The 71,686-nt window shown below is 46.9% G+C and overlaps 1 protein-coding gene and 1 pseudogene across 1 annotated transcript; one reads left to right on the top strand and one right to left on the bottom strand.

Annotated features, from left to right (window-relative positions):
* The first annotated feature begins 20,758 nt into the window (after positions 1-20,758).
* Positions 20,759-21,700, top strand: LOC142091733 (olfactory receptor 6C74-like). Its single transcript, XM_075171111.1, has one exon. The coding sequence runs from the start codon at positions 20,759-20,761 to the stop codon at positions 21,698-21,700; it is 942 nt and encodes a 313-aa protein (XP_075027212.1).
* Positions 21,701-24,622: 2,922 nt separating this feature from the next.
* Positions 24,623-54,632, bottom strand: LOC142091734 (von Willebrand factor A domain-containing protein 5A-like; annotated as a pseudogene).
* Positions 54,633-71,686: the final 17,054 nt, after the last annotated feature.

Here is a 71,686-nt window from a genome sequence, read left to right on the forward strand (position 1 = left end):
CTTTTGAAGTTTATTGCTTGTTTCTTGCTTTTATTATTAAAGCATTCATAACATTTCACTTTTGGGTATCAGTACTTATTTCAGGGATGGACAAAAGTAGCTTTCTTCTCCAAGCCTTGCATGTTCTGACCTTTCTAGAAAAGTGCACAAGACTCCAGTTGATGTTCTCAGCAGACTGACTTTTGAGAGAGCCTACACAGGCAGCTTGGACTTGAGTGTATTTTGAGTGAATTTAGTGGATCTAGCTGAAATCCACCAAAAGCCTTTCTTACAGTGTTCACATAATACGAGAGCCTGTTGTAATTTCAGTATAGCTAGTCATTTGCAAAGTCCTGCGCCTGGGACAAAATAAGCCCCCTCCCGAGGACAGGCTGGAGGCCTGGTGAACGAGGTGTTGAACCTGTCTCAGCAGTGTGCACCTCAGATGATGAAGGCAGACTGTATATCACACAAGATAATTAGAAACTGCCTGCTTTATGCTGAAATGCCACTTGTCGATTGTTGGGGGACAACCAGGGAAGTTGTATTTTCCATTTTCTGTGTTCATTCTCTGGTTTTGTTTTGGACCCAATGCTCGTTTCTTAGGGCCTACACTGATGTCTTTGACAGGCACAATGTTTAAACTGCATTTGGGGACCTACAGCATTGTTTGAAGTTCAGAAAGGGTGGAATTCATCAGATTAGAACTTCAAGGGCAGGATTTACTTCAGAAAGAAGAAATCTACATTAAGGCATCTATAAGCACATTTCCCAATAGTCATTGGAGGTCCAGCCAATAGAGCCATCTGAGTTCCAGGCATGGTTTGTCTGACTGGCAGGTACATTTCTACTTCAGAGACAGCTATCTAGGTTCTACGTGAGGTTTTGGTATCCTGCGGAGAGGTGCCCGATACCCTTTGTAAAGTCTCAGGATACCTGAAGACAATCCAGTGGGGCCGGGCCAGAAAGAGCAGAAAGACGACTTTTGTTCTTCTGGAGTGACACGTAGAGGCCCACTTGGCTATCCCAAGGCAAGTCCAGTGGCCCTAGATACCTACATTTTGTCACCTGACTCATTCTCCTAGTGCAACCCAGATTCCTATCTTGTGGATAGGAATGGTTAGTAACAATCCTTTTCTTGATGTGCAGGAAACCAGGTTATGTTTATACAGCTGAAGAAGTGGAGAAACTTCAGCTCCAACACCTCTGTTGCACTCACTTTTTCCAGTGTTCCCTCAGCCTCATTTCTGTCTTTGTAAATAGAAAAGATGCTTGGTCATGTTCTTTTCGCTGAAGATGGATGACTAAAGATAAGCTACTGTGGTGGACTTCTCCCAGCACAGGCAGTGGCAGTGTCTACCTGTCCTGGTTTGCTTTGGGGTAGGGGTGTGATTCAGAAGAGAATCTCTAAATTATCCCCTCTAACTGTATTATTTCAGCTTATGGAACAGCTTAGATGGACGTGAACTGTTTCACTTTGTACAAACCCTTTGCACATTCACTTTGTACAGTGGCATCTCCTCTCGAGTAGCAGAGCGCACACTGTTTTGACCCACCCACCTACTCCTATTGTACTAAATGGGCTCTCACTGTAGCAAAGCTAATACCTTCTTCAAACTGACAGAACAGTTCCCAGGAAGGAATGACTTCCACCTCCTAAGACATGCACGGTGGGACATCCCACCACTGTGTAGCACTTGTTTGAGCATCTATTCTGAATATCACATGGTGCATCTGTGGCCCTAAATTTATGTGTGCCTGTGTGTAGGGACCTTTTTTGCCCAGTTCAAAAATCCTAAACTATTATGAGGGCTATGCTTAGTCACCAAAAAACCCAAACCCAAACAAAGCAAAACCAGGAGAAAGCTTCCATGACATGGAGCTGAGGGTTTGCATTGTAGCGCTGAGGGTATTGCCTGAGAGCCATTGCAGGTGTTTGACACTGCAGAGCTTTCCTAGGTAGTGTCAGCTGACTGCGTAGAGCAGAAAGAACAAAACCTGTTCCAGTCTTATTCACACTGCCTCTTGAAAGGGATTGCTGGAGTGGTCTACTCCACAAATGTGTTTGTTCACTCCAGAGGGAGACAAATAATTAACAGTCAGTTCTACCCTGTGGACATTCAGAGGACCAGGTGCCAAGGGTGAACAGAAGACTTCTTTGACAGCACTAAAGAAAATCCATTTCTTTCTGGGAAAGACAAACCCCAGGAGAATTTGTAGGGAAGAATCTATTTTCACCAAAATGAGGACAAAACATATTTTCCTTTCCTAGTTCTTTTAGTAAGAAAAAGCCCAATGCTTAGCTTCCATTTGCTGATGAAGACACCCCAATGTAGATGTCTTCATGTGTTCAAAATATCTGCTGTTACTTTATAGTCAGTGAAGAACTCTTCATGACAGGGGACAGCATGATTCAGCTGTGAAGTCAGCATGGGCAAGAATCAGGTGAAGGTGAGGATACTTAACTCTAGGTATCCAAATGAAGATGTAAATTGGGCATTTAAATCTTCATTATTATCCCTGCAGGTCCAGTCAACACAGTCACATGAATTAAATGAGCTATGATGTCTAAGAATGACAGTATATTCTGCTGCACAAGTTTCTGGAGGCTAGCAAAATATTCTGTAGCCTTAGCAGTATACGTTGACTTATTCTTCTAGTCTTGCCTATACACTAATGGTTGTCTAAAGAATCAAGTTACCAAGCAAGGTGAGGCTTCCGTCTGACCTTCTGTGGATGTTCTTGGGCGGGACTCCTCCGAGTTGACCTGAGGAGAGATTAACGGACCTATGTCTGGGCACCCAAATCCTGGTGTTTATTTGTGAGTCAGGCAACCAATGGTCAGAACAACGAGTGGAGCCAAAGAAATGATTCAGCTGATCAAATATAGGTGTTCTTGCTATGGGGACCTGAATGTCTCCCTCACGTCCTTTCATTTTCTTGCTCTCCATTGAGTATATTTGAAGCATAGAGGCATAACTCACACGGAGACACTGGTATTACAAAACCCAGCTGCAAGTGAGATGCATCCTTAAAGGCATGAAATGATTTCTACACATGAAATGAAGGAACAGACTCATAATGTGGCCTTACAGCAAAGGCGGCTAATGGTGTCCTGGGCTGCATTAGGAGCAGTTCCATTAGGAGCAAGAGCTCTCAATCCCCAGGTGTAAGAAATCAGGAAAGGAAGGCAAGAGACTGGCATGGATGAGTCGAGACCTGCTGGTCAAACTAAAGGGCAAGAAGGAAATGCACAAGCAGTGGAAGCAGGGACAGGGATCCTGGGAAGAGTACAGGGACGCTGCCCGGTTGTGTAGGGATGGTGTCAGGAAGGCCAAGGCATGGCTGGAGTTGAACTTGGCAAGGGACGCAAAGAATAATAAGGTCTTCTACAGCTATGTCAGCCAGAAAAGGAAGGTCAAAGAAAGCATACCCCCCCTGAAGTTGTGAAGAACACGACTGGCAAACTGGTAACAACGGACGAGGAGAAAGCTGAGGTACTCAACAATTTTTTGCCTCAGTCTTCACTGGCAACCTCTCTTCCCACACCTCTCGAGTGGATGGACCGCAAAACAGGGAACAAAGTCCCTCCCCCTGTAAGAGAAGATCAGGTTCGTGACCACCTGAGGAACCTGAACATACATAAGTCTATGGGACCTGACAAGATGCATCCGAGTCCTGAGGGAATTGGCTGATGCCATTCTCCATGACACTTGAAAAGTCATGGCAGTCAGGTGAAGTCCCCAGTGACTGGAAAAAGGGAAACATTGCACCCATTTTTAAAAAGGGTAGAAAGGAGGGCCCTGGGAACTACCAACCTGTCAGCCTCACCTCTGTGCCTGGGAAGATCATGGAACAGCTCCTAGAAGCTCCTAGAAGCTATGCTAAGGCACATGGAGGACAGGGAGGTGATTCAAGACTTCAGCAAGGCTTCACCAAGGGCAAGTCTTGCCTGACCAGCTTAGTGGCCTTCTATGATGGAGTGACTACATCAGTGGACAAGGGAAGAGCTACTGATGTCATCTATGTGGACCTCTGTAAGGTCTTTGACACGGTCCCCCACAGCATCCTTCTCTCTAAACCGGAGAGATATGGATTTGATGGATGGACTGCTTGGTGGATGAGGAATTGGTTGGATGGTCGCATCCAGAGGGTGGTGGTCAATGGCTCAATGTCCAGATGGAGATCAGTGATAAGTGGTGTCCCTCGGGGGTCCGTATTGGGACCAGACTGTTTAATATCTTCATCAATGATACAGACAGTGGGATCGAGTGCACCCTCAGCAAGTTTGCAGATGACACCAAGCTGAGTGGTGCGGTTGACACGCCTGAGGGATGGTGACACATTCAGAGGGACCTGGACAAGCTCAAGAAGTGGGCCCATGTGAACCTCATGAGGTTCAACAAGGCCAAGTGCAAGGTCCTGCACCTGGGTCGGGGCAACCCCCAGTATCAGTACAGGCTGGGGGATGAAGAGATTGAGAGCAGCCCTGTGGAGAAGGGCTTGGGGGTACTGGTGGAGAAAAAGCTGGACATGAGCTGGCAATGTGCGCTCACAGCCCAGAAGGCCAACCGTATCCTGGGCTGCATGAAAAGCAGTGTGGCTGGCAGGTCGAGGGAGATGATTCTGCCCCTCTACTCCGCTCTGGTGAGACCCCACCGGGAGTACTGCGTCCAGCTCTGGAGCCCTCAGCACAAGAAAGACATGGACCTGTTGGAGTGGGTCTAGAGGAGGCCACAAGATGATCAGAGGGATGGAACACCTCTCCTATGAAGAAAGGCTGAGAGAGTTGGGGTTGTTCAGCCTGGAGAAGAGGCGGCTTTGGGGAGACCTTACTGTGGCCTTTGAGTACTTAGAGGGGGCTTATGAGAAAGATGGGGACAGATTTTTTAGTAGGGCCTGTTGCGACAGGACAAAGGGGAATGGTTTTAAACTAAAAGAGGGTAGATTCAGACTAGATATAAGGAAGAAATTTTTTACGATGAGGGTGGTGAAACACTGGAACAGATTGCCCAGAGAAGTGGTAGATGCCCCATCCCTGGAAACACTCAAGGTCAGGTTGGACAGCACTCCGAGCAACCTGATCTAGTTGAAGATGTCCCTGCTCATTGCAGGGGGTTTGGACTACATGATCCTTAAAGGTCCTTTCCAACCTGAAATATTCTATGATTCTATGATTCTATGAGTGTTTCCAGGAGGTTGAGGGAGGTGATCCTTCCCCTCTACTCAGCACTGGTGAGGCCACACCTGGAGTACTGTGGGTAGTTCTGGGCTCCCCAGTTAAAGAGAGACATAGACATACTGGGGAGAGTCTAACAAAGTGACATGGAGATGATGAAGGGACTGGAACATCTCTCCTATCAGGAATGGCTGAGAGAGCTGTGACTGTTTACCCTGGAGAAGAGAAGGCTCTGGTGGGATCCTATGCATGTATATAAATACCTTCAGGTAAGGTGTAAAGGGGACAGAGTCAGGTTCTTTTCAGTGGTGTCCAATGACAGTACAAGACGCAATGGGCACAAACTGAAACACGAGAGGTTCTGTCTGAACATAAGGAAACATGTTTTACTGTGAGGGTGACCGAGCACCTGTACAGGTTGCCCAGAGATATTGTGGAGTCTCCATGCTTGGAGATATTAAAAAAACATCTGGAATTTGTCCTGAGCAGCTGGCTGTAGGTGGCCCTGCTTGAGCAGGGGGGTTGGATCAGATGACCACTGGAGGTCCCTTCTCACTTCAATCATTCTGTGATTCTATGATTCACCAGTATTGTCAGTGTGCAACGCAGAGTAGAAAACAGCTGTAATCCATCCTCTGGTTACCATCGGCGTGCAAGGTTTTCTGTTCATGACTCATAGTTCGGTGGTTTGCAGATAGTGACCTAACAGTCATAGGTCATCATGGTGAGAAAGGTTAAGCTGGTTGCAGCACAGAAAACAAAGATTTGGGTGACACAACCAGAGTAGGAAATGGAAGTGGTGTTCAGCAGGGAGGTGGTGTTTAGCAGCGTGGCCTCCATGAGAAGAGGCCAGGGGCTGCCTTCATGCTGCCCTCATGCTAGACACAGACAGTTCCAGCCAGCTTGTCAATGGACCCACCTCAGACCAGCGTTGAGCCAATCAGCAAAGCTGGTGGCACCTCTCCGAAAAAATATTTCTAAAAGGGCAAAATGCTGTATGGCAGTGAGGAGTGAGGAAAAACAAAGTGAGAAACAATCCTGTGAACACCAAGGCCCGAGAAGGAGAGGGAGGTGCTCCAGGTGCCAGACCACATATTCCCCTGCTGTCCGTGGGAAAGACCACGGTGGGGCAAGTATTTCCCTGCAGTCTGTGAAGAGGACCACTCTAGAGCAGATATCCACACTGAAGCCCGTGAATGAGACCACAGTGGAGCTGGTGGATATGCCTTGAAGGAACTGTGGCCTGTGGAGAGCCCACGGTGGAGCACGTTTATCTTGAAGGACTGCAGCCCATGAGAGCAACCCCATGCTGGAGCAGGGAAAAGTGTGAGGAGGAATGAGTGGCAGAAACGAAATGTTACAAACTGATCACAGCCCCCATTCCCCATCCCCCCTGTGTCTTAGAGTTGGGTCGGAGGTCGAGAAGTCAGGAGTGAAGGAGTGAATTTGAGCCTGGGAAGAAGAGGGGGGTGGGCAGAAGGGTTTTTTTTGTCTTTGTTTCTCATCATTGTATTCTATTTTAACGGCAAGAAATTAAATTAATTGTCCCAAAGTCAAGTCTGGTTTGCCCATGATTGTAATTGGTAAGTGATCTGGTCTTTATCTTGACCCATGAGCTTTTTCAATTTATTTTTATTTCTTGCAAAATATAAAATTTACTGATTTGCCAGAAGGGAAAGATGAAACTAAAGGGAACGAAGCAAATTAACAACAAAAGATCACAGAAAACTGTACGTCATTGGAGGGAAGATTAGTTAATAAAAGAAAAGGTAGAAGGAGAGATTTTTGGGGCTCTGTGAATGACATGACTGACAATAGGGCAAACTGCTCAATGGATAGCAAAAGAACTAATGATGTTATTACTACAAACTGCTGATATTTGTATAGCTCGCTGGTGTTTGCAACAAGGTATGACAAATTTATTTTAGGTATGCATTAGAACATCATATGCAATTGCATAGTTGCTATCACTGAATAGCAAACATTTAACATCAGTATTTTTGTGTATTTAAAGCTATTAAATGATATATTGTTTTATAGTATGCACACATAAAATTGCATTTGAATGTTTATGCTGGAGAGAGACTCTGACAACTTAATTTTTAAAATACTGAGATAATAAATTTTCATGGTATTGTCAAATGTTATTATTGCAGCTGGCTTGTTTAGCAAAGCTAAAGCATCACGGCTCAAGACCTGAGCAGAATGACAACATGAATGAATGAACCATGGAAGTAGGGGTAAGATGGCGTTTAGCCACAGACACTGTCACTAAGAAGAGCTTAGGTCTTTTGGTGTCTGCAGCCTGCTAGGTAGGGGTGTAAGCAGAGACTTGGCCTCATACCAGACTCTAATATTGACCAAATAGATAGCGCTGATGATCAGAAGATACCAGGCCATCAGGGGAGAGAGCTGTAATCCTATGTCTGCAGAGCCCGCTGTAAGCCCCCACCCTAGCCAGGATCTAAGGATCTAAGACACGGCTGTGTTATGGCACAGCTGTGTAATTATCACTCAGACAACTACAAAAAATCTGTGAGGAAGTCTATAGAGAAGAAAGGAGTACTGTCCGATTACGGACAGAAGCGGAGTTGGGGAAGTGTTATCATCGCTAACTCAAGGATTCAAAACCACACAAAAACTGCACAAAAGTTCTAAAATCTAAAAAGAAGGAGGGATGCAAGTCAGGCTAGTCAGGGGCTGGGCAGGAATCATCAATCCATTCAGTCCATCACCAGTGTGTGATGGGTTGACGTTGGCTAGCTGGCAGGTGCCCACCAAGCCACTCTATCACTCCCCTTCCTCAGCTGGACAGGGGAGAGAAAATATGACGAAAAGCTCATGGGTCGAGATAAGGACAGGGAGATCACTCAGCAATTACCATCACAGGCAAAACAGACTCAACTTGGGGAAGTTAATTTAATTTATTGCCAATCAAAGCAGAGTAGGACAATGAGAAATAAGAACAAATCTAAAAACACCTTCCCCCCACCCCTTCCTTCTTCCCAGGCTCAACTTCACTCCTGAATTCTCTACCTCTTTTCAAATGTATTATGAACTGACAGCAATCCCCATTCCCCCTGCCCCTGCGCAGGGAAATTCACCCAACCAAAGAGTAGGTGTTTAGTGTAGGTGTAGCGAAATGAAGTTAGCCATCCCAGGCTTATGATCAATGAAAGAGCTCTCTCATCTTTGAGGTAGGGCAGCTGTTCTCATACAACAAGCATTTTAGGTCAACTTCACAATGAAAGGTGCAATTTTTGTTTTGTTTTGGTTTGGTTTTTTTCTTCCCCCTGATCATTCTTAGCCTTCATCTCTCTAAAGGGCTCCAAAATGTCAGAAGTACAGGTCTAAGCCAATTATCCTAAACTCCTTTTATTGCAACAGGAAGGAATAGATGTCTCCTAAAGACATGAATTACATCAAAAACCAGGTGTGAAGGACAGTCCAACTCTATCAGTTCACCACTAAAAATGGAAATAGCCTCAGGGTTACGGGGTCATGTTCTGGTATTGGCATAGTAAATATCAGCAGTCTGGTGAGATCAATTTGAAAAGAATATTCAACTGTTTATTGTGGAAACCATCTTGCCCAAGCTGAGACACACCACACTTGACCAGTGAAAATCAGCCTCAAGAGGAAGATGGTGTGGAACCCAACCCTTGATACCGGAAGCATTAGAGCTCTGCATCTCCTGTTCTGTCTGCCTTTGCACTTCTCCTACAGTAAGCTTTTCAAACAGGTTAATGAAATGAATGAAGAACTTAGTGTGCTGGTCTTTGGACCAGCTCTTCCTTTCACAGGTCTCCCATTCTCCAGCCCTACCATTCATGGCTCCTGTCTGCTCTTGACCTGACTTTCCTCCCTCTGCTCCCTCTGCTGCCTACTGGATAAGATGGCTCAAATCGCTCAGTCCTTCTTTTGAGTCTGAACTGACAGGCAGAGCCAGTCTGAATTCCTATTCAAGTGAGCGATGCATTTTCATATTCTTGGCTTTCAGGCATGAAATGGGAGGCTTTCTTTCTCAGGATTTGTTCAACGTAGTCCCTGGAGCTCTGTACTGCTCATGAGTAGAGATTCAAAGTAAAATTCTGCTGTATTTATTCCATGTAAAGCTAGAAAATGCCAATGTGATACTCTGCTTTAACCTTTTCAAGTAAATCAGTGAGATGACCTCAGTCAGAATTCCCAGTTCTCAGCTCAATCTGTCTGTGCAGGGACCTGAGGGGGACTGGAAGTCTTTGGGAGGTGTTAGCCATGATCTCAGAAACATTTCTGTGTCACACAGTTTTGACACTCCAGGTGATCTCACAATCTCCTAGTCCCCTCTCTGCATCCTTCAATGTTTGAACACTACTGTAAACTTTTCAGTGTCTTGATTCCTGCCTTCCAAGTAATATTTTTGGTCTTAAAAGGCATGAAGATTGGGACTGGAACATTGGCTCAAAAGAATAAAGGAAGTGCAACAGTGAACAGTTACCATGTGTAACCTAACATCAGGGTTCACCTGCCCGCAGAGATGTGCATGGCAACGATGAATGCCTCAGAATAACCCCCGGATATCATACCTTGCCACTCGACTTTCTGCTGGGTCCTGCACTCTCTCTATCAGTCTTGTACTGATTCCCTACGTAACCTCTGGCATCTCAAATGACACAAGGAATCCTAGAAAATGAAGGAGCTACTCCTCTTGGAACACTTTTCAGGCCACATAGAGTAGACGAAGGCCATTTGGGAAAAGTCAGGCTGCGTGTACCAAGGGTAAAACCTGATCAACATGATCAACCTGACTGCCTATTACTGTCTTTGAAAAGCAGCAACAAACAAGTTGAGAACTTGTGGATAAAAATTAATGGCCAAGCCAACAAAGGAGACCTCATGGTTGGTGTTTACTACAGGCCATCCAGTCAAGAGGAGGATGTTGACAAAGCGTTCTTGCTTCAACTAGAGGAAGCATCACACTGATCCTGCTGGAGGACTTCGGTCACCCTGACATCTGCTGGAAAAGCAGAGCAGCAAGCTGTGAGTAGTCCAGGAGACTCTTGGAATGCATTGAGGATAATTTCTTAATCCAGGTGATAGACAGCCTAACCAGAGAAGCGTTACTAGACCTGTTGCTAAACAACTTGGAAGGACTAATTAGAGAGGTCAAGACTGGTGGCAGCTTGGGATGCAGTGATCATGCCCTGGTAGAATTCACCATCTTGAGAGATATGGACCAGGTGAAGAGTAGAGTCAGGACCCTGAATTTTGAGAGAGCAAACTTTCAATTTTTTAAGGAATTAGTGGATGGGAGCCCCTGGGAAACTGCCCTCAGGGATAAAGGAGCAGAATATGGCTGGCACTTCTTTAAGGAAATTTTCCTTGGAGCATAAGAGCTTTTGATTCCCATGTGTAAGAAATCAGGCAAGGAAGGCAGGTGACGAGCATGGCTCAGTAAGGACCTCCTGGTCAAATTAAAGTGTAAGAAGGAAATGCACAGGCAGTGGAACCAGGGACACGTATCCTGTGAAGAACATAGGGATGCTGCCTGGATGCGTAGGGATGGGATCAGGAAAGCTAAGGCACAGTTGGAGCTGAATTTGGCAAGGGATGCAAAGAACCATAAGAAGGGCTTCTACAGGTACATTGGCCAGAAAAGGAAGATTAAAGAAAATGTACCCCTCCGGTAAATAAGAGGGGAGATCTAGTGACAACCAACATGGAGAAGGCTGAGCTACCCAACAATTTTTTTGCATCACTCTTTCCATATCTGTCAGGTCCCTGAATCTCAAGGCAGGGACTGGAGGACAAAGAGATACTGATGTCATCTAAGTGGACTTCTGTAAGGTCTTTGACATGGTCCCCCACAACATCCTTCTCTCTAAACCGGAGAGATATGGATTTGATGGATGGACTGCTTGGTGGATGAGGAATTGGTTGGATGGTCACATCCAGAGGGTAGTGGTCAATGGCTCAATGTCCAGATGGAGATTAGCGATGAGTGGTGTCCCTCAGGGGTCCGTATTGGGACCAGTACTGTTTAATATCTTCATCAATGATATAGACAGTGGGATCGAGTGCACCCTCAGCAAGTTTGCAGATGACACCAAGCCAAGTAGTGCAGCTAATCACTTGAGGGAAGAGATGCCATCAAGAGTGACCTTGACAGGCTTGAGGAGTGGATTCATGTGAACCTCATGAAGTTCAACAAGACCAAGTGCAAGGCCCTGCACTGGTGTTGGGGCAATCACCAGAATCGGTACAGACTGGGGATCTATGGACTGAGAGCAGCCCTGCAGAGAAGAACTTGGGGTTCTGGTGGATGAAAAATAGGACATGTGCCAGTAATGTGCACTTGCAGCCCAGAAAGTCAGTCGTACCCTGGGCTGCATCAAAAGAAGCACGGCCAGCAGGTCAAAGGGGTGATTCTCCCGCTCTACTCCACTCTCATAAGACCCCACTTGGAGTACTGCATCCAGTTCTGGAGTCCCCAGTACAAGAAGGACACAGACCTGTTAGAGCGGGTCCAGAGGAGGGCCATGAAAATGATCAGTGGGCTGGAACACTTCTCTTCTGAAGAAAGGTTGAGAGAGTTGGGGTTGTTCAGCCTGGAGAAGAGAAGGCTCCAGGGAGACCTTATTGAGGCCTTTCAACTTATAAAGGGGGCTTCTAAGGAAGACAGAGAACAACTTTTTACCAAGGCCTGTGGTGACAGGACAAGTGGCAATGGTTTTATACTAAAAGAGGATAGATTTATCATAGAATCATAGAATCATTAAGGTTGGAAAAGACCTCTAAGATCATCGAGTCCAACCATCAACCCAACAGCACCATACCCACTACACCATGTCCCTAAGCGCCTCATCTACACATCTTTTAAATACTTCCAGGGATGGTGACTCCACCACTTCCCTGGGCAGCCTGTTCCAAGGCCTGACCACTCTTTCAGTAAAGAAATTTCTCCTAATGTCCAATCTAAACCTCCCTTGGCGCAACTTGAGGCCATTTCCTCTCGTCCTATCGCTTGTTTCTTGGGAGAAGAGACCAACACTCACCTCGCTACAACCTCCTTTCAGGTAGTTGTAGAGCGCAATGAGGTCTCCCCTCAGCCTCCTCTTCTCCAGGATAAACAACCCCAGTTCCCTCAGCCGCTCCCCATCAGACTTGTGCTCCAGACCCTTCACCAGCTTCGTTGCCCTCCTCTGGACACGCTCCAGCACCTCCATGTCTTTCTTGGAGTGAGGGGCCCAGAACTGAACACAGGATTCGAGGTGCGGCCTCACCAGTGCCGAGTACAGGGACACGATCACCTCCCTGCTCCTGCTGGCCACACTATTTCTGATACTGGCCAGGATGCCATTGGCCTTCTTGACCACCTGGGCACACTGCTGGCTCATGTTCAGCCAGCTGTTGACCAGCACTCCCAGGTCCTTTTCCGCCAGGTACCTCTCCAGCCACTCTTCCCCAAGCCTGTAGCGTTGCCTGGGGTTGTTGTGGCTGAAGTGCAGGACCCAGCACTTGGCCTTGTTGAGCCTCATACATTGGCCTCAGCCCATCGATCCAGCCTGTCCAGGTCCCTCTGCAGAGCCTTCCTACCCTCCAGCAGATCAACACTCCCGCCCAACTTGGTGTCATCTGCAAACTTCCTGAGGGAGCACTCAATCCCCTCATCCAGATCATTGATAAAGATATTGAACAGGACCGGCCCCAGTACTGAGCCCTGGGGAACACCGCTCGTGACCGGCCGCCAACTGGATTTAACTCCGTTCACCACAACTCTCTGGGCTCGGCCGTCCAGCCAGTTTTTTACCCAGCGAAGAGTGCACCTGTCTAAGCCGTGAGCCGCCAGCTTCTCTAGGAGAATGCTGTGGGAGACAGTGTCAAAGGCTTTACTGAAGTCCCGGTAGACTACATCCACAGCCTTTCCCTCATCCACGAGGCGGGTCACCTGGTCATAGAAGGAGATCAGGTTGGTCAAGCGGGACCTACCTTCCATGAACCCGTGCTGGCTGGGCCTGATCCCCTGGTTGTCCCAGACATGGCTCGTGAGCACTCTCAAAACGAACCGCTCCATAATCTTCCCCTGCACCGAGGTCAGGCTGACCGGCCTGTAGTTCCCCAGATCCTCCTTCTGGCCCTTCTTGTAGATGGGCGTCACATTGGCAAGCCTCTTGTCGTCTGACACCTCCCCTGCTAACCAGGACTGCTGGTAAATGATGGAGAGCGGCTTGGCAAGCTCCTCCGCCAGCTCCCTCAGTACCCTGGGGATCCGATCCGGCCCCGTAGACTTGTGAACGTCCAGGTGGCATAGAAGGTCATTAACTTCTTCCTCTCCAATTATGGGGGGTTTATCCTGCTCGCCGTCCCTGTCTTCCAGCTCAGGGGGCCGAGTACCCTGAGGATAACTGCTCTGACTATTAAAGAGTGAGGCAAAGAAGGCCTTAAGTACCTCAGCCTTATCCTCGTCCTTGGTGTCAACGATCCCCCTCGCATCCAGTAGAGGATGGAGATTCTCCTTGGCTCTCCTTTTGTCATTAATATACTTGTAAAAGCATTTTAGATTTAGATTAGCTATAAAGAAGAAACTTTTTATGATGGGGGTGGTGAGTCACGGGAACAGGTTGCCCAGAGAAGTTGTGGATGTCCCATCATTGGAAGTATTCAAGGTCAGGTTGGCTGGGGATTTGAGCAATGGCAGGGGGGTTGGACTAGAGAATCTTTCAAGGTCCCTTCCAACCCAACCCATTCTATGATTCTACGATAAATTAACTAGATTTGTGGTCCAGGAGAGAGCACGGTATATCATTTACCTTGACTTTAGCAAGGCTTTCAGCATTGCTTCCCACAAAATCCTTGTATCTAAGTTAGGTCATTATGGTCTGCATGAGTGGACAATTAGATGGGTGAAAAACTAGTTGGACAATTGTCCTCAGAAGATAGTGACTAATCAGTTGTCTTCAACTTGGAGGTTAATAGTAAGTGGAGTGCTGTGGGGGTCTATACCAGGACCCACCATGTTTATCAGTGACCTGGAGGAGGGGCAAGGGAGTGCATTCTTGTCAGTTTCACAGATGACACCAAATGGAGGGGACCAGTCAATACGCCTAAAGGCAGGGCTGCCCTTCAGAAGGACTTAGGCAGGAGGAATGGGGCCAAAAGGAATTGCAAGAAATTTAGCAAGAACAGATGTACCTTCACTTCTGGCAAAAATACAGACTGTCAAGTGATTGTCTTGAGAACAGCTCTGTGGAAGAGCACTTAGAGGACCCCGTGAGCAGCAAGCTGAACATAAAACAAGCAGTATGCCCTGGCAGCAAATAAAATCAACAGCATGCTGGGTTGCGTTAACAGGTCCATAGCCACTAGATCAAGGGAATTGATTGTTCCCCCCTAGTTGGCACTCATTAGACCACATCTAGTCTACTGCATGAAGTTTTGGGTCCCCTGGTTCAGGAAACTGGAGCAAACAAACTGGAGCAAGTTCAGAGGAGGGATGCTAAGGTGGTTGGTGGCTTTAGCACATGTCATGCGAGGAACCGCTGAGGGAAGAGGATTTGTTGATCCTGGAGGAAGGAAGGCTTCCAAGGAATCTAACAACAGCCGTTCAGTACCTGTTATGAGTGTTATGAAAAAGAGGGAGCCAGGCTCTTCATAGTTGTGCAGGGTGGGAAGATGGGAAACAAGAGGACTGTGTTTAAAGGAAACCTTTTTCACCTTGAAAAGCAGTCCAGCATTGGAAAGGGGTTACCCAGAGACATCCTAGGTAACCTGACGGCAACCTGAATCAAGGCCCTGCAGTTCCACATGAAGATCGAAATGTCAAATTTTCCAAGTTTTCCCTCAGCCTAAAGCTACATTTGCACTTTATTTGTTGATATGATTTCAGATAGAATAGAATAGAATAGAATAGAATAGAATAGAATAGAATAGAATAGAATAGAATAGAATAGAATAGAATAGACTATTCCAGTTGGAAGGGACTACAACGATTGTCTAGTCCAACTGCCTGACCACTTCAGGGCTGATCAGAAGTTAAAGCATATTATTAAAGGCATTGTCCAAATATCTCTTAAACACTAACAGGCTTGGGGCATCGATCACCCGTCTAAGAAGCCTGTTCCAGTGTTTGGCCACCCTCTCCTTAAAGAAATGCTTCCTAATGTCCAGTCTGAACCTCCCCTGACACAGCTTTGAACCATTCCCACGCATCCTGTCACTGGATACCAGGGAGAAGAGATCAGCACCTCCCTCTCCACTTTGCCTCCGCAGGAAGCTGTGGAGAGCAATGAGGTCACCCCTCAGACTGCTTTTCTCCAAACTAGCAAACCCAAAGTCCTCACCCCCTCCTCAGATGACACGCCTCCCAGCCCTTTCACCAGCTTTGTTGCCCTCCTCTGGATGCATTCAAGTACTTTCACATCCTTCTTAAATTGTGGGGCCCAGAACCACACACAGTACTCAAGGTGAGGCCACACCAACGCTAAATACAGCAGGATAATCCCCTCTCTTTGCTGGCTGGTTGTACTGTGTTTGATGCACCCCAGGATGCGGTTTGGCCTCTCGGCTGCCAGGGCACACTGCTGACTCGTATTGAGCCTGCTGTCAGCCAGCCCCCCCCGATCCCTTTCTAAAGGGCTGCTCTCCAGCCACTCCTCTCCCAGTTTATACCTGTGTCCAGTGTTACTCCGTCCCAGGTGCAGAATTTGTCATTTGTTTTTGTTAAATTTCGTGCCATTGATTACCGCCCAGGGCTCCAATCTACCTAGATCCCTCTGCAAGGTCTTTTAGCCCTCAAGACAGTCAACAGCACTTCCCAGTTTAGTATCATTAGCAAACTTGCATTCATCTCCTACGTCCAGATCATTGATGTTTACCTCTTGCCCTGTGCATCTGTTTATGATTATCATCCACTGGAGAGGTCTGGTGATGTCGAAGATATACAGTCAGTGCTTCAGACGGTCTCTGGCTGGTGTCAATCATACAGGTCTTTGTATCATCACACAGGTCTTTGGTACTTCCTCATGTACCAACCTTTCAGGCATCACACACACAGCGGCAGGCATTTCTGGTTGGGTACCTCATGGTGATCATGGGTCTTAGCATCATCTACTTCAGTGATCTCCAAACTTCTTGGATTGCACACCCCATAAGTAAAAAATTTTTGAGCACGCACCCCCAATATATGTGTATTTATTTATTTATAGATCATATACATATGCTACCTACTAACATGTTATATAGATAAAAACAGAAATGAAAAAAGGATGAGATGAAAATGAAATAAACACTATTAAAAGTTATTTTAAAAATATTAGTGGTACAAAATTATTTTATTGCCAGGCCCCAATGGATTATCTTGCGCACCCCACTTTGGAGACCACTGATCTACTTCATCCAAAGGCATTGCTCAGCACTATGCTGGTTATGCATTGTAAAGGTCCCTATCATGTACCTGGAGTACCAAGAACTTTCGGAAGATGTGAATTTCCTGAGTTTAGATTAACTTCAGGGATGTTATCAGCATGGCCTAACTTGCCTCTTGGTCCTCTGTGGCCTCTCGTAGCTTTGAGAGAGCTGAAGAACTTTCTAAATGTAGAACGTAAACCCTGGAGTGGTCTCATCCATTTGACCTCTTTAAGCCGTCTTTGGCCTGATCAAGCCGCTAAAACTTTCTGAGGCTTTATTTTGAGCATTACCTTGAAATTTTTCTGCAGAAGGGATCCTGGGAACCATCTAATTTTCCTGCAAAGTGTCATGTCAGAGGGACACAACCCTGGACTGAAAAGTTGCTACCCAAGCTGGCAGCATAGACACACTCCACGGGTGGAGTTAATTTGCCTTAACACAGATGTCTAATGGTATTTGAGACTGCCTATGGTATTCAAGACTTTCAGATGAGTCTGACAAAGGACTTGTGGGATAGTCTCAGCTTCTCACGCCCCGAAGCAGCATCTGGAGGGCAGGTTGGATCCCTGAGTGTGCAGAATGTCACTAGATGTCGATATTCAGACATCAGTATTCAGGCAATGGACTCCTCCCACCTCTGATGTCTTCCATGTTGGTGTCCCCGTGTTTGTGAGGTGCCCAAGTTCTGATCTTCTGATCCCCTAGCTGTTTGGGGGAGAGCTGGTCAACACAGCCACTGAGGCCAAGAGTGTGTTTCAGGTCACTTTAGAGGAGATCTGCACTTGATCAGATTAATTACTCTGCTGGCTTAATTGACTTCACTAAGTGGATCTTCACTGACTGTATCAGGTGTTGAGACACCCGCCCCACAGATACAAAGCTTCACTGTACATGCCTAAATCCAGATGTCTGCATCTGCAGCTCATTTCCCCCGCTGCAACTTAGGATGACTTACATCGGTGCTTCACGTCCCTGTCACCCCCGTCGGCTGATCATTACAAGTCAGCATCATTTTCAAAAAAGAAGGTACTTAAGATGAAGCCAAGAAAAAGAGTGGCGTAAATCTTCCAAAGTTTTTGTGACGTCTGGCTTTTACTTCTAAGTTACAGTTGTTTGCTCCGTGCATGGCCAAAAAGGACTTGTGGAATGTGATTTATTTTTCTTAAGACTGATGGCTAAAATTATTGTACAAATCACCCTTCGGAGGGATCAATATTTCTCTCTTGGCTGAAGACAGTCCCTGAACCACTGTCTTGGATTTGGTCTGTCAACTGAGATGAATCCTGTCCTTAATCTGTCCTTACTCTGCAGCTCATGCAGTTGTTGGATTTCACACCATAGGTAACATGGAAGATACCTTGGGACTTTGGCTGAGATTCTTGAACCCTCCTGAAACCTCAAAAGAAGCCTGGATACCCTAAGGTATAACTCACCACTAGATAGCTCTGTGTAGGGAACTGAATCAAAGCTCCACAATGTTGATATTAAAGACACGTAAGATGAATCATGTCCACTGCTGTCTAAACTTTTTACCTCTTGGAATGAACCGTAAGCCCAGCCAATTGAATAGGCCAAGGAAGAAGGCATTTCTGAGACAAACAATTACACTCCCAGAAGACCACAAAGGATCTTCCTAGGGAGATCACCACACATCATCTTGGGAAGGGAGGAAACTAGAATAAACCAAATTAAATAGCTCTGGTGTAATGACTCACACAGGAAAAGCTCTGAGAAAAAGCTAGGCCAGTAAAGTAATTGCAAAATAGAAGCAATGTTAATGGCACTAAATTAAGCATTTTCTTTTTCTCCTTCTAGGCAGTTAGGGTTGAACCTTTTAGTAGTATATATAGTGCTTGGAAAGGCAGGTTATACGTGCATATAACCAGCACACGTGCAAAAGATCTTTTTGCTGGATATAGGTTGGTTTTATAAAAAGCTACACACTTGAAATGTCACAAAGAAAGATGTGATTTTGTCACTTACGAGACAGGTCACTGAGACCCGTGCATAAGAAAATCCTCCTCAAAAGAGAAGGCATCTCAAAAGGAGGAGTGTTCTTTGGCTAAAAGGCAATTTCAAGGGATTAGGTGACAGAACAATAACCAGCTGATACGATCTGAAAGATGTTCCTAAGGGTTCATAAAACAAAAGGTCTTCCTCCCAGGAATATTTGATTTTCTCAATCTGCATGGTGAGTACTTTTCCTTTATAATAATACCATAACAAAGATGATCTGAAGCATGACATATGATCCAACTCCTCGAAGGGGATGAAAACATGTGTATTAAGACAATGTGTATTGTCTTCTCCCCAAAAGAAGAGGTTTTCTAGCCCTTGCAAACATCTCTAAACATGCTGTCCAATTAATTTATTAGAAGTAGTCACTTTATCAATTTAAATATTCCATATTATTACTTCTACTACTACTATTATTATCTCTGCTATACCTCAAGATTTGGTGGTAGATTAATGTCAGGATTCTTGTTAAGCTTTAGTAGTAATTCATCCTTCTTTGATTGTAATAGGCATGAATTAAAGTATTTTCATTAAAATCATTGCACAAAAGTACAGGGAGTATTCATCTCTACAAGTTAGACACCCAAGTCTGAGGAAGTACTTTAGGCTCCGTGTATTGTGAGTGGAGAGAGCAAGAGAGGACCAGAAGGCAATTTTCAGATTTATCTTCGTTACCTGCTTAAGATGAAGATGAGTTATCCCTGCCAATGTTTATTGTAATCAACTAATTAGAAAAACCTGCTGTGACTAACTCAAAACTTGCACATGTTTTAGCAACCTCATTTAGGGCATTTGGCAACATTAAATGCTTGATTTGGTTGCATACGTACAGGTTTCTGGTTCCTTTTGAAATGTCTCAGGGTTACCTGACCAGCCTCCCATTGTGTCCCCTAAGGGCAATGGGGCAATGGTCCTCCACAGTGCCTGCCACTCCTCTGTAGATGTCTCATTAGTCTAGGAATTCAAGTGGATCCTTCTGACAATGTTTAAAAGTCAGTAGAATACCTCAGTGGCATTTTACATGCCTTACGAAGTCCCGTCTCATCTCCAGGTTGCAGAAACCTATAAATACATGTCCAATCTGCCAGCGCTGTATTGATGTCCTGAATACTCAATGGTGCTTAAGATGTTATTAGACATCTATGTTTAAGCAACTGAGTTCCATCCCAATTGGCCAAGTGTAAGTTACTCACCACAACTGGGATTTGTCTCACTTAAACTGAAATCTACAGCTCTGCCTTTTTTTTGGTTAAGGGATAGTTACAGGCAATCCAGGAAACCACTTCTTCTCATGTCATTAAGGTATCTACCTTAGCATGAGGTGAATCATGTCCTGCAAATGCCTTTTATATCCATTGTTCAAAAAGGGTTTCTAGATGATTTGGTCATGTAGCTCTCTACAAGGAAAGATGCTTGAAGGTGGATGAGCGGGCTTTTATCTTCTGTTTGTTTCTGGAGATGGACTCCTCTCTTCTTTGAATCACTCCTCAGCAAATCAGGGGCTAATCATCTATTCATTTCATCAGGGAACAAACTCCTCTCTGAAAGTACTAGATACTAGTAGTATGATAGCCTACTTAGATTTAGCACCTTATTTTTAGTAAGGTAGAGGTGTGTGAGATGAATTTAACTAAGCATCTGACACCAAGGACAAGGAGTATTGTTGGGAGGTTTAGTTAAACCTTGGTAGTGGAGGTATTCATAAAGGCTTCGGTCAAGTGATGCTCCTTTTCAGAGCTCCTCTTGGGTATGCCTATGCTTACAGGGTCACCCACCATAAAGCTCCAGCCCTTTAACTGTCCACTCCCTGCCCCCCACATGCCCCATTTTATTTTAACTGTCTCTTTAGGCTTTGAAGATCAGACACAGGAGAAGAAGAACGGATCACTGCTTCATACTCAAGAGCTTCTTCTACAGTGTGCATTCATTTGCCTTTGCATGCTTAGCATTGAATTTGAGTATTACTCAGAAAGGCAGTGTAGACTTCATCTTAGAAACCAGTGAGGAGGGGTAGCAGGCAATTCAGAGAGGAGATCTTATTGAGCCTTGGTGAATCCTCTGCTCTGGAAGAACACCCAGGAAAAAGGGAACACTGGCTCATTTCAGGAACAAGGTTTTGGAGACTCTCGCTCATTACTTTTTGGTTTTTGTGTGCTTCCCTCAAAATATTTTTATCTGTTTAAAGATAAGCTACAGATGGAGAATCAAACAACAGTGATGGAGTTCATCCTCTTGGGTCTTGCTGATGATGATCAACTCCAGTATGTGTTCTTTACCACCCTATTAGTCACCTACATCTTGAGTTTAACAGGTAACATTCTCATCATCACCATCACCCTGATAAACCGTCATCTTCACACTCCCATGTACTTCTTCCTCAGGAACTTCTCCATCGTAGAGATTGGCTTTACCACCACTGTCATCCCCAAAGCATTGGCCAACTTGGCTTTAGGCAAAAAAACAATTTCTTTAAGCGGTTGTCTCACTCAAAGTTTTCTCTACTTCATGCTAGGTACCACTGAGTTTCTCCTGTTAGCTATAATGTCTTTTGACAGGTATGTGGCCATCTGCAAACCTCTACACTATGTGGCCATTATGAATTCACAAGTCTGCAGCCTGCTGGCGATTACTGCCTGGATTGGTGGGACTGTCCTTACTCTTTCTCCATCAGTGGTATATATCCAGATCCCATTCTGTGGTTCAAACATCATTAATCATTTTTTCTGTGATAGCACACCAATGATTGAGCTCAAATGTGGAAATACCAAGGTCCTAGAGTGCATGATTTTAATCTCAGCAGTGTTCACCCTACTGGGTAGCCTAGCTATTACAGCTGTATCCTATATCAACATCATTGCTGCTGTGGTCAAAATCCCCGCTGTGGCTGGCAGACAGAAAGCCTTTTCCACCTGTGCCTCTCACCTCACTGTGGTGTCTATAATGTACGGCAGCTGCATCTTCATGTACCTCACCCAGACCAACAGACTGGACCTCAGCAAGGTGGTGTCCATCTTGAACACTGTGGTATCTCCTCTGCTCAATCCATTCATCTATAGCTTGAGGAACACACAGTTGCAAGAGGCCCTAAGGGAGAGCATCAAATGGAGTATAGTTATTTCTAAACACCCAGAAATTTGAGGTGCTTGTAAATGTGGACGCAATGGAGAACGTGAAAGAAAATAATTTAATAACATTTCTGTCCCTCCTTAGACATCCGTCCATTTACTGACATACCTATTCCTACACATCCATCCACCCATGCATTCATCCATTCATCAATCCATCTACAAACAGTTGTCAATATTCCTGTAGATTATTGAAACCTGTTCTTTCAGTTTTTCTCCTTCCTTTTTCTTGCCACAAGCTTTCTGGTTTTCTTTTCTTCATGTTGAATGATTTAGGATAGTGGTAGCTAGTCCACAAACCACTCTCTTGCTGGGTAGTCCAAGTCCACATGAAGAATGAAGGGAAGTACAAAGGGCTTTGTGCAAACCACATCACTGTGTCATTTAAGGAGCCACTTGTACACACAGAACAGTTCCTTCAATGGAATGAAATCAGAAAGTATGGGAAGGTATGGGACAGAGGGAAAAATAACGTCGTCAGCTATCTGTGAACAAATGCCTGAGCCTTCCATCCTCATGCGTCTCAGTGATACGTGATGTGTGATAGATCTTTCTCTGATGTATATATACTTCACTTTGAGCCTCAGCAGGTGAAGAGTGTTGGCTGCTGTGTGAGCCGGCACAGGCAGGATGCAGGAACAAACATAAAACAATGGATGAAATGCAAAGAGTAAATTTATTTTCGTTACCTCGCCAACCGGGGGATCCCCAAAGCAGTACCCTGGCAGAGGCACACAGGCGGGGACACAGGCACCACGGGGCTCGGTTCATGCTAGAAGATCACCGAACCTGCTGTTTTCGCCCGTATATCAGGGTTTCGCACAGGCACAGTTTACCACCGTGCTTTGATCTTTCCCCACAGCAGGGCAGGAATCTCAATCGTCTTCAGTACGGTGCCTCTAAGTCTATCACAGGCCTATGTTATCTAAACACAGACGTTCTACTTGTCCAACACACAAGGCTAAACAACGGTTAGTACGATATATGTGTTTTTCGACACCTCAGCTGCAAGTCACTTGAGCATGTTTACAGTTCTCCTCGCCAATCTTCCATTATTTTCCCACAGCTACCTCTATAATCCAGTGAGTGAGGGTGGGAAGAATGCTAGATGTTTTCTGAAACAAACTGTGTATTTTTTGTTCACTGATGAAGGAAACAGTGTCAAATCTGTAACATGTACAGGTTTCAGTAATTCATATCATGGTTGCTGGAACCCATCTTATTTAAATTTTAGGAAACTGGGATGGGAATAATCTTACGTAACATCAGGGGTTGGATTCAGCACCTGATTTGGACCTATGTATAGGCATCTAAAAATAGGCATTAGGATATGTGTACACATGGTCATCCCTGGCCTACACTAAGAAGACAACAACAGGAGTGATGAGAAGGCATTGCAGACAGCAAAAGGGGTGTAATATGTGTACAGTTTGACCTGACTCAGGGCATCGCCAAAAATCAGCAACATGGGAAATGATGGGACACTATTGATAACAAATGGGGAGTACGAGCTTAACAGAACTAATCAACAAGGTAGATATTACCAGAGCAACTATATCATAAGTATGAAAGAAGTCTTTAAACATAACAAAACCTTGGCTAGTGAGGAAAGGGTAAGCAGAAGTGGGCTTTTTATTTAAGGGGATAGCTAGTGGTAAAGGGGAAGAACTTGGGAGGGGAAAGGAATATCAGGTGAAGCAACTCATGTGATGGTAACTGTCAGATGGTACATCTGTCAAACAATCCTGCTCCTGATCGGTGGAGTTCGGAACAGGAGAAGAAACCTGTTGCTGTCATAACCATACTTGTGTCTGACACCTTCATGGTTGAGAGACCTGGTGTCTTTTCCTTAAACTTGGTGAGGGAACACCTAGGGGACAGGAAAGGCATTCTGACTTCCTAGGGAAGAACTCTCTTTTACCGGCATCTTGTGCTACTTTAGATGCTCTGGACTACAACATGAAGAGGGCTAGTAGATACGGCTTAGGGGCTCCACAAGATTCAGCTCCTGTACAGTAGGAGCTGCAGGCCAAGCTGAACGTACCAGAACATCTCAATGGAATCACCCTTCTGACTTTCAAAAATGGCTTAAATAGAAGTGTTCTAGGGTATCAGAGCCATTGTCATGATTTGGGTGATACAACACAGGATGTACCATATACCTTCTGGAGCAGCAGCTGGAGACAAAATGGAATAGCCTGGGACGTCTAAAAAGGCCCTAAATTCCCCGGAAACATTATTGCCCCAATATATTCTTTGAGTAATGAAGAGAAGTAAGTGTGTTCAAGGCATTGTTCATCTGAAAGATAGTCTGCTTAACAGGCAGGGATTCATGCCATAGAATCGCCAACAGGATGTCAGAAATGTCTGTATCTCCCCGTGATACCAAAAGCAGCTTAGACCACTTGTCTAGAACTGGCAAAATTAATTCCTCTCTCCTTTCTGTTCAGTGATTTTCAGTGGACTTTTGTCCCTTGGATTTACTAATCACACTTTCTGTTATTAACAGCAGCGAAGGTAAATAACACAGAAGAGCTTTCTTTGGCATCCCGTACATTAAAGATCACAATATCCTGCTGGTATCAGCTCACTAACTGTCACTATCACATTGCATTGAGCCTCGTCATTCTCACCCTCAAGCGTTCCATCCTGTGCCCAAGAAGGCTGCACACACGAGCAAGTTTGAACATGTTTTTATTGGTGGTCAGAAAGCAGAGCAGGAGGTAGCACTGTTGGGCAGCAGTGGGAGGAAGGGAATAATGTGCAAATGTGCATGCTTGGGACCTGCTTTTTTACCTTGCCACGGAGACATTCCTTAGTGCAGAAGCCTGTGCGTATGCCATGAGGGCATCGCTGACTCCATTTCAGCTGCCCCTGGAAGCCTCTGAGCGTCAGCAGATTTTTGATGCATTGTGGAAACGGGGCACTGAGCATTTTAGTCAGAGGAGGGAGAGTCAGGGAGGTCTTGGAGTGCAAACTTCCTCAGCTCTTCACATATCCAGGCTTCAAAATAGGACACTGGTAAATACTTCAGGGAAGATACGATATTTGTGTCCATAAGAAACACTGCCATGAGCCTTCCCATTGCAGACTAATGGGCCACCAGAATCACCCTGTGAGGTAAAAGGAGTGGGAGAGGTCAGACATGTCAGAGCACAGCTTCCCTGCCCTAAGGAAGAAACTGGCCCTCTTGCCTCCCTCCGTGTAAAGAACCTCCTCTTTCGACCATCTCCCTCCAGGCCCAGCTCCACAGGGCTTGTAGCTGCCTCACTACTCCTCTAAGCCGATCCGTGAAGCAATTCAAACCTGGAGTCTGTCTGAGGTTCCGAAACTGCCTTCACAACCCTGAAAAGAAGAACGTAGTCCTACTTTAGACATGTGGGCATATCCGAGCTATCCCACTGTGTCAGGAGGATATGACAAAGGATTTACACGAGATCTGGAGCCTGCTGGAGCAGTGGCTAGGCTGGCTAGAATATCCCCAGGTACGTAAAAAGGCACACGATGCTGACAGTTGAGCAATTGCACCCCGGTTCAGTCAGCACATCAGCTTCAGAGCTCCTGAGAGGAGCCTCGGCACATCATTCTGAAGTATCCAGTTCATTTTAATCCCCCTCGTCCCCCACCTGAGAACCAACCTGACTGTCTAGACCCAACCTCAATCCCAAGCTTGGAACCCGAAACAACACTTACACAGAAAGTAGATTTCTTGCCATCCTCATCACCAGCGCAGATCATAGACTGACACAGATAGTTCCTTTTGAAAGACTCCTCACACACTTTGTCATGCTGCACCTTCAGGTCCATCTCCATCAGCACACTAGTCTTATCCCATGTCATCAATGTCCAGCCCCAGCCAGCCACTTTGCATATAGTTCCCGGTTCCACACGCTCGTTGTGGCTGGGCAAGGGGATACGACTCACTTCCTCAGTTTGGTCCTTGGCTTCAGCTGCCAAGCAGAGAGAACATAGGGTTAGAGCAGGCAAAGGAATGGGAACAAGTCCATGGTGTCGTGGTTTAAGTCCAGCCAGCAACTAAACACCATGCAGCCGCTTGCTCAGCCCCCCACTCCAGTAGGATGGGGGAGAGAATCAGGAGGGCACAAGTAGGAAAACTCACGGATTGAGATAAAAACAGTTTAATAACTGAAATAAAACAAAGTAGAACAGTAATAATAACAATGATAACAACAAAAATAATAGAATATACATAGCAGGCGATGCACAATGCAACTGCTCACCACCCGCTGACCGACACCCCATGTGTCCTGAACCGTGAGAGCCGCCCCCCACCTCCCCAGTTTTTATACAGAGCATGACGTCATATGGTATGGAATACCCCATTGGCCAGCTGGTTCAACCGCCCTGGCTATGCTCCCTGCCCCAGCTTCCTGTGCACCTGGCAGAGCATGCGAAGCCAAAAAGTCCCCAGTGCACGTACCACTCAGCAACAACCAAAACATCAATGGGCCATCAACGCTCCTCTCATACCAAACCCAAAACACAGCACGCCCCACCAGCCACCAGAAAGAAAGTTAAGTCTCTCCCAGATGAAAGCAGGACACTGATGTTTTCCATGGGACTCTGGCCTTAAGTAACACAAAAATCTGGTCCACAAAACTGTGTAGACCTAGCAGGAGGAAAAGTGAGTAAATAATCTCAGGAGGTGTATAATCCTTTCAGTAGACAAAGGGAAGACTAGGCAAAGGAGTTCCGGTTTAGACATCTGTTTTACAGATTTTGAAAGTTAAGCAAGAGAAGTGTACTACTGAAAGGCAAACTTGGATTGAATTCTTAGTGAGACTATTATAAAGCAAGCACTTTAAGCACATCTTTTTTTGGGGGGAGTGCTCTTCGAAGCATGGAAGAAAATCTGAAGTTTATACGAGGTACTACATTTTTTCTGTTGCTGCTAGGCTCAAATCAGTTGTTGCACGTGCTGAAATTGAGCACACACTTCACATTACCCTCAAGTAATCCCTGCAGTCCTCTAGTTCCAAACAGAAATACAGCTATGCCTAACAGAAGCTCCACTGGTATGCCATTTGTCATCATCAGAGATGACAAGAAAGAGATTGTCCAGATCTTATCCAAGACTGTGCAGCTTGAAGAGCCAAAATTCCAACTGTATCAAAGGAGGAGCGCTCTGTGGGTATCCGATTGTCAAGTGGAGACTCACAATTGCCAAAGCTGGAAGCTGGTGACTTCTGGCACCAGCAGGAAGGCTACTGCTCCACCTGAAGATTTGCAGTTATGGAATACATTTAGTACGCTCAGAAAAGAGGAGGGAGAGCATGAAGGAGTGAGAGCTCTGTCAAAAGAAGCATGAGAGCCAGATGAGCCTGACCACCAACAGAAGGAAGAGATGAATGATAGTAGTGAGAGGCTCCGTGCTGCAGTGGGCAGACACCCCCATCTGCCAATCTGATCGCTGTTGCTTGCGTGGTCCTCAGGTTATCACCCCCCACGGCTCCTCATCGTGGGCACTAAGGAAACTGCCAAGTGAGACCTGAAGTGTCAAGCACGGCTACATCTGGCGAGGGATGTGAAGGGCAACAAGAAGGGCTTCCATAGGTCTATCAGCAGCAAAAGGAAGACTAGGTAAAATGTGGGCCTGCTGCTGAATGGGGCAGGAGTCCTGGTGACAAAGGACATGGAAAAGGCTGAGGTATTCAGTGCTGCCTTTGCTCACTCTTTACTGTTTAGACTGGCAACCCCTGGACCCTGAGACCAGTGGGAAAGTCTGGAGCAAGGAAGTCCCTTATCCTTGGCAACACGTAAACAAATTGCATCAGGTTAAGGAACATGCAAACAAATTGGACATAGGCAAGTCCATGGGACCTGACGGGATACACCCACTGGTGGAGCTGGTTGATGTCATTGCAAGGCCACTCTCAACCATCTTTGGAAGGTCATGGCAATAGAGGGAGGTTTCTGATGACTGGAAGAAAGGTGCCATTCCTGTCTTCAGAAAGAGCAGGAAGGAGGATCCAGGAAGCCTCAGGTCAGCCAGCTCAGTCCCTGGGAAGGTGATTGAGCAAATCCTCCTGGAAGACCAGCATAAGAAGCTGATGAGGAGTAGTCAGCATGGATTTATGAAGGGCAAATCATGCTTAGCCAACATGAAAGCCTTCTACAATGAGATGGCTGTCTTGGTGGATGAACAGAGAGCAGCAGATGTTGTTTACCATCCTCTTAGTAAGGCTTTTGACACTGCCTCCCATCACATCCTCATGGACAAACTGAGGAATTATGGTCTAGCTAAGTGGGCGGTGGGGTGGATTGAAAACTGCCTGAACTTGTGGGCCCAGAGAGCTGTGTTCAGTGGCATGAAGTTCAGCTGGAGGCCAGGCACTAGTGGTCTACTACAGGACTAAATTCTAGTCTGATACTTTTAACATCATCATTAATGACTCAGATGATGGGACCAAGTGCACCCTCAGCAAGTTTGCAGATAATTTGAAACTGGGTTGGGTAAAGTGTTGACAGGCTGGAGAAATGGACCAACAGGAGCCTCATGAAGTTCAGCAAAGGGAAATGCAAGGTCCTGCACGTGGAGAGGAATAACCCCAGGCACCAGGACAGCCTGGGGATAGACCAGCTGGAAAGCAGCTTTTCAGTCAAGACGTGGGGATCCTGGTGAACACCAAGTTGAACATGAGCCAGCAGTGTTCCCTTGTGGCAAGGAAGGCTAATGGTATCCTGGGCTGCATTAGGAAGAGCACCACCAGCAGGTCGAGGGAGGTCCCTTCTTCTCAGCACTGGCGATGCCACACCTGGAGTACTGTGTCCAGTTCTGGGCTCCCCAGTATGAGAAAGATGTGAACATACTGTAGGGGGTCCAGAAAGGGGCCACAAAGATGATTCAGGGACTGGAGCATCTTTCATATGAGGAGAGACTGAGAGAGCTGGAACTGTTCAGCCTGGAGAAGAGAAGGCTCAAGGGGGATCCTGTCAATTTGTATAAATACCTCATGGGAGGATTCAAAGAATATGGAATCCAACTCTTGTCAGTGATATCTACTGAAAGGACACGAGGCAATGAACACAAATTCAAATACAAGAAATTCCATGTAAACATAAGAAAAAACTTTTTTACTGTGAGGATGGCTGAACACTGGAACAGGTTTCCCAGAGAGACTGTGGAGTCTGCATTCTTGGAGCTATTTAAAAACCCAGGGGGATATGGTCCTGAGCAACCTGCTGTATCTGACCCTCCTTTGAGCACAGGAGGTGGGCTAGGTGATCTCCAGAGGTCCCTTCCAACCTCAACTGAATTTCTCTGAAAATGGCCAAAGTAAAACACTGCTTCTTGCATGTCATTTTAGACAGTTATGACATTGTTATGAACATTTGAGTTACTCACCTTAAGGTCTCTTCATGAGTGAGAAAGAAGAACTTCACAGGTGCTCTTCACAGAAACATTTAGGTATCTGCTTAAAGATGTGATGAAACTTTGTCTGGAAATGCCTCTCCATTGAATAGAAATCTATGGCAGCATGAGCGTGGACTGTAGAAGTCCAATTTTGGTCAGGTGAATCTCTGCCAGTACCACAGGGGAAAGTTTAAATATCACGTCAGTGAATGTGGACTGATCTTCTTCACATTAGATTCCTTGAGATGTGGAAGCATCAGAGATGATATCTTAAACTCAGAGGCAGGGGGCTATCAAAACTCCTGGGGGAATAATTGAGGTGACTGAGATGCTGTCAAGTATCTGAGACAACGAAGACACAGCTATGAGTGATGAACAGAACCAGCAGGAGATTGGTACTCTTCTGGAGTGTCAGCCACAAGGCAGGTGAGATCCTCCGAGGAATCTAAAATAGCACTGTACCTCTATGCTTAGGTGCATGGCTAGCTTTCCTGATGTCTTTCATTGGCAGACAATGACTATTTTATTGGGAGGGGTATTCTTATTTTAATTATCCTTTTATTTCTTCCAAGACAGTCTCACCTTGTTCCCACAAAGAAGAGTTTACTTATGTGAAGGCAGGTCCTTGCATAGACTTGGTGGGTTATTGTGCTGCTTCGTTGGTTTTTTTATATTTTTTTTTTAAATTTAACATTCTTTTCTGCTTGCCCCATGTTTCCCTTAGGGGACTGACAGGAGCGTCAGCCAGCCACAAGGAAATCCAGACCTTCTTGTCTCTCATATACATAACCATTTGTGAGATCTTGAACATGCAACTAAAATAACCACCCTGACATTTTGGAGGGATTCACTCGTGTCAGATGCACTTTACTAACGGGCTTCTGGGAAGGTGGTGTTACCGCACTCGTGTGTAGCTGCTGTGGCCAGGGAGTACAAGTGAAGCCTGCACCAGGCAGATTCAAGGCTCACGCTCACACTCAGGTCCAAACTTCGTGCTTGTCCACACTGCCTGTGCGTTAGTGCTGGCTCCAGATTGCAATACGCCAGCTGATCTTTCCACCTGGGAAACTCGGGGACAGCAGGGTGGGCAGAGCAGGTGCAAGAGCAGATCTGGCTCGCCCTCACGTCTGCTGCTACAAGCAGTCTGTACGCCAGTGCCTGTGGCTCTTTCGGTGTGAGAACTTAGACTTAAGATTTAGACATAAAAATCCAGATGAGGAACGGCTCAGCTCCAGTTCCTGAAATAAGTGCATGCCAGCACATATGTTCTTCCAAACGTAAATTTAGTAGAAGATAAATCATATTGTGCTAACCATCATTGCTGGTTGACAACAGACTTCAAGGAAAAGAAAGTAAATATTAAATATGGCACCTTTCATGGACCTGTTATCCTGTTCTCTTTCTCTTTTTATAAAATTCAGATTTTCCACAGAATTTTTTTTCTTTTTTTTTTTTTGTTCTCCTTTCATATTGAAATCTTCACCTGGAAAATTTAGATTTTAATGACTCTGAAACACAAAATGCATTCCCACAGTATTTTCTTGGTAATACTGGAACAAATCACATCACGCTTCACTCAAATCATCACTACATTTTTTATTCCTTTATTCCTTTATTTACTCATTCATTCATTTATTTATTTTTAAATTCAAAATGGGAATGAAGTATTTGAGGCATATTAGAAAATTCCCATTACTCCAAACTATATTTCCGCTCCTCCTCCTGCTACTTTGCTTCATGGAACTTTTCTTCCAAGATGAATACAAAGGCCATCTGAATCCTGGTATGGTTGTGCAGCTGTCCAGGTGTGAATGCTCAGTGTTAGGTGGTTTTATTGTCAACAGAGAGAAATACTCGCTTTGGCACATGGTTCCTCTCACCAGCTTAAACAGCTTCTTTAGGATAAGAGGAATGAGGTCAGTGTTTCTACAGATTTCACTGAATGCAGGGACTACATCTTCATTAATTCCCGTGTCAATTACTGTCTAATCAGCTGTTTGGTAAGACAAATTCCACTCGGATGTAACTTTTATCGTCTCTTTCTTAGAGAGTCATTCAGATACTTTCATGGCTTACCAGCCCGCTCTTCTTCTACTAGACCTTCAGTTGTGTGCTGTGAGTGATCCTAAGAAAGTCTTCGAGACATTGTTGAATATATTGTCAGGCAAGTGAACGATGCTGAGATTTCTAACCATTTGTTTTCTCAGTAACATGGTTTTACAAATGGCGATTCCTTTGTTGTGCCTTCTCATATTTTCCTTTTCTTCTTTTCTCTCTTTTTAAGAAGACAAGGAAAAAAGTGCATCCTACCAACTGTGCATTGAGATGTGTAATACTTGGGCAATGAAAACAAAGGAGGAAAGAATGGAGAGCTGTGCTGAACTGGGCAAAGAGATAGAAAAGGAATTTGGAGGCAGGTATTGTACATTAGTGATTATCATGACAATGATGCCCTCTTCATCCCCGGTAGAAATGCCCACCTGCATTTGTAGTAAAAAGTTGCCCTGTAGGTTGCCATCTATCTGTTTCTTGAGTGTGACTGGTTTTTGTGCTTTGTCTCCACTTGGTCTTCCTCAGTGTGTCTTGGAGAAGAAGGTACTCTAGAAGGAGTGTTACAATCATCCCATGAAAACCTCCTAGGCAAGTTTATCTCATTTTTAATATCTTTGATTACTCTTTGTATTGTATGTGCTTTGAAAAAAATCACCTTTGGGGTTTTGTGAACTTGAATTCCAGTGTAAATCTTGGGTAAAGCCACTGTAGGAAGATTTGGTGGAACTCATATTGCAGAATACGTGCCAGTGATATTCTCGTCCAGGGACTAGTTTCCAATATCCACAAAGCTTTTAAGTCTCATGAAAGCACTTAGAATCTGCCTCCCTAAGTAAATAAAAAAAGAGGCCTAATCCTGAACAATCACTGGTTTGCATCTGTCCGTGCTCCTGACTGAGCCTGTGTTGTCAGCAAGATTTCTCAGACATGCCAAACTGATGAAGTATAGGGTCTCGGCAGCTGCAGGTAGTGGATTACTGAGTGGATTGCTGCTGGACACCTAGGGTGCCCTCATGTCAAGTGTCGTTTGGAACTTCCATCACTAGAGAAATTTTGAAATTAAAAAGTCATGAGCCAAGACATCTGAAAGCAAAACTGGGTTTTCTTTAACAGGCAACTCCATTCTTACTGTGTTTTTTTTTGTGGCGGCTAATCAGCATTTCTGCCCTTTTATCGAAACTGAAGCTTGTTTTCAATGAACTGAACTCATTTAGCTTGTATCTGCAATATTTAATAGCCTTGGTTGTGGGTGAAATGAGGATTATTTGGATTGGCACCAAAGAGAGCAGGAAGAGGTCTAAGCAAGACACAAATAAGTTGCAAAGTAAAATTTCACACTGAAATTCCTCAAATACATTTGCAATGTTAGGTGATACATTACGTGTTTAGATCCAGGGCTCTGCTAGTTCCATCAGCCACAGTGTATGTGCAGTTTTTGGACAGTTCCTTCTGGAGTGAACCGACTAGTGCTCTGAGATTAAATCTGGACATTGCAGACAGGTCTTTTTTCTCTCCAGTGCCTGTTCCAAGGAGTGTGTTCACAGATAAGGCCTGGATCTCTGTCTGCGCAGTACAGTCCTCCAAACTCTTTCACTGGGCTGATCTTCTCACGTTCTTCTCACATGATTTCTTGATGCTCTCATGGCTTTCAGCTAATATTCCCCTCCCTCGTACAGGTCATTCTACTGGGCTGTAGCACGGCTCTCACTTTCAGCTGGAAAGAAGATGAAGGGAAATAGCAATCCCCCTGAACCACAAGAAGGCTGTAAGAGGCCCAGAAAAGGTCAGGCCTCACTCTTGTGCAGCACTGGTGTAACCAGTCCATTCCAGAGCCTGTGAGCCTCAAGCCCGGCAAATACGCCAGCTGGTGTAGGGCCCAAGTCCTGCATAGTTTGTGCCTTGAGTGGCTTATTCAAATCTGTTTCAGCTGTACTAAGACTCCATTGGTCTCTAGATTCCATCGCCTGCCCTAGCTGGGTGTGCACTTATGATAATGGAAGCTTTGCCACCTAGCGTGTAAGTAGAAACCTGCATTTAGACAACTGCAGTTAGGTGTCATGATCTCTAGCTGGCTCATGCATTCATTTCTCTGCTCAAAGATCTTCTTATCTTAAAACGATGGTTGCATAATTCTAGGGTTATGATCTCTCGATCTTCGAAAAGCCCATCAAGAATTCTGGTCTGCAATTGACCACAGTCAGAGAGAGAGGTCAGAGGGATTTGGATTCCTCTTGTCAGAATACAGCTGGACAGCTGGTTGGGCAGGAGAGGCAAGGAGAGGGAGGTTTCAATACATTTTTGGGGTGCATCATGAGTGAAGACCAATGGACTCTTTTGGGGCTGGTCATGTGTATATATATATATGTTTATATATGTCTTATGAAATCTCTTTTTTTTTTCATTTGATTAGCTAACATTCAGCCCTCTGACCCTTTTGGTCAAAACCAAAATCATCTCGTTGATTGATGCTGGCCTGGCAATAAATCCTGCCTATCCTCTGGTCCTTCGAGCACAGCGGTGAACAGATCTGATCATTTCCTTTGGTTTCAGCTCTGGAGATCCTTTTGAGGTACGTGTGTGGCTATGGCTTTGGAGAACCTCCTTTTGCGTCATTGGGTTGGAGACTGCAGAAATGCATTACAATCATTGTCAAAGCAATTTTCAAAGAAATGTCTGAACAGATTCTGGCAGGTTGGTACGCTGATCATCACATTGTTTGGGCTTCTTTTCTAGGCAGTTGGAGAAACAGATACTTGTAGAATGTGAGCCATTTTTGTCTTGTTCATAGGTATTGTATGGTAACCTACCAAGGTTATCAAGCTGTCAGGCTATCAAGGGTGCGTCAGGGGGAAAGCTCACAAATTTCGTATCCTCCCTTTTTTCCTTAGGGCTAACTCGGATTTTTCTGCCTGTAAGTGATATTACTCCTTCCTTAAGGGCAGTTGATGACATTCATCAAAGAGAACCTCGTGCTGTTGAGCAGGGTGAGGACACATGATGTTGACATTGGATTCTTTCATATTGTTGGGGGAATTAGGTGAGGGAAGGACACTATACAAAACTATCACCATTCCTTGTTGTAGTTTGCGTTCCTTCCTAACATAGTATTTGATTTGGAATTTCTTTTGGAGGTTGACTCAAGTTGATGAAGTTTAGTGTCTTGTGAGAATTTAAAATGTGCTGGGATATTCAAATTGCTGCTTCTCTGGGTATTTTCAGCCATGTTCACTTTAGGGACAGTGGAGGCAGCTGCATGCGGAGGCTCTGGCTCCTTTGGGCATCTTACAGTAGGCATTGAAAATAGATTAACTGATCTCTTCAAGTGCCCATTTCCGTCTGACTACAAATAAGATTGTCAGGGAGCAGCGAGGGCCAGGTCCTCCCTAAGGGACAGGGAACCAGGCTCAATAACATGACCAGCAGGGCAGGGGCTTCACCAGCCAGGGTCCAGCCCTGCAGCACCGGAGAGAGACAAGCAGGGCAGTCCGAGGATGGCAGACAAGGTCAGTCAGGAGTCCAGATTATCAGGCAAGTCCATGGTGAAAAGGCAGGTCCAGGGTCAAGCTGGGAAGTCAGTCCACGGGTCGGGGTGTGGATCAATGGAGTCCATGGCCAGGCACATCTGTGGCTGAGCTGAACACTGCTACTTGTACAACATCAGTGAGACCCCTGGGCCAATGGGAAGGGTCCTGGGAGGCCCCAGGACCATTAGGGCCTATCAAGTGTGTTCAGGACCCTGACAGTAGCCTTCCATCCCAGCACAGTGTGTCCTCATGTGTGGGAGGTCTGGGTTCAGAAGGGCCTTGCTGTAGAGCGATTTCATTGTGGTGTTGTCAGAGGACTATTTCAGGGGACACAGAGCTAGAGCAGGGACTGGCAACTGGGAAGGGGACATGGCACGAGAGATTTGGGGTTGGGTAGGGGTGTTCAGGCCGGGGTCCAGGCTGGACTGAGAGTGAAGAGGGTGGGACAGGGGGTTCTCTGAGCTGCCCCTGGCGAGCCTTGGCAGGTTGGCAGGTTTGAGGAAGGACATCGCTCAGGTGCCTGGGAATGGGTGGTAGGTTGGCAGCGTGGGGATATCAGAGCCCCGGGCCAGGCTTGTCCCTCAAGAGGAGTCATAGCGGCAAGGTCCTGCGCAGGTGTGGGCCAGGCTCCATGGTGCTTGGCACAGGCTCAGGAAGGCCTGAGCTAACTGCCAAGGGCCAGACGCTCCTAAGGGAAAGGGAGCCAGGTGTGATAACAGAGCAGGCAGGGCAGGGCCTTGCCAGCCAGTGCCCAGTTTCACAGGATCCAAGCGAGTGAAACAGGGCAGGCTTGGAGATGGCAGTCAGGTTCAACCAACGGTCGGAATCCTCAGGCAAGTTTGCTGTGATGAGGCAGGTCCGAGGTCAATTTGGCAAGTCAGTATGGATCAGGACTGGTGACAGGTAAGGATCGGGTCTGCTGAGGGTAACCAGTCCAGTGATCGCTGGGCAGGTCCATAGTGATGACACCATTCCAAGGTTAAGCTGGGAAGTCAGCTACATGGCCTTTCTGGGTGTAGCTGTACTTTGTTAAACAAAGGTTCTTGCTAGAAGTGACCCCAGAAGTGAGTGCTTGATTTTCTTTTATATTCTAGACTTAGCCTCTTCCTCAGAGAATGCTTGCATAGCCTTTTAAATATATTATACGTTACAATTAAGTGTAGTCTAAGAAACTAGCCATCGTTGTTTTGTAGCAATCAATTTTATTACTGGAGATAGGACTGATTTATTCTAGGAGTTCACAAACAAGCAAACAAACTGAAAAATGCGTACAATTTCTCTGTGTCCCAGACTATCAAGAAAACAGCTACATACTGCTGGACAAACGGTATCCCATTTCCCAAGATAGAGGATCAGGAAATGGATGAGAACAACCCTTCCGATTGCTGTATCTTCTGAGAAGACAAGTCATGCCCTACAGTCATGCACTTTCCACTCTTCAACAACATGAATTGTTCTGGTAACACGTACTCTATGCAATTTTGTCTCCGTATATTCGCATTTCGCATTCTCAACATCCAGTGCCATGCATTTCAGAGACCTTCATTACTCAACACTGCTGCCGCAAATGGACACAGAAGAAAAGGAACAGGGCAGGCTTTATGTATAATGGAGAGAAGCTTGCATGGACATTAATGTACTCACCCTCTCAGTTAGGTGATGTCCTGAGCTATAAGGATTTTACAGTCGTCTTGGTTTGTTCTGTAAATCAGTGTAATTAAATTGTGGTCCTTCTTCTAAAGAGGAGTTGGGGAGGCATTACATTTAGAAGCCAGAGTAACCAAGTCTGGGATATTTACCACTGCTTCCCTTTATAGTTATTGGTGAGGAACAAGCAGTTCCAGAGAGAGATTTATTCCCCTCTCTCAGACAACTGGTTAAGCAGGTGACGAAAGAGGCACCTCCAGACCCTGACTGATCTCCTCTTTCTTCGCTGACTGCAGCAGGATCTTAATGTGATAAAGAACTTGGATGTGAAACTTGTAAATCTGTAGGGATTAATGTTTTCCTCAAGTCCGTGCTTTTCTTGAATGATTTTGTAGTTTTCTGTTTGGCATTTACTTACATATTTTGTCTACGTTTTTTCTAGATAAAAGAGAAGAATACAGAAAGAGGTTTCCCACCTTTCACATGTTCTTCCCAGAGGAGTCATCAAAAATCTCCTTGAGAAGGAGGGCTGAATGTATCCAACAATAGTGGGAAGATTCTGCAAGAGATAAAATGGCTTGTGTCTTCCTCTCATACAAAGGAGTTCTGAATGCGAGGGTTTTTTCCCTTCAGTACAAGACAACAAATTTATGAATCGCTATAAATGGTATTTTGGCCATTTGGTGTTAGTCTTCACACTGTGCTCTGGACAACTGTAATGTAGATTTCTCCACCTCAGCTACCTCTCTAAGTTCCTATACAGTCAAAAGAACCAAAAAGGTGCTCTTGGGGAGGGAATCATGTGGCACATTTTAAACATATTGGTGAGAATAAGATGGCCTGAGTTTCTGAAGGCCTGAAGAGACTCACTTTAAAATTGTCTGAGATGGAGGCTGTCGTGGTTTAACCCCAGCCAGCAAAAATAAACGCCACGCAGCCGCTCGATCACCCCCCCCCGGTGGGATGGGGGAGAGAATTGGGAGGGCACAAGTAGGAAAGCTCCCGGGTTGAGATAAAAACAGTTTAATAATTGAAATAAAACTAAGTAGAACAGTAATAATAACAGTGAGAACAACAACAATAACAGAATACACAAAGCAGGCAATGCACAACACAACCGCTCACCGACCGCCGACCGCGTGTCACGAACGGGGGGCGAGCCCCCCACCCCCACACCTGGTTTTTATACTGAGCATGATGTCACATGGTGTAGAATACCCCATTGGCCAGCTGGGTCCACCATCCCGGCTGTGCTCCCCCCTCCCGGTGCAAGCATCACCCAGCAACAGCCAAAGCATCAATGGGCCATCAACGCTCCTTTCACACCAAACCCAAAACACAGCACACCCCCCAGGCTACTGGGAAGAAAGTTAACCCTGTCCCAGCTGGAACCAGGACAGAGGCATTGGTGATTGCAAAGAAATTCTAAAAATAAAAAAAAAATCTAAAAATAACAAAGAGGAAGAATAAGGGATGAAGGAGGAAGAGAGAGAGAGGCTTTCCATGACGAATAGCTAACCAGGCAGTATGACAGATGATAAAGAATTAGACAGATAAGTTCTAAATAAACACATTAAAAGGGAAAAAAGAACCACTATAATTTTTGCTTTTGACAATGGAAGAGGAATACTAAAGGAACCAAGAAAGAGATGAAGAAAAGTCCGATGGTCAGAGACTTACAAACAATGCTGGTAAAACTGGAGTGCCTCTGCACAAGGGGAGGGTGTCTGTCTGTATGAACCAGATGTGAGCTACTGCTGGGCTCTGGCTTGCTCATGGTACTGGCTTTTCTAACTTCTTTCTTTTTCTGTATTTCTGGCTTGTTCATTCTTCTGCATTTTCTGTGTATCATGTTTAAACCTAATTGTTTATTAAATAGATGAGTTACAGCTTGTTCCTAATGGCAGCCATATTTGGCTTTGTCCCACAGTGTACTGCACAATCCCAGTCAAAGAATGTGTCTGTAGTAACGTGGATTGAACCAGTATATCTGTGATGTTAAAAAAAACCCTCTGAGCTGTCCTGGAAATCTGGCCCTGCTTGAGCAGGGGGAGATGACCTCAAGAGTTCCCTTCCAACCTAATTATTATGTGATTCAGTGACATTTTTTGAAAACTACTTAAATGTCTAAACATAACTGAATGGGGGAAATTTACTGTAGTGTAGTTTGTCTATAGACAAGTCCAGGCACTACCAGTCAAAGGTCCATTCTGACTTGAATGATGAGAACCTGTCCATGAAGGAGGATAAATCATCTACAGTGATGCTGTCTTAGTGAAGAAGATACATTTAGTTTGCTTCATGTCAAACTCTTGCCAAGGTTGGAGTGAGATCAGTGTAGTAATTCTTCCTATGTTCCTAGAGTTTTCATTTGTATGACTGAGTCTCTGTCCTCTAGATCCCTTCTGCATGCTGACCCGAGGAATAGAAATTCTGTGACAGAATTCAGTCCACTGGGATCTGCATCGGAGACAGCTCCCTGCGTTGCTCTTGCTCTTTTATCTTGTAGTCGTTTCTGGGAACGCTCTTCTCCTTCTTACCATGTGTGGACTGAAGCCTCCACATCCTCATTTATTTTTTCTTGGGTAATCTTTCCTTCCTTGAGATCTGCTGTACAACCAATATTGTTCCTAGGATGCTAACCAATTTCCTCACAGAGAAAAAGTCTCTCTTTCAGGGACTGTACTGCACAGTTGTATGTTTGGCTCCTTGGGAGGAACCGAACGTCTTCTACTGACCGTGATGCCATGTGAATGGTATTTAGCGCTCTGCAATCCTCCTCATTATACAGCTGTAATGAATCAGAATATTTTCCAGGGCTGGCAGCTCTTTTCTGAATTACTGGCTTTGCAGTCACCTTGGTGATGATTGTACTGATGCTGAATCTGACTTCCTGTGGCCCCAATGGGGCTGCAGAAAGCCATTTCTACTTGTTCATCTCCCCTCATTGTGATCTCTACTTTCATGTATGTGTTACCACCTGCCAATAATTCCCTAAATCTGAATAAAGTGTTCTCCACCTGCTATACAATTGTGATCCCAATGGTAAAACCCCTCATACACAGCTTGAGAAACAAGGAAGTCCAGGAAGCCATTAAGAGGTTCTGGGGCAGAAAATCAACTTTGTGATAATATTTTGGGGGATTTCTGGATGCTGTAGCCATCCTTGCATATGGGGTAAATTTGGTCTAATCTTAAGTGTGAGATTCAACCGCCCCAAAAAATCACCATAAAAAGTGTAGATGTAGAAAAGTAACCACTGTTAAAATATGGTGAATTTTTCTTAGGGTTTGACCTTGGCTAGCTGCCAGACACCCACGCAGCTGCTCTCTCACTCCTCTTCCTCAATAGGACAGGGGGAGAAAAACAAATGAAAAAGCTCGTGGGTCAAGAAAAAGACAGGGAGATTGCTTAGCAATTACCGTCAGGGGCAAAACAGACTCACATTGGGGAAGATTAATATAATTTATTGACAATTAAAAATAGAGTAAGATGGTGAGAAACAAAGACAAAAACTAAAACATCCTCCCCCCATGTCCCCTTATTCCCAGGCTCAACTTCACTCTTCACTCCTGGCTCCTCCCCTATGCCCCGCCGCCGCCATCTCTACAGCGGGGATGGAGGGTAGGGGGCTATGATCAATACATAACAGTTTCTCTCTGGCACTCCTTCCTCCTCACACTTTTCTTTTGCTCCAGCGTGGGTCCTCTGCATGGGCTGCAATTCCTTTAGCAAACATCCATCCGCTCGAGCATAGGGTCCTCTGTGGGCTGCAGCGTGAATATCTGCTTGACCATGGGCTGCAGGGAAATACCTCCTCCTCCCCCTCTTACCTTAGTGTTTGCACTGCTGTTCTCACTCTTTTTTTCCCTCGTCCTCTGCCTGTGTGGCATTTTTTATGTTTTCTTAAATACATTTTTACAGGGATGCCACCAGCTTTGCTGATTGGTTCAGCTTTGGCTAATAGTGGGACTGTTTTGGAACCCTCTGTGACTGGCATTGGGCAATCTTTTCCCACAGAGGTCACACCTGCAGCCTCCCCACTACCAATAGGGAGTTTTGCCATGTAACCCCAATACACTTGAAAATCCTAGAACATCATTAATGGCACTAGACATCCGTATTTAGGCAACTGAATCCCATGCCACATGGTATTCGATTCATGCTCCAGCTGTCACCTCAGAAAACCAGTCCTTCTGTCTGGCAGGTGTTTCAGATACCTCAGAACAGCTGAACTGGCACTGGGCACCTACAGTAGGCACTGCAGTGATATGATGAAATCCACCCCTTTGACAAACCCTTCTTTAAAAAAAAAAAAAAAGAATAGAAGTCCTCTAGCTTGTAAGGATGAGTGAATCAATGCCTGCAAAACCAAGTTACATTGGTCTTACATTTCTCTGAAAAACAGAAAGAAATATACATAGGTAGGTAGGGAGGGAGATAGATAGAAAGATAGACAGGCAGGCAGGCAGGCAGGCAGACAGACAGACAGATAGATAAATAGATTCATGAAGAAAGTGTTTTTCTGTAGTATCTGAACAGGATTTTTCTCTCTGAGATCTGGTATTTTGAGCAGATGACTATTTGGGTAAACCTCAGAGAAAAGCAGAATAGGGAAAAATGAAGCAAAGTTTAGTATATGTGTAAGAACCCAGTGGAAACTTTCATATTATGGCAAAGAGCAAATATGTGAAGAAGCCAGCTGCGGTGGGTTGGCCCCAGACAGCAACTAAGTACCCACCCAGCCACTCACTCGCTCAGTCCCACAAGGGCATGGTGTTAATGGTATGTGATACATCCCTTTGGCCAGTTTGGGTCAGCTGTCCTGGCTGTGTTGCCACCCAGCTTCTTGCCCACCTCCAGTAGCGGGGTAAGTTCAAATCCTGAAGATGGTGGGCTCCACAAAGCAGCCTAACAGGGAATTTGCTGCCTCCAGGCATTCATCCAGCTGGACCTCTGCAAGCAGAGAGAAAAAGCAGAGGGGGACCACAACTCAGTAAGGGAATACTGTGTGTATTGACAGTCTCATAGACTGCCGTACAGGAGCACTGGGAAAGAGGAACATGGGTCAATGGGCGTCAGCTGTGGATTTGATGGGAAAGGCCCAGAGCGTGACTCCTCCCAGCCAAATCTTCTTACCAGCTTGGTCCCGCAGCCACCTACAAGCTTTGGCCTCCAGAAGCTCTGACCAAGATACCTTCCATTTATACTGGTGCAACCAGACTAAGGCCAAAACTGTGGCCCAGACAGTTGGCTGCACATCCTGTGGGGGAAAACAGAACAATCAAGGGGAAGAAATAAAAAGAAAGATCAGATCTAAACCTGCACGTGGAAAAAGTAAGACCTCCACACATACACACAAACTCTCTAAGCTTCTGAAATCCTCAAAATCGGAAAGTTCCCAGTACCTCTGCTGATTCCACCCCACACCCTCCACACCCGCCTTCCACAAGCAGAGAGGCTCTATATCCTGACTGCTTTGATCTCTTCCTCTCAGTTCAGCTCAGACTGGAGATTTGGAGCAGAGGAAGGTTGAGCTCAGGACAGTGCCCCACTCCTGCCCCTGATCTGCTTACCTCACTAGGCCGTTGTCCCTCAACATCAGCCTTGCTGAACCCCAAGGCCGAGGCCAGGGCTGCAGTGAGGGCCCAGGAGCCATTTGCTTTCTGGAGTGCCACCACTACCCTGAGCCCAGAGAAGTCACACAGTCTTGTTGAGAGTGGTGAAATTGTCCAGTCCCAACTGATGTTAAATGCTGGCGGTTCTTCCATCACCTGCTCTTCAGGAGAAGGCTCCCGCTCTGGCAGACAGAAACATTCACACAGCTCATATGAGATAGGCAACAGCTAGTAACCTTAAAGTCTGCCTTCTCCAGGTATACTTAACTGTCCTCCATCCTCTCTGCATTTTCCCAATTTTTCCCAGTCCTCCACAAGCATCCTGAACCTTTTCCAGACCTCCCAGAGCATCCTCAGATCTTCCCAGTTCCTCATAAGTATCCTAAAATCTGTCCTGTAGCTCTAGTTTACCCAGCGTAATTCTCTCTGACCACCCTTAATTCCACCTATGAGCATCACTAATGTTACTCCTTCCTGCCACTTCCCCTGTTACAGCTCATGTTCACTGTTGAGAGCCCCACGGGCGTCCTTCTCCATCATCCACTCTTAAAGCCACCAGCCTCAGCATGAGCTCTTCCTTTCCACATTCCAAGAATAAGACTTCTTTGGAGCTACAGCAGCACTGGATCGCAAGAGAGTGAAGGTGAGGAGGGTCAAGCAGAGCCCATGGGCATTATGGTCCCAGGCATGGCTCTGCTCTTCAATCAGAGTAGATTTAAGAGCTTTTATGGGCAGAAAAAGAAGCACTCGGGCACAGAGTAGTTGGGGTAGAACTGGGGGTCATTTAAGGCTGGCCTAACAGAGGCCTAACAGAGGTTGGAAGGGGCCTCTGGAAGTCATCTCGTCCAAATCCCTACTCAAAGTAGGTCTCATTAGAACAGCTCGCTCACGTACCTGTGTAGTCAAGTCTTGAATAGCTCTAAGGCTGGAGATTCCACCAGTTTTTGATTATCCTTACGATTTAAAAAAAAAATTTTTTTTTCTTCGTACCCATTCAGCATTTCCCATGTTCCAACTTGTGTCCGTTGCCTCTTATCCTGATGCTGTGCATTTCCAAGAAGAAGTCTGCCTCCGGCTTTCTATTTTCCTCCAGTCAGCCAGTTGTAGACAGAAATAAGGTACCCTCTTCTTAAAGATGAACAAACCCAGCACTCTCAGCCTCTCCTCACTCAGCCCCCTCAGTTTAGTGGCCCTCCACTAGCTTCGTTCCAGTATGTCAACGCCTTTCTTGTAATGGAAGCAGAAGCTGGACACAGTACCCCAGGATGCAGGCTAGCCAACGGTGCTGAACAGAGGAAGGATCACCTCCCTGCACCTAGTGGCTGCACTCTGGCTGATACAGCCCAGGATGAGGTTGGCTTTCTTTGTTGCAAGGGCACACTGCTGACTTCTGTTCAACTAGTTGTCTGCTAGGACCCCAAGATCTTTTCTGTAGAGCTGCTTTCTTGAGTGTGTGTGCCCTGGGCCTGTATTGTTGCACAGGGTTATTCCATTCCTGATCCATTCCTGTCTCTGCTAGCTGGCTCTTTTTTGCTGAGGGTAAAGCTAAAGATTCATGCCGATATTTTGTGACAAACTTAGTGTTTGCGTATGGAATTAAGGATAAGCAGAGACAAGGATGAGGTTACTTCAGGGAACTATTAAGGCATTTGATTCTTAGTTTCCAGCCCAGAGTTGCGATGAAGGAGTTTGCTTTGTCCGTCACTCCACCCATCCCTAGCACAATGACAGTCAGGAAGTCTGGTGAGAAGATGATAGATGCTGAAAGGAGGGTTCAACCCTAGTCCAGCACATTTTGAGAATGCTCAGCTAAGAAGTTTCTCCTTACCTTTACAGGATGCTGGAAGCTGGGTGAGTGCCTCAGGGGCTTTGCGACCAAGCCTCTCAAGGCAGAACTGGCACTTCTGGACCATCCAAAACTTGGTGGACTTGAACCACACAGGCCTGAAGCCACGCAACCAGAGCAGCTGGCAGGGAACCAGGTTGCAAGAGGGAGAGAACAACGTGGAGGAGTCTGGAGGCAAAGAATCTGGGGAGAGAAGTGGGGAGATGGAGCTTAGACTCATGGGTATTAGAGGTAGGCAAAAGGGTGGTCAGGCCCACAGGATAGGGGGCTGCAGATGGTGAGGCGGCATCGGATGAACAAGTCCCGCTTTCCCCTCCCAGTCCTATCCCCACCGTTTCTGGCCTTACCACGGTGCCAGGCATCCCTCTGTTTCATGCGTACTGCCACACTGGATGTGAAGGGGGACGGAACCCCCAGGCTGAGGCTGGACTTAACTGCGCTGTGCCGGATGTCCTTCTCTGCCCTGCTTGTCCCCTCCCAGGCCAGTTTCCACAGCAGGTGCATCATGGCCATGCGGTGCACAGGCAGCCTGCAGGGGCAGGGAGTTAGTCCTTGGTTCCACCTCGGGGAGGGGCAAGGGACACGTGCAGTAAAGAGGAGAGGGCAGTGGGGTAATGTTCACCCAGGTCCTCTCCCAAGGTCAGGGCAGAGGGGACAAGGGGGGAGCACTGGATGCCCAGAATCTCTTCCCACCTCCGGCTGCAGTGGGAAGGATGCAAGCAAAGGGTCACCTGCTGCCCCTCCTCCAGACCTTGCCACTCTGCCTCATGGGCAAGTCTGTTACCCTCTCACCTGCCATCTGATGATGGGGACAGTGAGAACCTGAGTGTGTAATCGAAGGACTGGCTGCCCACGTGGTACTGAAGGGTCACTGCTCCCTCACCCCCCTCTGGATCCTGGTGGCAGAAGGGAAAGAGTCAGACAGAAATGTTCATCTGCAAGGCAGCCTGGCTGCCTAGGTTCCCTCCCTGCTCTCCTAAGGTGGTAGATGTCCATGGTTGGAGCAGAAGCAGTGGTGTCTCTGGGGAAAGAAGGGGTTCACAGAGCCCTGATCCTGGTCTCTCTCAGGTCTAATGGAGGTGAAGGACTCTCAGTGCTGGGAAGGTGAAACAGGGAGTGGGTCCTTTACCTTCCAGAAAGCCCTGCCCCAGTGCATACGGTTCCTGGATCACTCTCACCTGTGCTTGCCCATGGATTTGGGCATAGATGGATCTCTGATGTCCCTGGAAGATCATCTCAGGAGCTTTTCTGATCATTGACACCTCCAGGCCAGGTGGAAGGTCCCAATGTAGTGAGATCCCACTTGCCAGAGGCTGCAGAGCGCGCTGCAGGCATTTCACTGCCTGGTAAGGGGAAGCAGAGAGCACAGACCACTTGGGTTCCCTCCCAGTTCTGGGAGCGGGGGGAACTTGGAGGGGCTCTCTGAGTTGGAGTGGATGGTGGTATTTGGATTGCCTTGCATGTCTAGAAGAGCCATGGGAGATGTTGAATAGAGCAGAGGGCTACCTGGGTCATTACCTCGGATGTCATGTCCATCCTGGAGTGGATGCACACACATTCACCTTTGGTCTCCAGGGCCATGGCCTGGGAAAGGTTGAAGCTGTCACATCTGTTAGTAGGAAAACAGAAACACCTGTACAGGAAAAGAGGGGGAGGTTAGAGGTGGGACGAAGGTGAGAGGCACGAAGGACAAGGGTGGTACAAAGGACAAAGTCTGGAGAGGTAAGAATGCTTCTGATCGTAGAAATGAAACTGACTCAGAGTTTTCCCATTCACTCCGGGGTGAGAGACATTGCCTGCTGGACAGGGAGATAGTGAGAACGGGTTTTGGGCCCACAGAGCACACGGAGGTATTGCAGGGTGAGGGGGAAGAGGAAAAGTTCTAAGAGCAGGGGAAGATTGGGAGAGGAGGCCCGCTAGATGAAGAGTATAGGCAGTCTTAGTGAGGTAAGGAAAGTGTGTGTGGGCGTTGTTGCTGAAGTTCCATTGAGGTAAAGAGAAGAACTGGGGCTGTGGTGGTGCATTTCCCCCCACCTCTCCTGGGCCGCTATATGATCTCAGGAACTCCCGTTAGGCCTTGGCCTTTGTGTAATGAGTTGGGCAGTGAAGCGTCCCTTGACCATACCAGGAACTCTTGCATGGCTGAGGTGGGGAACAGCACTCACTGTTCTGCTGCCTGGCCAAGGCGTGGAATAAGAGTGGGGATTATTTGTCATCCCCTGACACCCTTATCTGAGCCATAGCTCAAGTGGAAATGCACCAATTTTACTGAAAACTTGAGAATTTTAGTAACTACCACCTTGGACTGTGGCCAGGATGGAAGTTTATGGATGACTAAAGCCAATCATCTTGCAACCCTATAAACAGAAGTCCTAAGTGAGACCCTTTGAGTTCTCCTGGACCGCAGCGGGCTGCGCCCAGCATCTGCCTCTGAGTGGGACACCACTCAGAGTTCACGAACTCTCAGGTTTGCAATATTCGGAGGACTGTCGCCGAAAGCTGACGATGGGGCCTGGGCTAAAACACTTCTTGAGGCTCAACCCCTCAGCCGTTGAGAAATGCCGAGACATTTGATGTGAATATTTCACTGGACTTGGGGGGAATTTTTAACAGGTATATCTTTTGTACAATTATATATATTTCTCTGTGTGTGTGTGTGAATTGATTTGGATAACTGATAGTAAGCATAATCTGTAATTAAGTCACTGTTGTGATTGTAGTAAATTCTATTAACTCACTTTGTAAATGTTAAATTAGTCAATGATTACGTGTTGCTAAAATCTTGTGATGTACCTTAAAACTGTGAATGAATCTTAGACTGCTGCTAGACACGTATAATCCCTTAGGCATAAATCGTTGACCAAGTCTGGGACTAGGATTGGATCCAGCCACGCCTAAGCTCCATCAGGAGTTTAGAAAGCAAGGGGGTCTACTCTGAATCTCGTGACTCAACGGAAGGGTCTCCTTACCCTTTTGTGTTAGACATAAACCGTTGTCCAAGTCTGAGACTAAGATTGGACCTAGCCACACCTAAGCTCCATCAGGAGTTTAGAAAGGAAGGGGGTCTGCTCTGAACCTCGTGATTTAATGGGAGGGTCTCCCTTACCCTTTTGCGTCTTCGGACTCTGTATAAATCATTCTAGCTCGACTCTAACCCAATTTTCCTTTGGATGTTTCATCCATGTAGTAAGTGATAGAGTGAACCTTGCCATCGAACTCTGTTAAGTCACACTTTTATAAATTTCTATTAAAACCACTTTTTGCTAGCTACCTTTGATGGTGGTTCTTTAAGGGACCTCTAAACCACTCATTCACGACAGGGGCAGACTAGGATCTGGGAGAATGTTTGAAGGACTCTGACAGTCAGGGGGAGAGGAAGGTTGTGAATTAGCATGTTAGGGGACAGGAACAGGGCCCCCCATTACCTGTGCTGGTCCCGGTAACGGTGGACCTCAGCCATGACAGCTTCCTCTTCACTGGAGATCTTCCTTTGGATGAAGATGAAAAGCTGAGGGAGAGAGGAGGGGAAACAAAGATTGCCAGGGCTGGGCACCCCTGTAGAGGAAAGACACCCTCCTAAAACGCAGGAAGCCTTCCCCGTTCGCTCCCTTACCCTCTCGCGCCCTCTGGCCTTCAAACAGGACAAGAGATTGGGTGTCTCCTTTCATTAACACCAGGACACCTCTTAGCACAAAGGGGCACCCCACAAGGAAGATCCACCTTCCCCAAGTGCAGGCAAATTCCACAGAAGCCCTCCCACACTGCCCACCCTGCCATGAGGATGCCCCCCGACACGCGAACTCCCAGTGCAAACAGCAGCAGAATATCTCACCCTGAGCCCTGAAGTCTACCTTGACGCTATTGTTTACACCCATTCCCCTCCCCATAACCCTTTGGCCCCTGGTACCTGACGGGGGTGCCCATGAAGGAGACGGGTGCTGTAGATAGACTTTAGGAGACCCAACAGGTCACAGCCCCCCAGATCAGGGCAGATGGAGGAGATGCGCCCCACTGCATGGTCCATGCTTTCCTGCGTGTATTCCACACTCTGCCTGTGGGAGGGCACCCAGAGTGTCAGAGGGAGGAGAACCTGGCCCACGGCTACCCTCACATGGCCACTCCCTAGCAAAGCCCTACCCCACTACCAGTGCTGCAGAAGCACCCTGAAAAGAGGACTTACCCTCTCACTGTCCCCAACATATCCTGCCCCATAACTGCCTTCCAGCAAGAGCTTGTCCCATAGTTTCACGTAGAAAAGTCATACTTTACTTACCTCTCGGCCCTGCCCCATCATCACCCCCAACTCACGGATAGAAGGCTTTGAAAGTGGCCCCAAAACTGTAGATGTTGAAGTAACAGCCCAGAGGCAAACTCTTCAGGAGGAAGAGCAGTGTGTTCTGGGGCCAGATGGAGGGATGGGCAGAGCTCAGATGGGGAAGCCAGGCAGAACATCCGCCCACGTGAAGCAGCTTCCCTCTCTCCCCACCAGCTGGCCCTGACCAGTGTGGACAACGCCCTCCAAAGACCTCCTCTGGTGGTACCTGTGCATCCTGGAAGAGGCTGCGGTCCATGAGAAAGAGGAATTCCCCAAGCTGGCCTGGATGGGGCACCACCTCAGGAATGTTGGGCATCAGCGTCACCATGACCACAGGGTCTCCCAGCAGAGAGCCTGGAGTGTGTGGCAGGAAACAAGGAGGATTTTTAGGCTGAAGCCCGCTTCCCTGTCTCTTTGCTTTTGTCCTCCACATAGCCCTCAGCTCTGACTTATTGCCTGAAAAGCCCCTCAGATCCCCCCAGTCTCCCTGACACCCTCTCCCTAACCCCCACTTCCACCCTCCTCGCTCACCAGGTGGGGCTTTGGGATCTCTCCTCTCCACTACAGCACTGAGAGTGTGAGACCCTCTGTAATACACCAGCAAGTTCAGACCATCCCACATCCAGGGTGGCAATTTCAAGGAGACCTGAAGACAAGTAGGGTGTGGGGAGGAAAGAGAACCAAATAAAAGGAGTGAGGAATCCTAAGGAGCGTCAGCAGGCTGCAGACCCTTCCCTCCACTCGCCCGTTGGGACTCGAGCATCTGGCAGGGCCGTACCTCAGCAGATGTCTGATCTGGAGCCGTGTATTGCAGAGGGGTGTAGCTGCTGTTAACGGCTATGTGGGATACACCATGGGCTGACTTCAGACAGATGCTGAAGTGCACGTTTTCGGGCCTCTCCTCCTCAGAAGAGAACCAGCCTGCAGTGAGAAAGAGGTGTGAGAAGGTGAAAGAAGAGACCCTGGGGCAGCAGACAGCTGTGGTGGGGCACTGTCTGTTGTTGGTAGGGGGGAAACGTGGCATCTGAGACACCCTTCACTGTGCTGCTTAGTGGCGGGGGTGGTGATGGTGGATCTGTAGACTCACACTGTGGTTTGTACAGGGATCTGTGGCGATCTCTTGCTGTGGGACATATGGGGAGACCCGTGCGCGTTCCTGACTGTGAGGTGCAAGGGGGAATATTCAGATTCTCTCACTGAGACACGTGTGCAGATATGGGGGTCCCCCGCCCAGAGGGATGCTGGGGAGTGATGCTGGGGGATGCATTGAGGGGATCACTCACCAATGTATTTTCTCGAGGGGAACAGCTCGCATGGCCAGCAAAACTGGGCAGCTCCATCAGGCTGCAGTGGCAGCTCCTGGACATAGCACAGGGTGATGGTCACCTCCCTGTTAGGAGGCAGGGTCCCTAAGAAACAAGCGAAGACAGGACCCCAAAGATCCCACTGGTCCTGCAGGTATCTTAAATTCTCCATGCCTGAAGTGGCTTTACACAGCTGCTGGGCCTGCCACAGAGGGAGAAAAATGTGTCACTGAGGTCTTCACAGGATTCATAAAATCATAGAATTGTTTAGGTTGGAAAAGACCTTTAAGAACATCAAGTCCAACTGTTAAGCTAGCACTGCCAAGTCCACTAGCACTAAACCATGTCCCTAAGCACCACATCTACACGTCTTTTAAATACCTCCAGGCCTGGAGACTCAACCACTTCCCTGGGCAGCCTGTTCCAATGCTTGACGACCCTTTCAGTGAAGAAATTTTCCCTAATATCCAACCTAAACCTCCCCTGGCTCAACTTGAGACCATTTCCTCCTGTCCTATCACTTGTTACTTGGGAGAACGAACCGACACCCACCTCGCCACAACCTCCTTTCAGGTAGTTGTAGAGCACGATAAGGTCTCCCCTCAGCCTCCTTTTTTCCAGGCTAAACAACCCCAGTTCCCTCAGCCGCTCCTCACAGGACTTGTTCTCTAGACCCTTCACCAGCTTCGTTGCCCTTCTCTGGACACACTCCAGCACCTCCATGTCTTTCTTGTAGTGAGGGGCCCAAAACTGAACACAGTATTCAAGGTGTGACCTCACCAGTGCCCAGTACAGGGGCACGATCACCTCCCTCCTCCTGCTGGCCACACTATTTCTGATACAGGCCAGGATGCTGTTGGCCTTCTTGGCCACCTGGGCACACTGCCAGCTCATGTTCAGCCGGCTGTTGACCAACACCCCCAGGTCCTTTTCCGCCGGGTACCTCTCCAGCCACTCTTCCCCAAGCCTGTAGCATTGCATGGGGTTGTTGTGGCCCAAGTGCAGGACCCGGCACTTGGCCTTGTTGAACCTCATACGATTGGCCTCAGCCCATCGATCCAGCCTGTCCAGATCTCTTTGTAGAGCCTTTCTACCCTCAAACAGATGAACACTTCCGCCCAATTTCGTGTTGTCTGCATACTTCCTGAGGGTGCACTCGATCCCCTCATCCAGATCATTCATGAAGATATTGAACAGAACTGGCCCCAATACTAAGCCCTGGGGCACACCACTTGTGACCAGCCACCAGCTGGATTTAACTCCGTTCACCACAACTCTTTGGGCCTGGCCATCCAGCCAGTTTTTTACCCAGTGAAGAGTACACCCATCCAAGCCATGAGCAGCCAGTTTCTCCAGGAGAACGCTGTGGGAAACGGTGTCAAAGGCTTTACTAAAGACTAGGTAGACAACATCCACAGCCTTTCCTTCATCCACTAAGCAGGTCACCTGGTCATAGAAGGAGATCAGGTTAGGCAAGCAGGACCTGCCTTTCATAAACCCATGCTGACTGGACCTGATCACCTGGTTGTCCTGTACATGCCGTGTGATGGCACTCAGGATGATCTGCTCCATAACCTTTCCTGGCACCGAGGTCAGACTGACCAGCCTGTAGTTCCCCGGATCCTCCTTCCGGCCCTTCTTGTAGATGGGCATCACATTTGCTAACCTCCAGTCAACTGGGACCTCCCTGGTTAGCCAGGACTGCTGGTAAATGATGGAAAGTTTCTTGGTGAGCACTGCTGCCAGCTCCCTCAGTACCCTTGGGTGGATCCCATCCAGCTCCATAGACTTGTGTGTGTCTACGTGGTGTGGCAGGTCACTAAGCATTTCCCCTTGGATTATGGGGGCTTCATTCTGCTCCCTGTCCCTGTCTTCCAGCTTTGGCTGGGTACCCAAAGAACAACTGGACTTACTCTTAAAGACTGAGGCAAAGAAGGCATTAAGTACCTCAGCCTTTTCATCATCCTTTGTCACTGTGTTTCCCCCCACATCCAACAAAGGATGGAGAGTCTCCTTAGCCCTCCTTTTGTTGCTAATGTATTTAGAGAAACATTTTTTATTGTCTTTTATGGCAGTAGCCAGATTAAGTTCTAGTTGGGCTTTGGCCCTTCTAATTTTCTCCCTGCATAACTTCATGACATCCTCGTAGTCCTCCTGAGTTGCGTGCCCTTCTTCCAAAGGTCATAAACTCTCCTTTTTTTCCTGAGTTCCAGCCAAAGCTCTCTGTTCAGCCAGGCTGGTCTTCTTCCCTGCCGGCTCGTCTTTCGGCACATGGGGACAGCCTGCTCCTGCGCCTTTAAGATTTCCTTCTTGAAGGATGTCCAGCCTTCCTGGACTCCTTTGCCCTTCAGGACTGCCTCCCAAGGGACTCTGTTAACCAGGTCCCTAAACAGGCCAAAGTCTGCCCTCTGGAAGTCCAAGGGAGCAGTTCTGCTGACCCCCCTCCTTACTTCTCCAAGAATCAAAAACTCTATCATTTTGTGATCGCTGTGCCCAAGACAGCCTCAACTATCACATCACCCACAAGTTTTTCTCACTCTTACCCTTCCGATTCTCTCCCCGTCCCGCTGCGGGCGGCGGGGGAGTGAGTGAGCGGCTGCGTGGTATTTGGCTGCCTGCCAGGTTAAACCATGACAAAGGGCTAGTGATTGTGAGACTTCTGCCAGCTGCTTACAGAATATTTTGTCTGCCTCTTCATCCTGGTTGGGTGGTCTATAACAGACTCCCACCATGATATCTGCCTTGTTGGCCTTCCCCCTGATTCTTACCCATAAACACTCAACCCTATTGTCACCATCCTTAAGCTCTAGACGATCAAAACATTCCCTAACATACAGGGCTACCCCACCGCCTCTCCTTCCTTGCCTATCCCTTCTGAAGAGTTTATAGCCATCCATTGCAGCACTCCAGTTGTGCAAATCATCCCACCACGTTTCCGTGATGGCAACTATATCATGGTTTTCCTGCTGCACAATGGCTTCCATTCTGTCACCTTGTCGTGGTTTAACCTGGCAGGCAGCCAAATACCACACAGCCGCTCACTCACTCCCCCCACCCCCAGCGGGATGGGGAGAGAATCGGAAGGGTAAGAGTGAGGAAAAACTCGTGGGTTGAGATAAAGACAGTTTAATAGAACAGGGAAAAATAAGGGAAAATAATAACGATAATGATAGAATATACAAAATGAGTGATGCACAATGCAATTGCTCACCACCCGCGCTGACCGATAACCAAGTAGCGATCGGTACTTCCTGGATCACGCCTACCCTTCATATACTGAGCATGACGTCACATGGTATGGAATACCCCATTAGCCAGCTGGGCTGGCTGTCCTGATTATGTTCCCTCCCATCTTGTGTACCTAGCTCAGTCAGTAGGCATGGGAGCTGTCCTTGGACTAGGAGGGCACTTAGCAACAACTGAAAACATCCGTGTGTTATGAACATTCTCCTCATACTAAATCCAAAACACAGCACTAGGAAGAAATTTACCCTATCCTAGCCGAAACCAGGACACACCTCCACCCTTCATCCCAATCTGCGGACCACCCCCTCCCACCACATTCCCAGTACCTCCTCCTTCTCCCAGAGCATTGCTTCAATACGAGTGTCCCCCATGGTAGCGTAGAAGGTGTGTACAACAGTGTCAGAGTCCACAGGAAAGATGAACATGGTCTCCTTGGGGACTTGCTGCATATTGCGGAAAAGCAGCTCAGACTCTACATCGGCTACAAAGTCCTGGATGGTTACATTTACTGTCACGGTTTCCAGCTCCACTTCAGGATAGGAAGAAAAGAACCATACTCCTCGCTGGAATAAGCCTGAGGAAGACACAACAGCTGTCAGAGTCCCTGGTTGCACATCGGAAACTTTAAATTTGAAGTGTCTGCTTGTAGTGGGAAACAGTTGGGTGTCCAAACCTGCCACAGAAATGTCAGCTGCAGAAGCTGACAAATAGCAATGAAAGGTCCCTGAGGCTGTCAACATGTTTCCCTTAGACCACAGATCCTCATCTCTCTAAGCCCCTTTTTGTCCAACGCACACGGCAGCGGGGCCCTCAGATCGCCTCAATGTGCCATGCTTCATCTTAGTTCAGGCCTCCCATGGCATTGAGAAGAGTCTGTCTGTCCCCCAGCACATAGCGTTAGACAGTCCCACAATAGAGCTTCTCGCAAACGGCAGGAGGTGCCTTACAGCTCCTCAAACCTTCAGACCTTATCCCAGAGATAGGAGCAGGTCCCATCACCTGCTTTGAGACTAATGCTGCAAAGAGATGAGCTTGATTTTCAAGTTAAGCAAATATACTACTCATTTTGGACTACTGGAAGGGAAGGGGGGACCATAGCAAGGGCACTTAGCATGGCATCAAAGGTAGAGTCACAGGAAATAGCCTCATCTTCTTTTCATTGTCAACAGTGAAGATGTTTCTCGCTGACCTCCCTTTCTCACCTGTCATACTTGTAGCGTATGGTTTATTTGAGGCCAACAATGTGTAGATCTGAATTTGGTTGGAAGAGGGCTTTGATGACCTCCCTTCCTGCTATGACAGCAGCCCATCGAAAGGCAACCTTCTTCATACCTTTGCCCCTGGTTTGAGATGAAGAGCATCTTGTATTAGGGCAAGGTTTGGCATCAGTGGTGCATCAAACCTGATGGTAAAATGCGTTGGAGTAGCGTCTTAGTCAAGAATGGCGTAACACTGTAGTAGGAATAGAGTGACACTTAGCAAAGGAAGGTATAAGACCTTCATAGGGGTTGCTGTAATGTCTTGGAGGGGGATGGCGTACAGAAGATGGTAGAGTTCGCCTGGAGGGGATGATGCAACTCACCAATCAAGCAATGTACCTAGGTTTCACAACACAATTCAGTAGGGGATGATTTAGCACCACAGTAGAGGTGATGCAATATCATAGCACTGAGAAGTGTTGCCCCCCATCCCACAGTAGCAGACATCTCTTCTGCATCATCCTCCCACTTTTTGATGGTTTCCCTGGAAAGCCTTCAGCGCTATGGGTGAGATGAATCACACTTACTAAAACATCTTTTGCTATGCCAGCCAGAAAAAGTGAAGGCTGACTACAGGCCATGGCCCTGAGTTCCCAGAACATGGTGAGATGGGACTCCCTGTCAACCACCCCAGAAATCAGTTCCTTCCCACATTGCTCTCCCAGCTAAAATCTTCTCCACTGCTCACAAATGCCACCCTTCTGGCTCCAACTCACCCCTACACATATACTCTTTGCACAGGACGCCACTTGTCCTCATCTTGAGTCTTTGGTCAAAAACAGCTTCTGTGTGGGAAAGAGCATAAAGTGAGCTATGAGGACCTTGTGAAAAAAACCTGGACACCTCCATCTTCCCTTCCTCCAAGATATGGAGCTCTGCCTCCACATACACGGGCCAAGATGATTCTTTGCTTCCTCACATCCCAACTCAGGATCCTTTTTGCCCCTCTCACACCAGCTGGTAGCAGATTAGTAGGAGAGAGGCCTGGGATGGGAATTGCAGGTGTCAAAAATGCGTATTGGTTCAACGGGGTGGTGGTGCTTAATTCAGATGAGAGCCCAGGGGAGGTGGGAGCAATGATGGCTCACAGCCTGAGACATACGGCACAGCATGAGTTTGGGCCTGAGCAGTGATAATTGCACCTGGAGGACAGCGGTACCAATGTTGACAGAGGAAGAAATGGGCAGAAGGGTGGACAGACAGAGCGGGCAAAGCACCATCTGGGAGGATGGGTGGAGGAATGCATGGATTTGTGTGAGGAGAACGGTGTAGCTGGATGGTTGGAGAGGGCTGTATTCAGTGGCAGTAGGACTGAATGGCAGAAAAAAGTGACCGTATGGGGAATTGGGGAGGGCAATGGATGAATGACTTTGTAGTTGGGATGCATGGATGCACATCCAGGGAAGTGGGGGGCAGGAGGGTGTTGGAGGAATTGATGAGCAAATGCAGTTGTGTGGAATGTGAGGGCGAGGATGATAAAAAGTGTCTGGTTTTAGGCACGTAAAGCCACCAGGTCTGTGTACAGGTCGGTGGTCTGAACTCTTCCGATACTGAGTAGAGCCTTAACTCAGTTGTGAAAACATCGGACAGGAGGGCCATTTGCAGCGAGGAGCCCTAGTATGGGGGAGTGGTCCTCGCAAAGGTGAGGAAATCCAATCTAGCTGTCTCCCATAGGTCCTGTGCTATACATATTGGCATCATGTGTCTATCTCGGAAACGACAGGACGTCTAAAATGATACTAGACAGCCATGTTTCAACAACTAAGTCTCACCCCTAAATTTAAATAAGAGGAAGAGCCTCTTCCTCTTAGCACAAAAGTAGGATTCAGTTCAAGATTATTATGTATAAATGTAGGTATTTAAAATAGATACGTTCAGATTAACTTCTAAACCCCTGCAAGGGCACTTGCCAGAGGGCACAGAAAGCGGGGGTGAGAATGGGGCAAAGGAATGAATGAGGAGTGAGGGGGACGCGAGGGGGGATAGAAGGAGGAAGGGAAGGAGGGACGTGCATTCTCTGCTGTAGTGATCCTGATGGGGGGAGCACTGTACATCGAGGAGTTAGTGATCCACTAGCAGTTAATCTGAGGAGGCACAGGACTGTGCTGTGCTGCGCTGCACATACAGCTTGGCTGTCAGGCCTGCGCTGGGCTGCACAAATCCCACGGCTGCAGGGTAACCTCAGCCAGCTCATTGTGACAGAGCCGGCTCTGGAACATGCGCACTGTGATATGCTGCGTGCTGATTAGAGGCCCATCAGAAGGACCCTCACCCGTGCGCTCTGCGTGGCACGCTGCGGAGCCGCAGAGTGAGCAGCGGGTCACGGCTCTGCCAGGTGCTGGGGCAGGCGTAGCCCTAATTTGTGGAAATCCGCCCTGTTACCCCGGGATTGAAGTGATGACTGCTAACAAAATCAGGCTGGAGGGTGGAAGAACTGTCTTGAAGAGTCTGTCGAGCCTTGCAGCCGGGAGGACGCGATGCATGATTATGCAGTTCCCTCCCAGGCACGGTAATAACAGCACCAAGGGAGCTGGGAGGAGCTGTCAGCTCTTGATCCTGCTCGGGGTGGGATTGCCAAGGGAATGGCTCTCGGGACCCTCCCTTTTGTTCCCAGGCGAAGAAGCATCTCCCGCTCCCCTGACTCAGCCCAGCATGAGCAGCAGTCTTTTATTCTATGCCAGCGCTGCCCCAGAGAGACCTTCTGAGTTAAGGGCTCCCTTCTCTTGACACTTGTAAATCTCAAACGGCTCCACAAGGATCAAGGTAAGTTCTTCCTGTAAGTCTAGGGTCTGCGCAGAGCAAAAGCAGAGAGTGAGAAAAGTCAAAGAAAAAACGAAAGGAAGGCAAGTCAGCAGGTCCAAACCTGACACCAGGGACTTGGACTTCACTCACCACCAAACGGAAGGACAGGTATAATTCTCCTCGCTTTACTCATACGAGAAAGCTCGCTCGCTCACTCTCTGGTGCTCTCAGAGAGGTCTATCTTTAGTCAGCCATCCTTGCTGTCAGTCTCTTTCAACTGTACTTTGATAATCCTCCAGATTCTGGAGGACCCCTTCATCAGAGGAATTCCTGGGGAGATAGCCCCTATTTGACGAAACTGAGAGTTGCTAAACTGATGAAAGACTAAAGATAGGATTCTTTGTTCGTAGTAGAAATCCTGGTTTACTGGCAACTGCTTTTAAGGATCCCAAGAAGAAAACTCATATGCTTGCACATCCATGTTCCTGTATTTTATTTTCTGTCAGGTAGGAGACTGAATTTACAAATACCATGATCTGTGCATGTGCCTCATTGTGAATTTGGACCTTAGCCTGCTACCCTTGACCTTAGAGATCCCAAATGCGTAGGTACCACTTGAACTAAGTGGCCTGGCGGGATGGGGCAGCAAACACAGACACAGAAGCCTCCAAGCCTTTGCCAGGGTATGGCAAGCGCAGACAGACAAATGCACACATGCACGCAGAACAGGTCTGCAATCCTTCCACGTGGAGGGAAGGAAGGATGGATGCACAGGCAAAGGCACTCACCATGGAACGGCAGACTGCAGCAGGAGCAACGAGCAGACAGACACAGGAACGGCCCCGGGGCTGAAACCTGTCAGCCGCAGCATGAAAGGATGTTCACAGACGGCTCGGAGGAGGAGGAGGAGGAGGAGGAGGAGGAGGAGGAGGAGGTGGAGGAGGGCTGGTCTTTGCAGGAAGCGGCAGGGACGGATGGGAGCTGCGGTCGCTGCGGCAGTGCCTGGGTGGATTCCAGGAAAGGGAACGCTGCCAAATGTGCGCTCTGGGATACATGTTTGGGAACCAGGGATGCTGCCAGCCCTGCCTGCTGGGATGGGTGGGAGGCACTGGGTGTGGGGGTGCTCCAGGTCTCTGGGCGGCTCTGGGAGTTCAGTGGAGCCGTGAGGAAAGCAGGAACGGTGGGGAACCTGGATGGAGGGTGCTTTTTGGGCCCGGATCGGGGAGCCAGGCTGCGGGGAGGGGCACTAATGGAGACCATGCTGTGGGTCGGTCCCGTCCTGGGGAAGGCTTGGCTCCGAGCTGGGGATGCTGCCTGGGAAAGGCCTCTTGTGTGTGGTAGGGGCGTCTTGGGGAGCGAACTGCAGCAGCGGTGCACGGGCTGGGGAGGGAGGGGGTGCTGCCCAGTACCGCCCGCCCCGCGGGGGGGTTGGAGATGGCAGGGTGGGATGGGGTGGGGTAAGGTGCCCGTGTTCCCCCGCGGCAGGCACCCCCCCAACCAGAAGCGAAAGTGGCTGCTGGGCAGGGAGCCATGCCATTCCTGCAGCCAAAGTGCACCCACAAAGGCACTTCAGCCTGCCTCCTGACACCCTCCCCTGACGTTTTGTTTTGCAGCGGGCCACATCAGGTCCAAGAGGATACAGGCAGAAAGCCAGTTTTGGACCAGTGAGGAAACCTTGGAAAAAGAGAGGGGCATCTTGAGTCTTTATTCTAGACATACACCTGCAGAAAAGTGAATGCCAAAGCTCCAGACCTGGAAGAGGCACTGCTATGGGTGACCTCTGGAAGCCTACATCCAAAGACAGGGTCCCATTTTCCTGAGGGTCACCGAGACCTCCTGTTCACCAGAGGACAGGCTATTTAGGTTGAGAGCTGGAGTCACCAAAGTGCACTCGGTAGCTTGTGCACAGTCTTGTCAGAGGAGCAGCTACGGGCTAGCCTGATGTCCATGTGCATGACTGTGAAGTAACAGGCATGGTCAAATCCTGATTCGCTTCTGGAACACTGAAATTTTCTTTTCCTTACCTTGCAGCATTTTAGTAAGCCGGGTTTCATCAGTGTTGCTTTTCAGGAATTTTCTTCTCCAATGCTGATTATTAAAAATGTGAATTGAAAAACTCAGAATTCTTTTGAAGCGTCACTGAGATTTCTGCTGAATACTGAGAGCTTGGTGGTCTGCTTCTGGATATGAACTGTGTTCAGTGCTTGAATGGGTGAATGGATGACTTTGATCCTGGGCTCCCTGCTGAACTGAACCACCTTTTTCCATTCATCAGGAAAATCCATTACTGCAGAGAGACAGTATGGACACCGCACTGAGTATGTTTCCATCAGTGCCCCAGCAGTCCCTGCATTTTAAAATGTTCATTCACAGTGCCCCTCCAATCCTGCAGCACACACCCTCAGTGATGTGCTTAAAAAGAGAAAAAAAAAAAGACAAAAGTGGACCCTCTGGTACCTTGCAACATGACTGTGTCGTAGTTTCAGCCTCTTTAAACCGGACACTTCCTTCAGGAGAAAACACCGTTTTATCTCAGCATCGTTAGTGGCTCAGAGAAGACCTTGGCAGTATGCTATGCATAGCGCATGTAGGCTAGCCCGCAACAGGGACTGCAAGCTCTGAACAAAAGCCTGTCCGTATGCCTGCCTCTGGTGGCGTGAAAACTCTTCCTGATTGGTGTCTTCCACAAAGACAGAAAAGACAAACCTCTCAGTTTTGGCTCATTAGCTAAGGGATTTATAAAGGAGAGTTGCCTTGTGCTCTGACTAGAAATGAAGGTGTAGGCTATATCTACAGTTCTAAAAGAAGCTGTTACAGTGAGCGATCCCTGACGCTCAGGCCAAGGGAGTGCAGAGCAGCTTTGCTCCATACTCTGGCCTAGCAACCCATAGAGATCACCATGGCCACCCTGTGTAGCATTTGCCAAGGTCCCCTGTAGGCACCATACAGTGATCCTCTCGTCCATAATTTTTAGACACAATGGCTTTTTTTTCATTTCAAAGTGCTTGCAGCAAACGTAGGCATTGTTTTGCATAACGCTGAGGCTGCATATCATGTGCAAGTGGAGTCTACAGCGGGTGATGTGGGGAAGTTTGGGGCTGTAATGAGTGCTGGCATAGAGCTGGAGGTATCAGAAAGTTCTGTAGAGAAGAGGAACTCAAGCCTGATTTTCTCCATGCAGCCTTGTGGGAGAATTTGTGGATTGAACAGTTACCATTCATGCTGAGTTCAGTTTCACGTGGAATTAGCTATTTTGTTGCAAAGGACAGCTTGAGACGAGCCTCGCAGTCATGCACTACGGAAGCTCAGAGTACAAGGAAACAGTGGCCACCATGCATCTAGGTTTTCTGGCTGTGGTGACACGTCTCTGGGGTGGATTCATTGACTCTCCCCTAGGTTCATTCTGGCATTCTAGATGTGATCAGATAAGTACAGAGTACAGTGGACTAACCACTTCCCTGGATTACCTAGCTGCACTCCTGCTGACAAAGCCTGGGATGCTGTCAGCCTCCCATCCTGCCATTGTGGATCCTTGCTGCCAAGGCACTAGTAGGTGGGATCCCATAGGGATCTACTGTAAAGGGCAAAGGAGCTCAAGAGAGCTCACAAGTCTTCAAGGGAAATCTCCTTCGAGCACAAAAATGGTCCATCTGGATACTCAGGAAAGCATGCAGATGGATCAGGAGACCAGCTTGGCCAAACAACTGAGCTCCAGTGCAAAAGACAGCATATAAAAGAGGTGTAAACAGGAACAGAATACAGAGGAGGAATACAGAAACATTGCCCTGGCATGCAGGGATGTTGTTAGGAAAAACAAAGCTCAGCTGCAGTTGAGAGTTGCAAGGGCAACAAGAGGAACTTCTACAGCTACATTAACAGGAAAAGAACAAAGATGGAAAATATGGGCTCACTGCTGAACGGGGCTTGTGATTTAGGGAGAGCAGATGAAGACAGGGCAGAAGTACTCAATGTCTTCTTTGCTTTAGTTTTTGCCATCAGTGTCTTGACAGGCCTTTGTGATGCCTCCCGGGGAATCCCTCATTGTAAGGTAGACCCTCAAAAGTCCACCAAGAGGACACTTAGTTTTTTATCAAGTTGTTCCAACAGTTTTCTCTTTCTGTGCATGTCTGTCTCAACAAAAAGGAACTTTGGGGTTTCCAGGATTACCTGAATTTCACTGTCCCTGTTCCGTGAAACTACCTGATTCTGCTACTATTTTAGCTAAATTGGAACAACTCTAACAAATTTTTCTTCTTTTCTTCTTCTCTGAGAGGCTAGTCTTTGGCAACTGTCATGTATGATAGCTGTGTGAAGGACAGGTACGTTCCACTTATGGTGCTACGGAGAAAACATGCCTGAGGTTCCATGGAATATACCATGTACTAATGTCAAAGATTATTCAAGCTGTGGCAGGAGAGCATCTGTATTTAAAATGCAATTTAAAATCTGCAATGTAAGCTGACTGTAGGAGTCATCAGCCCAACACTGTCCCTAATGTAAGAAAACAAAGGAAATTCTTCTAGCAAAATTTGCATGATCCATTTTGGAAGCACTGGGTGGCAGAACTCCTGAAGGTAGGATCCTTACTTCAAAATGCTTATTGTGAATACATAAAGCAAATCCAAGGAAGACCTAAGACCAAAACTCAAAGGTCCTCATAGCCACTAAAGAAGAATTACGCAAAGAGAGAGTTGTTTCTGAGAGGTGTTCTGCATTAGGGAATAAAACTCTAACCTATCAGTAAAACTAAGACTACTGTGAGTTTTATTAGCTTTAATTAACAGCTAACGACCAAAGCAATAGTCTAAAAGAGGGATCAAAGAGCAGAATTAGGTAGATTCTACTTCAGCTACATGGATCTAACAAGCTAAGAAAACTAGTGTGAATGTGTGTCATTACAAACTGCAGGGAATTTTTAATGTCATTCTCTATTCTGTTATGCATAGGTTATATTGAGGTATCTCTCAAACTTTGGAGCTTCAAATAACATAGTGTTCTGTCATTTCTGTGTTAATGGAAACAGTCAAAACCAGAAAGATTCCTTTTAAATGCATCAGACCTTTAAATGCCTGAGAACATTAGGAGTTTCTTTATTGTGCTTGTAAGTTAAAATAATCTGTCACTCCCAGATCCACAGCTTTCACTTTTGTGTTCATGTTAGAAAACTCACGGACAAAAGGCATCTCATGTGAGTGAAGTTATAGCAGAAAGAGAACTTGGATGGAGTCAGTACGAGGAGTGATTGAATCATGATAGGGCTGTATGCACTGCTCTTCCTTTGATGATGTGTCTTTCTCTGTGATGTGACCTCTTGACCAGGTCCATGTGCATACATTGGAAAAGGCGCTTCCTCCCTCTGTCCCCATATATGGACACATTTCTGCTGCCAAAAGCCATTCTGTGCCTTGAGATTTACTAGTGTAGTCCAAGGGTTGGTTGCCCCTTTGGTAAGAAATGACAAGTCTGAAGAACGCAGCATCAATGACCACTTTCTCCTCTTCTTTTCTCTTTCTGTACATCAGTTTCCCATTCTGGGCAGTAAGAAAACACAAAGCTGCCACGGCTGGCACAGCACTGCATGAATATCCCATCTGCACCACACACAGAGCAACACGCATCGGGGTAATGAGGCGATGTGAGTAATGAAGCAGGTAGTACTGAGCTTCACCCTCTACACTTTCTTAGCATTCTCTAGGGTAGCTTTCCCTCCAATTATTCCTTCTTCCTTTGCCTGTCTACAGACAAAGGGTATTTGGTTTTGCTTTGTTTTGGTTTTGCTTTCTTCAGACTGTGGGTGTTTTGGTTGTCAGCTGGGCTTTCCCTTCAGTGCAGAGAGCACCTATGGGACCAGTTGGGATCACAGACCTGACATTTGGGGGGAGCACAATTAACCTTACACCCCTAATGGAGCCAACCCTTAAATACCAACTCCTCCTAGTTCTCTGCTTGGTCACTATCCCAAACTATGAAACTCAGAGAGCACCAACATCACGCACTTTCAGCACACACAGCCGTTGCCTTCTTTCTTTGTTCAGCTAAGCCAGCTCTAGAGTTGCACCCTTTGATCCAGTGGCTCTCCAGGGATTCCCAAGACACTCTTTGCTTGAGTAACTGGCTGAAGCACTGTGATCTTGGTGCCGTGACGACCCCTCTGTCAGTCTGTCCATTTGATTCCTCCCAGATGAAGCCAACAGAGGGACCGGAACCAGGAAACCACACTCTGCTGACCGACTTTGTCCTCTCTGGATTGTGCAACCACCCAGAACTGCAGCACTTGCTGTTCTTCACATTCTGCTTAATTTACACCATCACCACCACTGGGAACCTTCTCATCTTCATGGTCACAGTGCACCCCACCCTCCGCATGCCCATGTACTTCTTCCTCTAGGTCCTGTCCTTCAGCACTGACTGTTGTTTCTAAGCTTTCCGTTGGGCTAGATTGTGATTGTCCCCACAAGGCCAGCTGGGGAAATTATAAAACACCTCACCACTGTTTGGGCTTTGGATTGACCACATGCCAAATCAAATAGTGGCATTGAGAGGAATACCACTGCAGCTGTTCAAAAAGTCCACTCTGTTTTCTACAGGATTAGATGAAATCCACTGCAAGCAAGGAAATCACAGACCAGATGAATTTCCCTGGCACTTACAGCTGTGTGCGTGAAGCTCACCATCCCCTGTTCTTAGGCACTTGCAGTGTAGGCTTCCAAACGTGAGGTGGTGAGCCCCCTCTACAGTCAATGAGGGGCAGGGGAGAAAGGGGCATACTGGGATATGTCTTTCCAAAGGGCATTTTTTTCCCCCCACATGACAGGATTCTCTTGTTTGACTGACGGTGCCTCTGGGGGAACCTGTTCATTTGTGCTGTCTCGGGAAAGACCATAGATGGTAACTTCTACCGGTAAGCATGCTGAAGCCCCTCCATAGCTTCCAGGTGCTTGCAGAAGAGACTCAGACCTACAGGCAGAAGGTGCACACAGGAAGTGTAAAGGCAGCCCTAATGACTCATGATGCATCCGCCATGTCATCATTGCTTCTAGTTCTCACTTCTGCGCAAGGTTAAAATCCGCTCTTGACCAGCATGGACATGCTGCACAGTCAGGCAGAGCAAGGGGTGCCTGCTCTCCACTGCTAGTTTGGACCTTGCCTTCCCTTCACTTCCTGACCATCCACAGTGCCCTCATCACAGCCCAGTTGTCCCACTGGCTCTGGGCTGAGTCACCTGCCCTCCAGGAAAGGACATAGAGCCTGAAGGTCTGCCTCACACAGGACCTGTTGACCTTCAGGTCTAAGTAGCAGGCTCTGGGAACTCCGTCCCGTGTTCAAGCACCACTCCTGAAATCACCATGGACTGCGGAGTTAAGATATAGAGATACATGCATACACATACCTATATAGTTGTACATATGTAATGAACAACACTCCTGAGTGAGACAGTTAGAGATTTCTGAGTCCCAGCTGGGACACCCCCATCACATTTTAGTCATTGAAGGTGGATCTTACAGACAAAGAAGTCGGAGAAGAGGACTAAGAAATCTCCATCTGCCTGAGGATGGAATAAATCACCCCTAGTATTATGTTGACTTTGGAAGGACCCTGGACAGCCAGTTGAGACTTTATTTTCGCCATTTTATATGGCTTACCCAGGTGACATCATTATTCCTGTACCTGTATACTGAACTCCCAATGAATCTCAGGGGATCCTCCACATAGCACATCTGTGGGAGGAGTGGTCAGACGTAAAGAGTTGTTTTCCAAGGTTGTATCCAATTCTGTAAAAGAATATGAGCTCAAATATTAGCATGAAAATATAAAACATATAAAACACTGCTGTCAGTCCCCCCACCGGGGACTTTTCAGCTTCCCATGCTCTGCCAGGTGCATGGGAAGCTGGGGAGGGGAACATAGCCAGGGTGGTTGACCCAGCTGGCTAATGGGGTATTCCATACCATGTGACATCATGCTCAGTATAAAAACTAGGAGGCATGATTCAGGAAGTGGCGGCTCTCACGATGTGGGATGGGATGGGCCTCGTCTGCACATGGTTAGCGATGCATTGTGCATCGCTTGCTTTGTATATTCTATTATTGTTGTTGTTAGCATTATTATTATTACTGTTCTACTTTGTTTTATTTCAGTTATTAAACTGTTTTTATCTCAACCTGCAAGTTTTCCTACTTATGCCCTCCCGATTCTCTCTCACATGCTACCGGAGGGGGGGGCTGAGAGAGCGGCTGCGTGGGGTTTAGTTGCTGGCTGGGGTTAAACCACAATCAATCAGTTGAGCCTTCTTTCTCTAGCTCCACATTTTATACTTCCAGGTAGTCCTACATTTCACGTCTGTCTTCCAGCTTATGGAATAATAGTGTGGCCAGCAGGAGTAGGGAAGTGATCGTGCCCCTGTACTCGGCACTGGTGAGGCCGCACTCTCTTTCCTCTGTATATACGCTGTCATTGGCAATGCGTGGAATTAGTCTTCTTTTCAGTATTTTTGTCAGAAAGAGTAAATACCTCCAGCAACCTGCTCTTTCTGGGATCCAACTTCACAAAAGCTCCTAAACATCGTTGTCAAGTTACAAAATACAGCGTAGCTCTACTCAGATGAGCAGGGGATGCAAACCTACCTCCAACAGAAGACTCCAGCAACCTTCCCTTACAGGATTCCTGATGCCTGTGTAAGGCAAGTGCTGGGATTCAAGAAGAAAGCAAAATCTCAAATCACCTTGAGCTTCTGGTCATTCAGAAAAGAATAGTAATAATTAGCAGATTTCAGATTCTGTCACTGCGGGACTCATTAAAAAGTTCTGGGAGTTCTTGGAGTGCTTCACTTCATTTGTGTGGATCAGGACTATGTGCAGATGCAGGAACCTCATGATAACTGGAGCAGAACTAAGATGGGGATTTTCTGTGTAGGAAAAAGAAGGAGCTGAAACTGCTTATATTGTAAGGGGAGCACAGCCCCATGACTTAAGGCAGGTAATATTTAGTCAAATCTTAACTAGTTAACTCAGATCATTCTGTAGTCAACGGAGAAAAGCAGACAACCCTGGTGGGCAGTTCACCCGAGATGAACCTACCTTTGTGAGGTTTCGGTCCCACTTCAGGAGCGCCTCAAGGGATGCTGCTCTCTAGTGAGACAAGGGATTAAGGAATTTTAGTAGTTGAATGATTAATAGTAGTTAGAAAATTGAATCAGTAGGTAGGGGCTAGATACTTTGTTCCTCACAAGGCCGGCTCAGCCTGATAAGGCCGACTTAGCTATGGTGTAAATTAACTGAGGCGCCTCACAAGGACAGCTCCCGATAAAGACTAAAAACTTGTCTCAAGAAGCCAGCTAAAACTGACCCTGCGGTATGGACAAAAGTAAGAAGACAACTGAGCCTGCGCAAGAACAAAAGGTTACTAGCGGTGACGAAGAGGAACTATCAGCCTTCATCCCCACGACCCCTGACGACCACCACTAGGAGGCAATGCGCAAGCGCAGATGGGAGGGGTCTATGGAAATGACTTCTTGGAACTCATTTTAATACAAAGCGGGGACAGGTCATGCATATGTATAGGCATATTACAAAACTTTATGAATATGTAATATTTTACTGTATATATTTATGGTGAGTGCCGCATTGAGGCGCGCACGATTTTGGTGGGACTACCCCCGTGCCGCCCAGCGCTGAATAAACATACCTACTTTACAATCTCATAGATTGTGGAGTCCGGTTTCCGCAAGTCAGTTTTGGCGAGCCAGGCAGGAGACTCTCTGCTTCACCGCAGGATCGGCTGGGGAGCGGACGCCCCTGGGCGCGCCCCGAGCATTTCCTCGGAGGGGACTCCGCTGCCAGCCGCTCACCGTGGGAGTAGACAAGAACCTCCTGAGCCCGTGGAAAGGAAAAGGTATGTTTGAGGAGAGGGGCCTGTAAGTCGTACGCATGGCTGGGGCTGCTGGTAAATCGCACAGAGACGTCTGGCGTGCAGCATAGTCCCCATATGGTAGGAGGGTACCCTGCACGGTAATAGGGGGGATTCGCTGACCGATAGAGCGGCCGCTAGCGATCTTGGGAGTAGATCGAGTGAATCCGAGGTTTCTGCTGTATCCCAGTGTTGGGAGCCAGGACGGACCTGCTAATGACTGGTATATAAGAAGCAGGAGAAGGGTAAGCGGACCTCCTTGCAATTTACGGTTGCAGCTGCTGGGTGGGAGTACAACTAGTCTGAGGAGTTGTACGTGGCATGGCCATATATTATCTGTTGCAACAATTTATTGTGTGACTGAGTGTCTGTGTTGTATGAGTGAGACGCAGCACAGCTGCGAAGCGAGTGTGGAGTTCTGATCCGCGGTTCCGTAATCTCCGCAAGGAGAGCAGCCGGAGACGAACGAAGTGAATGATAGGATCGAGCCTTTGTCTTTTGTGTACAAAAACATTGTAGAATTTTGTGAGAAAGCAGTATTGTATATCTAGAGGGTTCTATGATAAGAAAACCTCCGATAAAGTCACTAAGACAGTGCGGGAAGGAAAACCAGTCCCGGCATCTTATTAAAGGTTAAAAGAAAAGATCAATAAAGGGAAGATACTAAATGGGTAACACTCAAAAGGGAGTCTTGAAGAAAAGCCCCTTGGGCTGTGTGCTTGCTCATTGGAGAGATATCGTTGGGATCGGAGGGACGGAAAATAGAAAAATTCTTATTAAATATTGTAATCAATGGTGGCCATTGTATAAATTGGAAAGTGAGGCTAAATGGCCACTTAATGGATCAATAGACTACAATACTTTCCTACAATTGATGCTATTTCTAAGGAGAGAAGGGAAGTGGGATGAAGTTTCATATGCAGATATGTTTTTCACCCTCCGAAACCATCCGGAGTGGCAAAGGGACTGTGGAATGGCACCACCACAGGACCCTATGGTACTCGCACTTGAGCGAGAAAATAAAGAATTTAAAGGTAAACTGAAGCGGTGTTGCTCGGCATGCAGTATTGGACAGAGGTGTTTGAAAGCAAACAAAATTCACCAGGTGCCGGAACCAGATCTAACTGACCTGTTTAAGCCTCCCCCTCGACCACAGGAACAGGATGCGGACTCGGACGAAACTTCCACCCCCCCCGGACAGCCCTGTATCTTCCCGCACCAGAAAGAAAACTGCCCCAGTAGTCTTACAGGCACCTCTTCGAGAGGCGGTGGCGCCTGATGGCGGGACGATGCTAATCAAGGTACCTTTTTCCACTACTGATTTAGGGGAATGGAAAAGGGTTGCAAAAGATTATAGGAGCGATCCGATCGGTGTAGCTAAACATTTTCAGTTTATTGTGAAACAACATAACCCTGATTGGAAGGACATACAATTATTATTAGACTATATGACTGAAACAGAAAAGCAATTGATTTTAAAAACAGCAGGGAGTTTGGCTGATGAATACTATAGGACTACAGGAGGGGATGTTAAGGAATATTTCCCTCTACAAGATCCAAAATGGGATGCGAACAGATCTGCAGAAATGGTAAAACTACAGGGGTATCAGGAGTGGATTTCGAGAGGAATGGAAAAGGCTATACCCAAAACCATAAACTGGTCGGCTCTATATGCAATTAAGCAAGGTCCCTCCGAGTCCCCATCTGAATTCCTGGATCGACTGAGGGATGCAATGCGCCGTAACACACCGCTGGATCCTGGATCCGAGGTAGGAATACAACAACTAGTCTCTCTGTTTTTGGGTCAGTCCACAGGGGACATTAGGCGCAAGCTCCAGAAGCTACACACTACAGAAAGTAGAAATTTGGAGGTGTTGCTAGATGAAGCATGGAGAGTATTTAGTAACAGGGAAGAAGCATACAAACAGGTACGAAGGAGAATAATAGCAGCTGTCAGGGAAGAGGAAGAAAGGAGGCCTAGACGAGAACCATCTCGGTTAGGCAAGGATCAATGTGCACTGTGCAAGGAATTTGGTCATTGGAAAAGGGAATGTCCAATAAACTGAATCAAAACTTGATGCCCCTGGAGAACGATTACATCATGGTAAAGGGGGCAACTGGCCAAAGTGAAAAGGCGTATTTCTGTAAACCTTTGAAATATAAACTGGGAAAACAATGGGGAATTCACAGATTTCTATATATGCCCGACTCTCCAAAGGCCCTATTGGGAAGAGACTTACTAGAACAATTAGGTGCAAAAATTATATTCGAAAAAGGAGAAATTTCTCTGAAAGTAAAAGATCAAGAATACATTCAAATCCTAAGTTTATTCTTAACCAGTCCTTCCATAAAAGGAGAAATTAGGGAGGAAGTCTTAAATCAGGTATACCCTGGGGTATGGGCTACCGATGTGCCAGGAAGAGCAAAGAATGCATTACCTATTGAAGTTAAACTTAAAAAGGGAAACCAACAACCAGTAAGGATTAAGCAATATCCCCTAAAGAGAGAAGATAGAGAAGGGATTCGGCCGATAATTGAAAAATTTTTACAATTCGGACTATTAAAAGAATGTGAGTCTAATTTTAACACACCCATATTACCAGTTCGGAAACCTGACGGGTCGTATCGTGTAGTCCAGGATCTACGGGCCGTAAACAAGGTAACTGAGGATCTCTACCCCGTGGTGGCAAATCCATATACTCTGTTGACTACACTAACACCTGAATTAGCCTGGTTTACTGTTATAGACTTGAAAGATGCCTTCTTTTGCCTCCCTCTCCATGAAGCCAGCCAAAGATTGTTTGCATTCGAATGGGAAAACCCCAAAACTGGTCGCAAGACTCAACTCACCTGGACGGTGTTGCCACAAGGATTCAAAAATAGCCCTACCATTTTTGGCAATCAGCTTGCAAAGGACTTGGAATCATGGGAAATCCCGTCTGAAAAGGGAAAACTGCTACAATATGTGGATGATATCCTGATTGCCACCGAAACAGAGAACGATTGTGTCACCTGGACGGTGAGTCTATTAAATTTCTTGGGACTCCAAGGGTACCGGGTGTCTAAGAAGGAAGCCCAAGTAATACAGCACAAAGTGATTTATTTAGGCTATGAAATCAGTGCTGGGGAAAGAACTTTGGGACAAGCCCGCAAAGAGGCAATCTGCCAAACCCAGAGACCTCAAACAGTGAAAGAGTTACGGACTTTCTTGGGAATGACTGGGTGGTGTCAGCTGTGGATTTATAATTATGGACTGCTTGTTAAACCATTATATGCCCTAATAACTACCAGCCAGGGACACCTTGAATGGAACAACCAGGCCGTACGAGCCTTTGAGAAACTAAAGAAAGCCTTGATGTCAGCTCCAGCTTTGGGGCTCCCAGATGTGAGTAAGCCATTTCTCCTCTTTTCCCACGAAAAACAAGGGGTTGCACTGGGGATACTAGCACAGAATTTGGGTCCCGATCGACGAGCAGTTGCCTACTTTTCCAAACAGTGGGATACAACTGCGAAGGGCTGGCCTGGATGCTTGCGGGCAGTCGCAGCTGTAATACTAAACATACAAGAAGCCCAAAAATTCACTCTGGGTCAGAAAATGACTGTGCTGATGTCCCATACAGTATCTGCAGTACTGGAAGCGAAGGGTGGACATTGGCTTTCTCAACAAAGATTTCTAAGATATCAGGCTATATTGGTAGAACAGGATGATGTAGAAATAACAGTCACTAACATTGCCAACCCAGCTTCCTTCCTAGAGGGAAACACAGGAGAACCAGTGCATCGTGACTGCTTAGAAACCATTGAAGCAACATACGCAAGCCGACCAGATTTGAAAGACAGCCCCATAGAAGACGGAGAAAACTGGTTCACAGATGGAAGCAGCTATGTCCTGAGTGGTAAAAGATACGCGGGATACGCTATTACCACTCGTCAAGAGATAATAGAATTAAGGCCTTTGCCCCTAAATACCTCGGCACAGAAAGCGGAGGCCCTACTGTAAGGCAAGTGATCTCTGCCTCCAGACAAATCCCAAGAATACCCCAAACCAGAAATGGGCCAAATTGGTAAAGGTAATGGGCCTGGGCAACAGTGGCAGATCGATTTTTCAGAACTCCCAAGAAAAGGGGGGTATCGATATTTATTGGTATTAACTGACACCTTTTCAGGTTGGCCAGAGGCATTCCCTACCAGGACAGCCAAGGCTCGGGAGGTAACTAGAACATTAATACAAGAAATAATACCACGTTTTGGGGTTCCAGCAACCATATCTTCTGACAGAGGACCACATTTCATCTCCAAAGTAGTACAACAAATTAGCCGCTATTTGGGCATAGATTGGCAGCTTCATACCCCATATCGCCCTCAGTCGAGTGGCCAAGTAGAAAAAATGAACCACTTAATTAAACAGCAGATTGTGAAATTGGGATAGGAAACTAACTTGGCCTGGCCTTAGTCTCTTCCTTTGGCTCTTTTGTGCATACGAACTAGGCCAAGAGCAAAGGAAGGACTGACCCCTTTTGAAATCTTGTGTGGACGACCCTATAGAATACAGAAAGGGATGTCCACACAAGTCGGGGATGAAATCATGACCTCCTACATGGTTGCATTGGGGAAACAACTCAGGAAGGTTGAGAAATATGTGGTTGGGACTCGAAGCAGGGGTTTGGATGGTCGCCCACTGCTACAGGTATTCTTAATACCTTATGTCACCCTATTGTTTTTCTCCTAATTCTAGTTTTTATTAGTATTGCTTTATCTGCAATACTGTATGTTTTAAATTGGCGAATGATAAAACAAATAAGGCACTTGAGGTATGACTATCAGCACCGACAACAAATTGAAACAGGCAGAAATCTTATAAAGGACCTGGAGAAGAATGGGATAATATAAAGAAAATTAGTATAGGGTTTAGTATAGAGTAAAAGAATTTACTAACTTTTTAGAAAAGGGGGGACTGAGACAAGGGATTAAGGAATTTTAGTAGTTGAATGATTAATAGTAGTTAGAAAATTGAATCAGTAGGTAGGGGCTAGATACTTTGTTCCTCACAAGGCCGGCTCAGCCTGATAAGGCCGACTTAGCTATGGTGTAAATTAACTGAGGCGCCTCACAAGGACAGCTCCCGATAAAGACTAAAAACTTGTCTCAAGAAGCCAGCTAAAACT

This window comes from Calonectris borealis, chromosome 22, assembly GCF_964195595.1.
Source record: "Calonectris borealis chromosome 22, bCalBor7.hap1.2, whole genome shotgun sequence".
Lineage (NCBI taxonomy): Eukaryota > Metazoa > Chordata > Aves > Procellariiformes > Procellariidae > Calonectris > Calonectris borealis.

Excerpts from the sequence above, each read along its gene's own strand:
- LOC142091733 (XM_075171111.1), top strand. The coding sequence starts at position 20,759 with ATGGAGAATCAAACAACAGTGATGGAGTTCATCCTCTTGGGTCTTGCT.